At 49.3% G+C, this 71,415-nt stretch overlaps 1 protein-coding gene across 1 annotated transcript; it reads left to right on the plus strand.

Annotated features, from left to right (window-relative positions):
* Window positions 1-1,049: 1,049 nt before the first annotated feature.
* Window positions 1,050-33,325, plus strand: NOVA2 (NOVA alternative splicing regulator 2; the record flags this gene model as incomplete). Its single annotated transcript, XM_080704587.1, has 4 exons — window positions 1,050-1,323; window positions 15,238-15,381; window positions 22,801-22,967; window positions 32,243-33,325. The coding sequence occupies 4 exons, from the start codon at window positions 1,050-1,052 to the stop codon at window positions 33,323-33,325; spliced, it is 1,668 nt and encodes a 555-aa protein (XP_080560713.1).
* Window positions 33,326-71,415: the final 38,090 nt, after the last annotated feature.

Consider the following 71,415-nt stretch of genomic DNA (forward strand, 5'->3'; position numbering starts at 1 on the left):
AGTTTATGTGGTAATGGGGATTGAAGGCAGAGGCATTCAACCTCTGAGCTACGCCCCTAGCCCCATTTTTTGCTTTGAAACAGGGTCACACTAAGTTGTGCAAGTCCTCACGAGGTTGCTGAGGCTGGCTATGAACCTGCAACACTCCTTTCTCAGCCTCCCAACTACTGGAATTACAGCTGTGTGCCACCACGCCAGACTGAGCAGTTGATTTTGGCCAAGTGAGCGCATGTCTCTGAGGCTCGGTTTCCTCATCTGTAAAATGGGAATAATAAAAGTACCTCACAGAATCTTTTGCTCTGAGATTAAATGCGTTAAAGCCTGTTAAGCTCTTACTTAGAACGAGTCCTGGCACCTAGTAAGTGCTCAAGAAAGTCTCATTAAAGGTGAGGTGTGGGGAAAGCGACAAGGAGCCCAGGGTTCTTATTATTTCCTAGGGAGGGAGTCCGGTCCTTCACGCCACAACCGTGAGGGGCGTGGCCTGCCCAGAGGGACGTGGTCCAGCCTTCAAGGACGGACCAATGGGGGCACCGAAGGGTGTGGTCCTGACCGGCATGGGCGTGGCCTCTGCGCGGGTGGGAGGGGCCAGGCCGCTGTGGGAGCCTCAGGGAAGAAGATGCTCGGGCCAGCAGCCACCGCCAGCCCAGTCGCCGGTGCCTCCCGCGCCCGCCGCGCCCCGGGGCCCCACTAGCAGCCTCCTCCGCCTCCCACCTCCGGCCCCCCGCCCCGAGCAGGGCCTGGGGGGCTCGGCCCTCCGCCCCGGGAGCAAAGAAAGAGGGTCCCGTTTCTCCAGTGGCGCGGCCGGTCCTTGGCCTCCGTGATCTTGCGAGAGACCCCACCCCACAGTTCTCTCCGGACTCTATCAGGGACCCCCTTTACCCTCCCGTCCCGCTCACATCCGCCCGCCAGGCTCTGTCAGCCCCCCCAGAACAGGCTCCCTCCCTCCTTCTCTCTCCGGGGCTCCCCCTCCCCCACCCTCCGCCGCCCCCTCCCCCTCCCACATCCCCTTCCCACCCCCTCCCCCGTCCCCCGTCCCCCGCCCCCCCACCATGAGGATGATGGCCGCCGGCGCGGTGCACGGCCTCTTCACGGCCTCCGCGGCCCCGCAGCCGCCGCCGCCCCCGCCGCCGCCGCCGCAGCCCCAGCCTCCCCAGCAGCCGTCGCCGCCGCCACAGCAGCCGCCGCCGCCGCCGCCGCAGCCGCCGCAGCAGCAGCAGCCGCCGCCCCAGGCCCCCCCCATGGAGCCCGAGGCCCCGGATTCCCGCAAGAGGCCCCTCGAGACGCCCCCCGAGGTGGTCTGCACCAAGCGCAGCAACACCGGAGGTGAGAAAGGGCTGCGGCCGGGCGCGCAGGGCGGGCGGGGGCCTCGCCTTTCTCCATCCTCCACCCTCCCCTGGCAGGTGCAAGGGCTCCGGGGAGGGAGGGGCGCCGCTCCCGGCGGCGGCGACAGAGGGGGAGTTGGGGAGGCGGCCGGACCCCTTCCTCCGGTCGCCGGGCCTGGGCCGGGAGCTTTGTCTGCAAGGAGAGGGGCTGGGGGGAGGGGGTGGTAAGTGTCCTTGGGGGTGGCGCGGAGGATGGGGGGCCTGGGTCCCTCCGGGCGGGCTCTGTGTGTCCTTGAGGGGTGTGCGGTGTGACCCTTTCGGGGCAGGGGTGTCCCGGAGCTCGCGGGTCCCGGCGGGGGGAGGGGAGGGAGTAGAAGAGGCCTGTGGACCCGGAGCTTCCCAGCCCGGCTCTCTGGGGGTGTCCTGGGCAAGGGAGTGCGTTAGGGAGGCGTGTGTGGGCTGGGGTGCCTTCGTGGTGGGGACAGGCCGGGTGGGTGTGTTGGGTGACATGGAGGACAGGGTGGGTGTGTAAAGCTGGGGGGGAGGGAGCGGGTGAGACTAGGACAGGTGTGGGGGAGCCTGGAAGGCCTGGCGTGTGACACCAGGGATCTTGGGTATGACAGGCTCCAGGGTGTGTGGAAGGAGCCAGAGGAAGCCGCAAGGGCAGGCTCTGTGTCCTGGACCCTAAAGCGGACCATTTGTGACAGGGAAGGTGTGTTCCTGTCACCCCAGAGGGGGCTGTGGCAGAGTGTAACACAGGAGTGAGAGGGTGTGTGCAGCATCAAGAGCCGTGTAGGGACCCCGATGGCCTGCCGTGTCGACCAAGGGACACACCGGGGCTCGTGTGTGAGAAGGGAATGTGACTAGGAAAGGGTGTGGGTGTGACTCCAGAGAGGCTATGGCTGGGTGTGACACATGGAGGTGTGCAACACTGACATCAGAGGGGGTGTGTGCAACCGGGGAAGGTGGGCGTAGGACAAGGGAGAGGCTCGTGGGTAAGGCACACGAGACAGAGTGTGTACAAGGAAAGGGAAGGACGGGTCCAGGGAGAGGTGTGTGACACCCAACCGTGTGTATATGTGTAACCATGAGAGGTGTGTGTGTGTGTGGCCAGAGACATGGGATGGCTGTGTGTGTGCACGTGTGTGTGTGTGTGTGTGTAAGGTAGTGGAATGTTTGATTACTACCAAGCTGTGTGTGAGGCAGAGGGGCCCTCACTGTGTGTGCTCCATGGAAGTGTGTGTATCTGAGAACCAAAGCCAAGCAGGAGAATCTACAAGAATGCCTCCCTGGGGTGGAGGAGGGTCAGAGAAGAGGCAGGATTTGGGGGGTCCTCAGAGCCCAGCACTTTAGCTCCCTGAAAGGAGGGGACCCCAGAGCAGACAAGCCCCTCCCCGCGGTCACCTTGGCCAAAATCTCCACTTCCTCTGGCCTTTTCCTCCGGATGGGAGAGGGATAGCCTCTGGCTGAGTGCGCCTTCACTCTCTGCCGCCTCTGCCCTGGTGGGTGGGGCAGGACCTCCCACCTTCCTCCCTCCTCCCCCGGACACAAACAAGCCACATCCCTTTCTGCCATCCCAGATCCCTTCACCTCCGTCCAGGTGGGATGGGAATCTGGGACTCCCTGATGCCTGGGAGGCTTCCAGCAGGAATTGGAGGAAAAGGAAGTTGGGGGAAGGGTGGGAGGGAGTTTCCTGTCTTTCTTCCTGCACCCCCACCCCCAGCATGAATATGTCCCCACAGACTTCCTCCCCTCCTTCCGGCCCCATAGCCATTCCCAGTCCTAGAGAGGATCAGGGGCCCAGGAGGTCCCTGAGCCAGTGTGGCTGTCCAGCGCTCTTCCGTGGAACAGGGGATCCCACCCTTGTCTTAAAGGAGCTGAAGCCAGGCATGGTGGCACACCCCTGTAATCTCAGTACTTGGGAGGCTGAGACAGGAGGATCAAAGGTTTGAGGGCAGTAACTTTTTGAGACCCTCAGCAATTTAGCGAGACCCTGTTCCAAAATGTAAAAGACTGGAGATACAGCTTAGAGGTGAAATGCCCCTAGGTTTAATCCACAGTAAAATTAAAAAAAAAAATTAAAAGGGCTGAGAGGCTCCAAATCTGATCAGGAAGCCGCACAACATAAAGATGAGGCTGCTGCTTCAGCTAGTGAATGGCTGTCGCCCACCTACGTGGCACCTACTGAGGCACGGGTGAGTTCATCAATGCAACCCTCGGGGGACAGGATTCAGGATTTGAACTGCCTTTCACAGATGGGAAAAACTGAGGCTCAGACAAATAAAACCGCTGGTCCAAGGTCACCCCGCTCCTAAGCGGCGGGGCTGAGACTTCCAGAGCACGTCCTCGACCGCTGAGCTACCCTGCCTCGCTTGCAAGTGGCAAAGCTAGGATGAACCTTTAGGGCCCATCTCCTCCACACACTCTCCCATTCCCTCTCCAGGGTACCTTTGGGGAAACTGAGGTCAGGAGCTACAAAGGGCCAGTCCTCCATTGATAGAAATAACTCCTGAACAGGGCAGGAGTGTTTACTTTTGATCTCAAAATTAAAGGCTCCTTCCAATATCCAAAAGGCCTCCCAATAGACTTCCTCAGCTATGGGATGTTGGGTTGGCCCCACCCCTTTTCTGGCTTCAGCGGGTTTTCATCTACCAAAACAATAACCAAGATGACAGTGGAATAATAGCTACCGATATTGTTGTCTAATGCCTCACATGCAGTTCCATATAATTCTCCCAATGGGCTGTGATGTCATCATCATCATAAATTATAATAATGGCTAACATTTATGGTGCTATAACATGCCCGGGCATTATGGAAAGTACTTGACATGGGTCAGTTAATCCTTACAAGTCTATTAGGTCACCCAGGCTAGCACAGAGTGGTTAAGTAACTTGCCTGAGTCGGTCAGCTCATAAGAGGCAGAGCTGTGATTTGAATTCAGGAGGTCGGCTCCTTTGTGTGCTTAGATGCTATAACGAATGCCACGTTCGGATGAGGAAACTGGGGCTCAGAAGAGCGAGAGACTTTTCTTTTTTTTCTTTTTCTTTTTCTTTTTCTTTTTTTTTCTTTTTTTTTTTTTTGGTGGTACTGGGGTTCCTGGAAGCCCTTCTATCTCGGGGCTACACTCCCAGACCTATTTTTACATTTTCATTTTGGAAACAGGGTCTCCTAAGCCAGTGCGCGGCTGGCTTCGAACCTGCGCGATCCTCCTGTCTCCGCCTCCCAAGCGCGGGGATTACAAGCGTGCGCCACCACGCGAGAGACTTTTCTGGGGTGTCACAACAAGCACTGGCAGACTGGACAGAGCCAGGGCGCCGAGCTGTCTCTCCTGTTTGTTCCTGGGGGCAGACGGGAGAAATAGAGGAGATGGTGACTATTCCGACTAGCTTCTAGGAAGAAAAGGAATCACTAAAAGCAAGAGGATTTTGTGAAGAAGGTGGATGGAAATTCCAGGAGGGGAGTTATCAGAGAAATAAAAATATCAGAGAAATAAAAATCCCCTCGCCGGGCGTGGTGGCGCACGCTTGTAATCCCCGCGCTTGGGAGGCTGAGACAGGAGGATCGCACAGGTTCGAAGCCAGCCTCAGCTACTTAGTGAGGCTCTCAGCAACTTAGTGAGACCCTGTTTCCAAGTAAAATAGAAAAAAAAAGGTCTGGGAGTATAGCCCGGAGGTAGAAAGCCTCTGAGTTCCACCCCCAGTACCACCAAAAAAAAAAAAAAAAAAAAAAAAGAAGAAAGAAAAAACCATTAGGACAATAATAGTGTCCCCTTAAATACAGATTATATGTCTTTAGCTGCAAATATAATGGTTCCTATAATGCTAGCTGTAGTCCCACCTGTCACCCCCAAAACACAGGAGGAAAAGGCAAAAACAATACAATACCCACACATATCTTTCACCCCAAGAAAAGCTTATAGCAGTCACATCTTACTTGTAACACTCCTCACCCTTTAACACAGAGGGCCACTGGGGATTGAACCCAGGGGTGTTTGACCTCTGAGCTAAACCCCCAGCCCGATTTTTATTTCTTATCTGGAAACAGGGTCTCACTAAGTTGCCGAGGGCCTCGTTAAGTCATCAAGGCTGGCTTCGAACCCACCATCCTCCTGTCTCAGCCTCCCAAGTACTGGATTACAAGCGTGCGCCACCATGCCCAGCCACCCCAGCCTTTTTTTTTATGTTTTGTTTTGAAACATAAAAAGGGCCTCACCGGGTTGCTGAGAGTCTAATTTGCTGAGGCTGGCCCCCAACCTGTGATCCTCCTGTCTCAGCCTCTCAAGTACTGGGGTTACAGGCGTGGGCCACTGCCTGCACTCAGTTTAACATCCCCTGCTTTTTAACACAAAGACAGTCACCACGTCGAGAGCCCTAGGATGGATCTTTCAAGGTTCATACCTCCTCACCACCCTGTGCTTGGCATAGGAACTCTTTCACTGCTCTGAGCCCCAGTCTCCCTATCTGGAAAATGGAGACAAGAGATTTACCTCTCTGGATGGTGTGTGTGTGTGTGTGCATTCATTGAGATTGAGTACATTAAACACATGAGTCCCAGTGGATGGTGAGCACTCCATAAAGAACAGCCACTGTCGCTATTCTTATCAGTGCCACCAAGAATAGAGTAATATTCCTTATTTTTTTTGCCATTCAATGGTGATTCGCCCCAAGGAAATGGTACCCTGATAGCCATAGTACAGCCACCATCACACCCTCCAGCATCTCACTCCTGCAGAATGATGGTGCAGCTGCACTTAATTCCTTACGCAAACAGGTGCACACCATCCTTCACCATGAAAGATGTCGCACACCTCCTCAGCAGCACCGGCTCCCACGCCACACCCTCGCCACCTCCTGTCTTTCACCAGCGACATCCCCACACGTTCCCAAGGACAACCCCAATCTCACCCTCCAGCATCCTTGCACCTCCACAGAACACTCCAACTCTCCCATCCCCAACCCCCAGATCAGTCCCCTCCAGATGTACTGTCACCCAAAACAACCCCACACGGCACACATCCCTGTGGCGGTCCTTGTATCCTTAGTGACCCTCACCGATCCAAGCCACCTCACAGGGTCAACTCCTTGGCAATAAAAATGTGTCACTCTTACTACGACACCACAAATCTCCTGGGTAGGCAAACATTATTTATGGATGAGGAGGAGTACCAGTTGGTTTTTGGAAGCCTCCAGACGCATCCAGGAGGGAAGTGGGCACAAAGGAGGGAGAGGTCTGAAACTCAGTGACTACAAGGGTGAAGACAGCCCAGCCCTTGAAATTGCAGCAAGAGGAAGACAGACTCGTGGGCCAGCTGAAGTGGTCATGTTGGGTTGACTGACCGTCACTGTCGCTAGGTCAAGGGAGCTGTCTGGACTCCCAAGGGAAGAGCTAAGAGGGGACTGGGAAGATGGGCATGGTGGCACATGCCTATAATCTCAATACTTGGGACAAATACTTAGGCAGGAGGATCGCAGGCTCGAGACCAGCCTTAGCAACTTAGTGAGAATCTCAGGAAGCTATTGAGACCCTCTTTGAAAACAAAAACTAAAAAAGGATCTCACGGAGTAGCTCCAAGGTAGAATGCCTTTGGGTTCAAGCCCCATCACCACAAAAAATAGGGGGCTAGGAGTGGGTGGGTGCAGAGTTGTGGCATCTAGAGCCTGCCTCTGTTGCGGGAAGACTTTATGACAGGTAGAAAAAGTCCCAATTTGGCTCCAGCAGCAGAGTGAGAGCTCGTGACGTCTGGGGACTCCGAGTTCAGCTGAGGTCACATCTCTGCCCTTGTTACAAGGAAGGCTGGGAAATATAAACCTGGCTTCTTCCTGGGGAAGTAGGACTCACATGGTGGGAAACACCCTCATATCAGAAGGCTGTGCAGAATATTCTAGAGAGCACCAGAAGCAAACTGATGTCCACAATGGGGATCCTGCGACTTTAGGGTTCTGAGTTTCTACAGGCGAGAGATCTGAGCCCACCACTCCCCATAGCAGACTCCCCCAGGAGGAGGCCCCAGAACCTAAATTTCCACTTGTCTGATATAGGGACCACCAGGAGCCCATGAGGTGGGTTAAGATAGCTGGTGATAAAAAAAAACTCTTTTTCACATTTGTTAAACATATGTTAATATACTTTGCGGGGTGGGGGGAGGATAACTATCTCTCCAATTATTAACCATGATTTTCAAATTTCCTGGTTAGCCAGGGGCATTGGCCACACACCTGTAATTCCAGCAATTACAGGAAGCTGAGGCAGGAGGATCGCAAGTTCAAGGCCAGCCTGGGAAACACAGCAAGACCCTGTCTCAAAATAAAAAGGATCAGGGATATAGCTAAGTGGTAGAGTGCCCCTCGGTTCAATCCAGCACCAATAATAATGAGAAAGTTCCTATTGATTGGTTGATTGATTGATTGTACTGGGGATAGAAGCCAGGGGCATTCTACCTCTGAGCTACTCCAGTCCTTTATGAAACAGGGTCTTGCTAAGCTCCTGTGGCTGGCCTTCATCCTTCAATTCCACTGTGTTATCTTCCCCAAGTACTGGGATTACAGGTGTGCATCACCATGCCTGGATTAAAAAAATTTTTTTTGGTGGTACTGGAAACAGTACCCAGGGACATTATATCTCCAAGCTACACCCCCAGTCCTATTTTTTAGTCTTTTATTTACTTATTTATTTTGAAACCGGGTCTCACTGAATTGCGGAGAGCCTCACTAAGTAGCTGAGGCTGTCAGCGAACCGCGATCCTCCGGTCTCAACCTCCCGAATGCTGGGATTACACGCGTGCGCCACCATACTCAACTATAAATTTTCTTTTTTTATTTTTTGTGGTACTGGGTTTCCTGGAAACCCTTCTATCTCCGAGCTACACTCCCAGACACCTATTTTTTTATATTTTTATTTGGAAACAGGGTCTCTTATGCCAGCGAGGCTGGCTTCAAACCTGCGCAATCCTCCTGTCTCTGCCTCCCAAGCACGGGGATTACAAGTGTGCGCCACCACGCCCGGCCTATAAATTTTCTTTTAAAATAGACTTGTTGCTGAGTGTGGAGGTGCACGTTTGTAATCCTAGTAACTTGAGACAGGAGGTTAAGACAGGAGGATCACAGTTCATGGCCAGCCTCAACTATTTAGGCCCTTTGCAACTCAGTGAGACGTTATTTCAAAATAAAGAGTAAAATAAGGCTGGAGGTATAGCTCAGAGATGGAATGCCTCTGGGTTCAATCCCCAGTACCACAAAAAAGTAGATTTGTTTATATCTTAAATTTAGCCAGGAACAGTGGCACACATCTATAAGCCTATAATAAAATAAGGCTGATGGTGTGGCTTGGAGGTAGAATGCCTCTGGGTTCAATCCCCAGTGGGGGAGGGGGGAGGAAGAAAAGAAATATAAGGAAAATGGACCTTATCTATCAGGGTTCCCTGCAGTATATCCCCAGCATCTTGTAGAAGAACTGGCGCATAGTGAGCCATCAGGAGTGGTTGTTGGACAAAGAAAATGAAGAAAGAGAGAGAGAGAGAAGAAGGAAAGAAATAATACAGAAGCCAGGTGTGGTGGCACATGCCTGTAATCCCCAGTACTTGAGAGGCTGAGACAGGAGGATGCCAGGTTTGAGGGCAGCCTCAGAAACTTAGCAACACCCTTAGCAACTTAGCCCCTGTTTCAAAATAAAAATAAAGTTGAGCCTGGGGCTCAACTCTAATGCCAAAATAATAATTAATAATAATAATACAGACTCTGATGGGAAGGGTGAAATTCTAGAAGGTGTTTTGAGAAAAGAAGTGGCTAGAAAGAGGCTAAGGCAGGGAAAGGGGCCAGGGTGTCCCTTGCAGTGGTGAGAGGACATTCCTTCTCCAAGAAGCAAAGGAAAGCTTGGGGCAGCCCCTACAGGGATAGGTCTTGAAGGAAGTAGGGTCTCCCCTCTTCCTCCAACCTCCTAAGAAAAGCCCCCAGCCTCAGAGCTGTCCTCAGCTCATAGGGCACTCACTGTGCGCTGGATATTGTGATAAGTACTTCGCTTGTGTTCGCGATGGGGGTAACAGTAATAAGGATAATGATGCCTGACACTTCTCGCCTGCTCTGTGCGCCCAGGATCGTCCTAAGCTCTTTACATTTTATAACTCAGTGAATCACAATAATCCTGAGCTCGCGCTATTATAGCCCCATCCTACGGATGAGGAAACTGGGCCCAAAGAGGTGAGACAGCTGGCCCCCGAGCCATACGCCCATCAGCGACAAAATTCACACTTTGTTATGGTTATTTCTGCCTTTTCGTACAGAAGTTCTCAAATCAAGCTTGAGGAAACAAGAGAGAGAAAGCAGAGGATGGAGAGGAGGAGTCCCTAATTTTCTTTTCTTTTTTAGGGAGAGAGGGAGAATTGGGGATTGAACCCAAGGGTGTTCTACCTTTGAAATATACCCGCCTGGTTTTATTTTTTTTTTTATTTTGAAACAGGGTCTCAGTAAGTTGCTGAGGCTGGCCTTGAACCGGCAATCCTCCCGTTCCAGCCTTGCAAGTACTGGGATTATAGGCATGACCAGACTCTTTCCTCAGCTTTCTTTAGAAAGGATGAAAAGCTTCTGCCCTCTAGAGGGAGGCTGGGGAGTGAGACTGAAGGAGAGCAGATTTATGGGTGGGGTGGGGGAAGAGGGGGCTACCTCTGTGAGCCCAGGAGAGCAGGTGATCAAGAGGGGTCGGGGTGATGGATAGGAAGGCACCCTGGGGGTGTTAATTACCTTAACCGGCTTAATGGTTTGGTTAGACAATTTTAAGAGGATTGCTCTGGGCTCCTGGAAAGCCCTTTATTCTAGACCTCCTCCCCAAGCCTGCAGGGCTCCCCTACCCCACACCCATCCTAAACACCTCAGAGAACCCAGCGCCTTCGTCTGAAGTGACTGGGCCAGGTGGGTAGCACTTCCAGTGCTCTCCCGACTCCTGCTTCACCAGAGTTCTTTCCTGGGTCTAGGGTTTTTTTGTTTTTTTTTTTTTTTGTTTTTTTTTGGTGCTTTTTTTGCAGGTCTGAGAATGGAACCCAGGGGCATTTGACCTCCGAGCTACACCCCCTGCCCTATTTTTTATTCTTTATTTTGAAACAGGGTCTCACTAAGTTGCAGAGGCCCTCACTAAGTAGCTGAGGCTGTCTGAAAACCGCGATCCTCCAGTCTCAGCCTCTCGAATGCTGGGATCACAAGCGTGCGCCACCATGCAGGCTAGGGTCTAGGGTTTTTGTTCTTGTTATTTTGTTTTGTTTTTGTGGTGCTGGGGATGGAACCCAGGGCCTAGAGCCAGCCAGGTAGCGCTCTACCACGGAGCCCCATCTCCAGCCCCTATACTGGGGTTTTCTATGAGATAGTGGAAAATAGGCTTCCTTTGCTGAAAAGAAAAAGTTAAAAAAAAAAAACTAGGGGGTATTTGAAGACCTTAAAGCACAATGGCTCCACTCCTCCCTGTCTTGCCCCAGTGTTCAGCGCATACCTACTGTGTTGCTTGGACACTCTCCAAGTCCCCAGGATACAGAGGTGAGCTCTGTTGAAACGCTGCACAGCAAACTCTGTGATAGCTTGCTCTGAAGACATGAAACACAGGGGTCTGTCTCATCTTAGGGCTCAAGGAAAACTTCCAAGAAGAAGTGACCTCAGAGTGGAGTCCTAAAGAACAAGAGGGGAGAATGTGCAAAGGCCCTGAGGTAGGAAGGAGCAGGAAACTGTTGAGGAGCAAAAAGGATGGTGAACCTGGTGCCCAGAGAGGAAGAGGAAGAAGTGAAGCTCGGGAGGTGGCAGGGCCAAACACAGCCTTCCACTGAGAGGGCGTCAGAATATCCACCCTGCGAGCATAGTGTGCACGGAGGGCAGGAGACAGGAAGCTGAGCTTAGTGGCACACACCTGTAATCCCAGTCCTTGGGAGGCTGAGATAGGAAGATCACAGGTTCAAGGCCAGCCTTAGCAACTTAGCAAGACCTAGTTTTTATTTTTTATTTATTTATTATTTATTTATCGTGTGTGTGTGTGTGTGTGTGTGTGTGTGTGTGTGTGTGACTAGAGATTGAATCCAGGGGCATTCTATCTCCAAGCTACAACCAAAGCACTATTTTATTTCTTATTTGGAAACAAGGTCTCACTAAGTTGCAGAGGACCTCATAAATTGCTGAGGCTGGCTGTGAACCCGCGATCTTTCTGTCCCAAGTACTGGAATTACAAGTGTGTTCTGCCACAACTGGCAACACTCAGTTTTTGTTGCTGCTATTGTTTTGTTTTGCAGTATTGGGGATGGAACCCAGGGCCGTTCTACCTCTGAGCTACACCCCAGCCCTATTTTTTTATTCGTTATTTTGGAACAGGGTCTCACTGAGTTGCGAAGGGCCTCACTAAGTAGCTGAGGCTGGCCGCGAACCTCCTGTGTCAGCCTCCCAAATGCTGGGATTACAAACATGCACCACCATGCTGGCTCCCAGTTTCTTTAAAAAAAAAAAAAAGAAAGAAAGAAAGAGAAAGAAAGAAAGAAAGAAAGATTTAAAAAGAGACTGGGAGATCTAGCTCAGTGGTTCAAATAACCCTGAGTTTAATCCCTAGTGCCACATACAGAGCAAAAATAAATAAATAAATAAATAAATAAATAAATAAATAAATAAGAAAGAAAAATCACCTCCAGCGCCCAGCCCTCCTGCACCTCCCCAGTCACTGTCCTCACCGTCTGAACACCATCACTTCCCTCTGGACCAGTCCAGTCACCTCCTCGTGGCACACGTGCCTGCTTCTTAGAGTCTGCTCCCATCATAGGCCTCAGAGGAATATTCTGAAAACCTAAGTTAGATCACATCCGTCCTGTGGCTCCAATCTCACTTGGCGTAAAAGCCCAAGACTTGCTGGACGTGGTGGCGCACGCTTGTAATCCCCGCACTTGGGAGGCGGAGACAGGAGGATCGCGCAGGTTCGAAGCCAGCCGTGCTGGCTTAAGACACCCTGTTTTCAAATTTTAAAAAAGTATATAAATGGGCTGGGCGTGGTGGCGCACGCTTGTAATCCCAGCGCTTGGGAGGCGGAGACAGGAGGATAGCGCAGGTTTGAAGCCAGCCGCGCTGGCATAAGAGACCCTGTTTCCAAAAAAAAAAAAAAAAAAAAAAAATAGGTCTGGGAGTGTAGCCCGGAGGTACAAGGGCTTCCAGGAACCCCAGTACCACCAAAAAAAAAAAAAAGTATAAAAATAGGTCTGGGAGTGTAGCCCGGAGGTACAAGGGTTTCCAGGAACCCCAGTACCACACACACACAAAAAAGCCCAAGACTTTACTGTAGCCCACAAGCCTCAGCAGCCATCCCACCACCAGCCTGTCTGTCCTTTCTCCTCCCGCCAACCTCTCACTTGGCCACAGACACACGGGCTTCCTCGCTTCCCCCCCAACAACCCACGGATGTGCCCATCTAGGGCCTTTGCACCTGCTCTGCCTCCACAGAGCCCAATGGTTCTACCTAGGCCTCCGTGGCCTGGTTAGAATGGCTTAGAGCATGGACTCTGAAGCCAGGATGAGTTCACATCTCAGCTCTGCCCACTACTAGCTCTGTGTGTGTGAGCGATTTCTTGGCCTTTGCTCTTCTATTGAATGGATTTTTTAACAGTACCCTCTCAGAGGACCAGTGTGAAAATTCAAAGACTGGTATTTGTCAAGTACTTGGAACAGAGCCTATGAGATATGAGATGCTGTAGTGTGTGTTGAATAAAAAATTCTAGCTGGAAGCCAGGAGCACGCATGCTTGTAATCCTAGCATTTGGGAGGCTGAGACAGGAGGATTGCATTTCACGGCCAACCTCAGCTATCTTTGCAACTCAGTGAGATCCTGTTTCAAAATAAAAAATAAAAAATAGGGCTGAGAGTGTAGCTCGGAGATAGAAGGCCCCTGAATTCTATTTCCAACACTCCCCAAAAAAAGAAAAAAAGAATTCTAGCTGGAGCCAGACATGTTGGCACACACCTGTAATACCAGTACTTGGGAGGCTGAGACAGGAGGATCGCCTGTTTGTGGACAGCCTCAGCAACATGAGGCCCTCTGCAACTTAGTGAGACCCTATTTCCAAATAAACAATAAAATATGACTGGGAGGTTCAATCCCTAGTACACCCACACACACACACACACACACACACACACACACACACACACACACACACTATATAACAGAAAATAAATAGAGCTAGGGGTGTAGCTCAGAAGTAGAATACCCCTGGGTTCAATCCCTGGTAACCACAAAAAAATAAAATAATAAAATAATGCTAGCCAAAGCTGGGCGTGGTGGCGCACGCTTGTAATCCCCGTGCTTGGGAGGCTGAGACAGGAGGATGGCACAGGTTCAAAGCCAGCCTCAGCTACTTAGTGAGGCTCTCAGCAACTTAGCGAGACCCTGTTTCCAAATAAAATATAAATAGGCCTGGGAGTATAGCCCGGAGATAGAAAGCCCTTGGCTTCCATCCCCAGTACCACCAAAAATAATAATAATAAAAATTTTAAAAAGCATTTGTCACCACCACGCCTGGCTCTAAAATAATGCTAGCCAAGCATGATGGTGTGCCCCTGTAATCCCAGTACTTGGGAGGCTGCAACAGGAGAATCACAGGTCCAAGACCAGCCTCAGCAATTTAGCAAAATCCTCAGCAACTCAGAGAGATCCTCTTTCAACATTTAAAAAAGCTCAGTGTGAACGGGGTGCGGTGGCGCTGGCACTTGGGAGGCGGAGACAGGAGGATCGCGTGGGTTCAAAGCCAGCCGCACTAGCTTAAGAGACCCTGTTTCCAAATTAAAAATATAAAAACAGGTCTGGGAGTTTAGGCCGGAGGTAGAAGGGTTTCCAGGAACCCCAGTACCACCAAAAAAAAAAAAAAAAAAAAAAAGCTGGGTGTGGTGGCACACATTTGTAATCGCAGCATTTAGGAGGTTAAGACTGGAGGATCCGTGGTAGCCTCAGCTACTTAGTGAGGCTCTTTGCAACTCAGTGAGACCCTGTTTCAAAATAAAGAATAAAAAATTGGGCTGGGGTGTAGCTTGGAGGTAGAATGCCCCTGGGTTTCATCCCTGGTACCTAAAAAAAAATAATAATAATTAAAAATAATTAAAAAGGGAAAGGGCTAGGGGTGTATGTAGCTCACAGGTAAGGTATCCCTGGGCTCAATCTCTAGTACAGAAAAAGAAAAAGGAAATGAATGAGTGAGCCAGCCATGGGGGTGCATGCCTGTAATCTCAATACTTGATAGGCTCAGGCAGGGGGATCGCAAGTCCAAGGCCAGCTTCAGCAATTAAGCAACATCCTATCTCAAAAAAATAAATAAGGAGCCAGGCATAGTGGCACACGCTAGTAATCCCCAGACTCAGGAGGCTAAAACACAAGGCTTGCAGGTTGAAGGACAGCCTCAGCAAATAATGAGACTCTCATCAGCCTAACGAGACTGTGTTCCAAAAAAATAAAATAGGGCTAGGGGTATAACCGCAGAGGTAGAATGCCCCTGGGTTCAATCCCCAGTGCCACAAAAAAATGAATGAATGAATAAATAAATAAATAATTAAATAAGCAAGCAGAGAATTATAGCTTAGTGGTTCTCTAGAAGAATGTAGCTGTATGAGCTCTGGGCTGAATTGCTAAGATTCTTTTGGCCTTATTTGCCTCTTTTGCCCATGAAATCAGGGCACTTGTACCGTTTCCTCTAGACTGGTGCCAAGCACGTAACTCAGTAACTGTTTGTTGAGTGAGTGAGTGAGTGAATATCATTCCATGTTATCTTCCTTGCTGCCGCTTTCACAGCCATTTCTCCTCTGCGTCGCTGTGGTCTCCTCTGGCCACCCCAAAGCTGGGGTCTCCCTGGAGGAGTTTCTTTCCAGAGGTGAACCCCCTCCCCACCCTGGCTGACCCCCCTCCACCCCGTGTGCCCCTGCAGAGGAAGGCGAATACTTCCTGAAGGTGCTCATCCCCAGCTACGCGGCGGGCTCCATCATTGGCAAGGGCGGCCAGACCATTGTGCAGCTGCAGAAGGAGACGGGAGCCACCATCAAGCTGTCCAAGTCCAAAGACTTCTACCCTGGTGAGCTCTGCCCGGGGCCTCTGCCCGGGGCCCCTGCCTTCCACCTGGGCCCCGGATGAAGAGAAAGAGCTGTCCTAGGGGTGACGAGAGTGGGGGGGGCTCCCCTCCCCCTCAGGGGACAGAGCTGCCCCCAGCCCAAGGGGCCTGGCCGGAGCAGATGGGGGTGGGGGCAGGGCCAAACAATGGGCCTGCTGCATATTCATGGCCTCATTTGCATGATGTGCTGGCAGATGTGTCTCTTCCCACACACCTGCCCCTTTGGGTCAGTTGGAGGAGCCAGGGTGGGAGGGAGGCAGGTGTCAGGGTGTCCCCACGGGCTCAGGGCCAGCCATCCATGTCACACACATCCCCCCCACACACTCTTTCCCTTTAGATTCTGTCACCCCGTCGTGCCTCATCTCCGTCACACCAGCTTTCTGTACTCTGGGTGATTCCCTATGTGTCTCTTCCTCCTCCTGTTTCTGCCTTTCCCATCTCTTGTCTCTTGTTCCTGTAGCCATCGCAGCCGTCTCCTCCTCCTCCTCCTCCTCCTCCTCCTCCTCCTCCTCCTCCTCCTCTTCCTCTTCCTCCTCCTCCTCCTCTTCTCTTCCCTTACCGCCCCTCTTTGAGCTTCTCTCTGGTTCTGTCTGGACCTCCCATCTCCTGTCCTCTGAGGCTTCCATTCCCTCTCTCTGTCCTTCTGTCTGCCCTCCCCTCCCTGGTCTCTCCCTTTCCGTTCTGCTGTCTCCCCTCTTTTCTTTTCCACCCGCCTCTCAGTGTCTCGCCCTTCTCTTTTTCTCCCTCTCCAAACTCCGGTTCAGTCATCCATCCAGCTGACCCTTAGCAGCGCCTTCCGTCAGATCCTCTGCCAGCGTCGCCCCTCGTTTGCTTCTGCTTTCCCAGCTCTCCCCTCATATTTCTCTTTCTCCTAAGTCTCAGCTTCTTTATGGATTTATTTTTCCCTCCCTCCAAACCCAGCACCTTCTCTTCCTGTCCTCTGTCTTCATCTCTGTCCTCACAACCATCTGCTTTTCAAGCCTTCTCTACTTTCTCTAATCCCTTCAATGTCTCTCACCCCTCCATATCTCCCTCCCAAGACCAGTGTCTGAGCTTTGACATCTAGGAATCCAGGGAAGGCCCCTGAATTACATCTTTAGTCCAGTCCACGTTCTAATTCATCCTTAATCCCCTTGGGTTTTTTTAGGTCAAACATCAGAGATAGAGCGCAGGGTCAGAACACATTCATATCTCTCTCTCTCTCTCTCTCTCTCTCTCTCTCTCTCTCTCTCTCTCTCTCTCTTACCCTCTACTTCCTCCTGCTCTCCCTCCCTCTATCTCTTCCTGCCTCCCATCTCACTAAGTAGCTTTGGCAGAGTTTAGAGAAAAACCTAATGGCCCAGGAACACCGTCCTCTTTTCTCATCCATCCTGGCCCACTTTCCCTGCACCCCTCTGGCCCACAAGATAAGGATAAGAACTCTGCTTGAGACATTCATCTGAGGACACTTGGTTCCCTGCCTGGATCACATTCTGTGCCATGAGACATGTCGTCCCTTCCCAACTCGGTGACCTGCCCCAGAGGCCAGGTGGCTGAGAAGCACAGAAGATGGAACAGTCCTTGGCTCACCCAGACCAAATGCTATGCAGATGAACAACATGAGCCAGCATCTCTCCCCAGCCCCTGGACAAGCAGCCAGTCCCCGCTTCTGACCTGGAACTTTCAGATCATCAGTACATGCCAGCTCCTGACTTAGATGCAGGACATGGCTCCATATATCCCAGTCCCATCCCCACGACCTTCCAAGACCCACAGAACACGGGAAATAGAGATGCTACCGTCTAAGACAAAGAACACACTTCTCTTCACTCCTGGTTGATACCCTTTATTTATTCAGCACACATTCTCTGAGCATCTCCTCTGTGTGCCTGCCCCGGCTGGACAGAGATGGGGACACAGTGGTAACCTTGCTTTTTTGATCTTACGGCTTAGATGGGGAGACACAGCTCACACCAGTGACTCTCAGAGTGGCCAGGGCTGAAATGGAGAAGTCCAGAGGATAGTAGGAGCTCAGACAGGGCGCATGACCCGACCCAGGGAGGTCAGAAGGGCTGCCCTGGAGAAGAAGCCCTGATAAATAAGTAAGAATAAACTAGGTTTATTCTGAAGCCAGACATAATGGTGTACACCTATAATCCCTGTACTTCGGAGGTTCAGACAGGAAGATTGCAAGTTCACAGCCAGCCTCAGAAATTTAGCAAGACCCTGTTTTAGATGGGTGTGGTGGCACCTTGTAATCCCAGCGCTTGGGAGGCTGAGACAGGAGGATGGCACAGGTTCGAGGCCAGTCTCAGCTACTTAGTGAGGCTCTCAGCAACTTAGTGAGACCCCGTTTCCAAATAAAGTATAAAATAGGTCTGGGAGGATAGCCCGGAGGTAGAAAAGCCTCTGGGTTCCACTCCCAGTACCACACACACACAAATAAAGACCCTGTTTCAAAATAAGTAAATAAGGGCTGGGGTGGGGGTAACTTGGAGGTAGAACACTACTGGGTTTAATCCTTAACACCAAAGAGAGAAGAAAGAAAGAAAGAAAGAAAGAAAGAAAGAAAGAAAGAAAGAAAGAAAGAAAGAAAGAAAGAGAGAATAAGCTAGGTAAAGAGCAGGGAAGGGTGTTCCTGGAGGCAGGAGTCACACATCCAAAGGGTGAGGAGTAGTTTGTTGTGCAGGGCGGCTGAGGTGTGGAGAACAGGTGAGAGTGGCCGTGGACACACTGGGCCGGTCCTCTGGGCCTTGGAGGTTCATTCACTCACACACTGACTGCACTTGTACCTATTTCATGAAAGAAAAACCTCCCTGTTCCTTAACCCCAAGAGAGGGGCAGAACACACAAAAGGTGCCCCCTTCTTGGGAATGGATCCCAGAGCCCCAGATCCAGTCCTTTCAGGTTATTCATGGGGAAACTGAGACTCAGGAACAAGCAGGTGTCTGCCTAAGGCTTCACAGACTCCTGACCAGCCAGACTTCCCTAGTGGAAATGTCTTCTGATTTGTTTGTTTGTTTGTTTGTTTGTTTGTCATACTGGGCGTTGAACCCAGGGGTCTTCTGCCTCTGAGCTATATCTCAGCCCTACTTTATTTTTTATTTTGAAACAGGGTCTCACTAAGTTGAGGATGGCCTCACTAAGTTGCTTGAACCTGGGATCCTCCTGTCTCAGCCTCCCAAATACTGGGATTACAGGCATACACCACCATGCCCAGCTAACAGCTTATGATTTTGAGGATCAGTTTGAATCTCTGGCCCAACTTCCCTGCCCTACCCTGCAAAAAGTTACGAGTACACACTGTTGTTTGTCTTCATAATTTTTATTGATTTATAACGTACTTACACCAAAGTACCAAATCGTAAATGCCTATTTAAATTCATATATATTCTGTCTCTGTCTGTCTCTGTCTGTGTATGTGTGTGTGTGTGTGTGTGTGTGTGTGTGTGTGTGTGTGTGTGTTAGTGAGGATTGAACTCAGCCAGAGGCATTCTACCACTGAGTTACATCCCCAGCCTATTTTAGTTTTCATCTTGAGACAAGATCTCACTTAAGTTGCCTAGGCTGGGTTTGAAGCTGGGATCCTCCCGCCTTAGCCTCCCAAGTATTTGGATTACAGGTGTGCACCACTATGCCCTACTCATACATTCCCTTCCTTTTTTCCTTCCTTTCTTTTCCTTTCTTCCTTTTTTTTTTTTTGTGACACAAGGGCCTTCTACCTCCTAACTATACCCCAGCCCTATTTTATTTTTTATTCTAAAACAGGATCTCTCGAGGCCGGGTGTGGTGGCGCACGCTTGTAATCCCCGCACTTGGGAGGCAGAGACAGGAGGATCGCGCAGGTTCGAAGCCAGCCGCGCGCGCTGGCTTAGGAGACCCTGTTTCCAAATAAAAATGTAAAAATAGGTCTGGGAGTGTAGCCCGGAGGTAGAAGGGCTTCTAGGAACCCCAGTACCACACACACAAAAAAAAAAACAGGATCTCTCTAAGTTGATGAGGGCCTCTCAGAATTGCTGAGACTGGCCTTAAGCCTGCAATCTTCCTGTCTCAGCCTCCCATGAACTGGGATTACAGGCATGTGCCATCGATCCCAGCTTCTTAATATTAAAAACATAAAACAAAAACCACAGCCCCAGTTCACACACCTAAAGCTGATCACTCCATGAACCCCACATATTTTTTCCCTTTTTTGTGTGTGTGTGACACTCAGGGTGGAACCCAGGGACATTCTACCTCTGAGCTACACCCTCAGCCCTATTTTTTATGCTTTATTTTGAAACAGGGTCCCTCTGAATTGCAGAGGCCCTCGCTAAGTAGCTGAGGCTATCCACTAACTGCCATCCTCCTGTCTCAGCCTCCAGAATGCTGGGATTACACCCATGTGCCACCACGCCTGGCTTGAACCCCGCATTTTGCAGAAGGGTGGCATAGTGTGTAAGAGCACTGGCACTGAAACCAGACACCTGAGTTACAAACCCCAGCTATTCTCTACTTACTGAGCGATTTGGACCAAACCCGAACCCTCTCTGTGCCTCAGCGTCCTCAGCAAGAAAACCAGGGACAATAATACTGCCCACCTCAGATGTTAAGCAAACAAATACATACAGAGGGCTTAAAATGGTGCCTGGTGCTTAGCATTATGTAATCACCAGCTGTCATTATGGGATACTTGTTCAGGGTTTAACCTAGCCCTCCCTGTGAGCCCCAGGTTAAGAACTACAAGGGGGTAGAAGATCACAGATTTCCTGAGTTGGAAAGGAGCCCCAGAGAGATGGGGAACCTGGCCACGTGGGCCAGACTCACTCTGCCCCCCTCTCCGGTCCCTAACCACACCCTTTCCTATTTACACCCAGACACGGCAGCCTGCTTGCTGACTCGCCCTTGGCTCAGACCAAGCCATTGTTCTGGGGTGGAGGGAGTAAGAGTGAGGCTCATGCCCCCCCAGTGGGTAGGGACTGTCAGTCACACAAGTGACCCACAGACAGTACACCCAGATGCATGGCAAGGCAGGCGTGCCACGCTGAGCGATGGCAGGCGAGGGCTCAGGGTCACGGCACCAGCTCTGAAGTGCTCGCCAGACAGTGTGCAAAACACAGGCAGGGAGCCTGGCACGCCTTCAAGACCTTTACAGACTCTGGGAGCTAAGTCAGTCCTGCAGACCCCACCCCCAGGGAGATGGCCACACTTACATGTCACACATCAAACACACCCAGGCCCACCCAGACACCCACATTCTCACACAGGCTGGTCACAGTAGAGGCTTCTTTGTCTTGCTGTAGTACACACGATCAGACACATGTTCAGACATACAAACACACCTGTCATCTAAACAGCCTTATATAGTGACACCTGACTCTACCTGGCTCCTTATTCTTCTCATGTTCACATATACCAGAGTCATGCACACACACACACACACACACACACACACACACACACACACACCACATCAGCCATCCAGATAGCCTGTGAATACCCAGAGATATGCTCACACCCTGTTCACACACACCACACAGTCATCAGACAGTCCGAGTGCTGCTTCATGACATTCTTTGTTCCTGTCTCTCAAACTCTCACACACGCTCAGTTCAGTCAAACAAAGAGTATACCTAACCCTGATCATCACAGCGACACCAAAGTCTTCCCCACGCAGGCTTGCACACAAACCTTGTTACTACCGGGAGGAATCTCTATCGTGTGTCATGTAGTCTGTTTCTTTCACAGTCTCTCACACTCTTTCTCTGATAGACACAAACACAGATTTAGGTAATCTAGCTGGTCCTGTCCCAGAACCCACAAACACACACTCTGATAACCCCAGGAAGCCTCACAAGTACACATACCTATTCGTGATGTTACCGAGTCTCTCTCCTACACACATATACCCCAATGTCACCCAGCTTCTCTCTCTCTTGTGCCCTACCCCAGCATGCAAGTACAGAAGCAAAAAGAATGCCCAAATCAGAACCACAGCCAATGCCTGGAGTATCTTCATTAAAGACAGCCACCCACTGGGCATGGTGACACACACCTGTGATCCCATTACTTAGGAGTCTGAGACAGGATCACAGGTTCAAGGTCAGCCTCAGCAATTTAGCAGGACTCTCAGAAACCTAGCAAGATCTCCCCTCCCCCCCCCAAAAAAAAACATCCAGGTATGGTGGTGCATGCCTGTAATCTCAGTAATTGGAAAGCTGAGACAGGAGGATTAGAGGTTCAAAGCTGGCCTCAGCAACTTAGTGAGGCTTTCCACAATTCAACAAAACCCTGTTTCAAAAATTAAAAAATAGGCCGAGCATGTAATCCCAGCGCTTGGAGGCTGAGACAGGAGGTTCGCACAGGTTCGAAGCCAGCCTCAGCTACTTAGTGAGGCTCTCAGCAACTTAGTGAGACCCTGTTTCCAAATAAAGTATAAAAATAGGGCTGGGAGTATAGCCCGGAGGTAAAAAAAAAAAAAAAAGCCCCTGGGTTCCATCCCCAGTAACACACACACACAAAATAAATAAAAACAAAAAATAAAGTAGGGGCTGGGGGTATAACTCAGAGGTAGAATACCTCTGGGTTCAATTCCCAGTACCACAAAAATTTAAAAAAATGCAAAATAAAAATAGGGTCTAGCTTGGAGGTAGACTGTCCCTGGGTTCACTTCACAATACCAAAAAGAGTGAAAAAGGCAGCCCCCACTCCCCTTTTCTGTCCCTCAGTCCCCACTCCTTCAAGAGCTGCCTTTGACCCATACTGCTCTCCAGTATCCACATCCCTGCCCTCCCCCACCCCTCAGCCCTCCATCTGGTGGGTCCAGGCCTGCACTCAGTCCTTCCCCATCCCCCAGTCCTTCCCCATCCTTTCCAAAAGCCCAGAGGCCTGCGCTGCGGGCTTTCAGGGGTTGCCATGGCAACGAGGCCTCGTCCCTCATCCCCCTGGGGGTGGGCTAAGGACCTGGCCAGCCAGACCGATAAGGGGGTTCCAGTTACTGTGGCAACCATTGCAGGCCTGAGCGTTCAGCTTCTAGAAGGAGGGGGGGCAGTGAGTGAATGGTTGCCAAAGCAACCAGGGAGCCCACAAGAACTGGGAAGAGGCAGCTGAGCCCTGTCTCTCCTGCCCAGGGCTGCTGTGGGCATCGCAAAGCACTTAAGCATCATTCTTCCATCCCCCCGGGGTGGTTTCAGGGGAGGGAGATAAGTGTAGATTATAAAACAGGGATTCCATTCATTCTCCCAGCTACCATAGCATCATGGCCGGGGCACCCAGGCCAGCCTGCCAAGACTCACTGTGTGGCCTGGAATCAGTTAGGTCCACTCCTGGATCTCAGTTTCCCCTGTCCACTAAACGGGGCTTGTCTCTCAGGAATGTCCCCATTCCTGTCTGATGAGTGTGCCCTCTCTCTCCCTTGCTCAACAGGAACCACAGAGCGGGTATGCCTAGTACAGGGCACAGCAGAAGCCTTGAATGCTGTGCACAGCTTTATTGCCGAGAAGGTCCGAGAAATCCCTCAAGCGATGACCAAGCCTGAGGTGGTCAACATCCTTCAACCCCAAACCACGATGAACCCCGACAGAGCCAAGCAGGTCAGCTGGGGCAGAGAGTGGGCTGCTGTAAAGCTGGTGAGGTTCCGGAGGAGACATTCCTCCCAAATACTTGCACGAGGATTCTATGGGACAACGCCTATAAGAAATGTATCAAATACATACTAGTAATTACCATTATTAGGGAGTCAGGCCTAATAGTCTAGAAAGGACTCCAGACCGCTTGGAGCTAACTTGGTTCAGGAGTTAAGGCCCAGGAGAATTTGACCCAGACCCTCCCATTCATCCATCCTTCCTGAGATTCTCTAGATCCTCCTCTCCCTTCCACTTCATTCCATTGTCTCTCTGAACAACCTGCCTCCCACTTCCTGTATTCACCGGAAGTGACCTAAGTGACAGCCCAGCCACTCCGGAAAAGTTTTTAAATGGCTTCTTTTACCCCCCACCCCCCATAATTACAGTTATAGGGGTAGAGATGGTGCATTGTTAGCGAGTGAGGAGGTGGTCCCTATCCTACTCAGCCTTCTTTAGGAAAGGATGGAAAAGAGAAGGCAGCGAGCGCCCCTCCGTTGCCTCGGTTACCGGGAAGCGGGTGGAGTAGGGGCGTGGCTGGGAATGGGCCAATCGCTTCTCGGGTTTCTAAGGTTGCCATGACGACAGTGCGCCTCCAACAGGTGCACTCCCGGCGAAGCCCCTGGCTTCGCAGTCCTGACCCATAAAGGCCTAGCGGAAGAGGAATGTGGGGATGGCTGCGCACGAGTTTCCCGTTTTCTCTAGCTTCCTCACTCTAATATACTTGCGCAAAAATGCAAAGGAGAAGAGAAGCTCTGCGCTGGCAGGCAGGCCAGCCGCGTAAGAGAATTAAAGATAAGGAAAAGGCTTCGGTGCAATGAGTCTGGGATTCTCGGGACCTTGGCATTGCCCTGAAGTGGGAGAGACCACAAACCTGAGTTTCCTACAGCTGGTAGAGACTCAGTGGGCGGAGAGCGCTGCTGGGTGGATCGCTCCCCAAAAATGACTGCGGGCTCGGGGCGTGGAGCGCGGTCGCTGTCCTTGGTGCTGAAGCGCCTCTGCGCCTCATGCCCCGCCAGATCTCTCCCGAATCCCTTCCACCAGCAAGGCACAGCTTACCCACTGTTTACGAAGACGAGGGAACTACCTTTTCCCTCCGCCTCGGTGGTGGCCACGAGGGATCAGGGTTCATCGAGAGTATGTGGCTGTTGCAGGGAAAATGGGGTTAGCACCATCTGTGCCTGAGCCTTCCACCGCCTCCCCTAATCCACAGGAACTCCAACACAGTGGAGTCAGAAGGTTACAGAACCAGGATTTATCCTCTGCCTTATTATTGGAGGGCTCCAAAGAATGAGAGAGATAATGGCTGAAGGCTCAGAATCCTACTCTGTTCTTACTTCCTACCTGCGAGAGCTTGGGCAAGTGACTTGATTTCTCCATGCCTCGTTTTCCTCTCATTTGTAAAATGAGTTTCGTTATGGTGCCTCGGTAAGGGTGGTGGTTAATGTTGGTTGATGTTTGAAAAGCATTCAGCAAGTGTGCCTACTGCATAGAAAATTCCCCCCAAATCTTAGCTGTTATTATTACAGGTTTTTTGAGTCAGGAGACATGTTTATTTGGGGGGGAGGGGGTTGCAGTATTGCAGATTGAGCCCAGGAGCATTCTACCTCTGAGCTACATCCCTAGCCCCATATCTCATTCTTTATTTTGAAAGAGGGTCTTATTAAGTTTCAGAGGGTCTCACCAAGTAGCTGGGGCTGGCCGCAAACCTGTGATCCCGCTGTCTCAGCCTCCCAAGTACAGAGTGTACAAGCATGCACCACCATGTAGGAAACAGGGACCATGTCTGGCTTGAGTCAGGAGACAGGGGGTGTGGCCCTCAAAAGAGAGCCTGCTAGCCATAGAGGGGGCAGCTGCTCACCTCAACTCAGTTCTTGCCCTGAGAGAACATGAGCAAAGTGTTTCCATATCCAAAAATATATTTTTTTGTATTTATAGTGTTGGGGGTTGGACCCAAGGGCATTCTACCTCCTAGCTACACCCCAACTTTTATTTTACTTTAATTTTATTTTACTTTAATTTTTATTTGGAAACTAGGTCTCACTGTGTTGCTGAGAATCTTGCTGGGTTGCTGAGTTTGAATCTATAATCCCCCTGTCTCAGCCTCCCAAGTATTGGGATTACATAAGTGTGAGTCACTATGCCCAGTTTTCTTTTATTTTTATTTATTTATTTTGGTAATGGGAATTGAACCCAGAGGCATTCTACCCCCAAGCTACATACCCAGCCCAATCTTATTTCTTATTTGGAAACAGGGTCTCATTAGGTTGCTGAGAGCCTCGCTAAGTTGCTAAGGCTGGCTTTGAACCTCCAATCCTCCTCTCTCAGCCTCCCAAGAACTGGAATTACAAGCATGGGCCACCATGCTGGGCATTCATGCCTGACTTTTTCCCAAACTTTTCAAAAGAAGCCTTCGTTTTTTAAATCAACTACTTTTATTTATTTATTTATTTATTTATTTATTTATTTATTTTGGTGGTACTGGGGTTCCTGGAAGCCCTTCTACCTCCGGGCTACACTCCCAGACCTATTTTTACATTTTTATTTGGAAACAGGGTCTCCTAAGCCAGCGCGCGCGGATGGCTTCGAACCTGCGCGATCCTCCTGTCTCTGTCTCCCAAGCGCGGGGATTACAAGCGTGCGCCACCACGCCCGGCATAAATCAACTACTTTTAAAAGGTTATTCAGGAGCCAGGTGTGGTTACTCAGCTACTTAGTGAGGCCCTCCGTAACTTAGTGAGACCCTGTTTCAAAATAAAGAATAAAAAATAGGGCCGGGTGTGGTGGTGCACGCTTGTAATCCCAGCATTTGGGAGGCTAAGACAGCAGGATCGTGGTTCATGGACAGCCTCAGCTACTTAGTGAGGCCCTCTGTAACTTAGTGAGACCCTGTTTCAAAATAAAGAATAAAAAAATAGGGCAGTGGGTATAGCTCAGAGATAGAATGCCCCTGAGTTCGATTCCCAGACCCGCAAAAAAAATTTTTTTTAATTTAAAAAATAGTGCTGGGAGCCAGGCATGGTGGCACATGCTTATAATCCCAGCATTTGGGAGGCTGAGACAGGAGGATCACTGTTCGTGGACAGCCTCAGCTATTTAGTGAGGCCCTTTACAACTCAGTGAGACCCTATTTCAAAAATAAATAATAAAAAATAGGGCTGGGATATTGTTTAGAGGTAAAATGCCCCTGTGTTCCATCCCCAGTCCCGAAGAGAGAGAGAGAGAGAGAGAGAGAGAGAGAGAGAGAGAGAGAGAGAGAGAGAGAGAGAGAGAGAGAGAGAGAGAGCGCGCGCTAACCCGGCATAGTGGCGCACACTTGTATTCCCAGCATTTGGGAAATGGAGACCGGATGATCGGGGTTTGTGGACAGCCTTAGCTACTTAGACCCGTTTCAAAAATAAAGAATAAAAGATTTAGGGCTGGGGATGTCTCTCAGAAGTAGAATGCCCCTGGGTCCCATCCCCGGTACCAGAAGAAAAAAAAAAGCCACTCAGGGTTTGTTTGTTTTTGTGTATTGGGAGTGGAATCCAGGAGAACTCTACCCCTGAGCTACATCCCCAGATTTTTGTTTTTATATTGAGACAAGACAGGGTTTTACTTAGTTGCCCAGTCTGGTCTCAAAATTTCAACCCTTCTGCCTCAGCTTTCTGAGTTTCTGGGATTATATGGATGAGCCACCACACCCAGCTGTTGGCCCAGTTTTTAAAACACTGAAATTGGGCAAGGTGCAGTTGCTTATGTCTATAATCCTAGGACTTAGAAGGCTGAGATAAGAGGAGTGCAGATTCAAGGTTATCCTCAGCAACTTAGTGAGACCTCAACAATTTAGAGTCCTATTTCAAATTAAAAAAAAAAAAAGGAGACTGGGGAACCATCCATGGTGGCACACTTTGTAATCTCAGTATAAGAAGCTGAGACAAGAGGATCACAAGAGGTTTTCAGCCAGCCTCATCAATTTAGTGAGGTCCTCTTCAAATTAATGAGATTCTTTTTCATAATGAAATAGGTCTGGGTTGTAGCTCAGAGGTAGAATGACCCTGGGTTCAACTCCCAACACTCCCCCCCCAAAAAAAAAAACAAAATTACTATGAAGAGCAAAGAAAACCTAACTGTAGGTTGGCTGTGGCCTAACGACCACAGTGCTACTTCTGGACTCGACCAGTAATGATTAGCCTTAACTGGTATCTAAACAAGTAATTTAATATTAGGAGCCGGGCGTGGTGGCGCACGCTTGTAATCCCAGCATTCGGGAGGCTGCGACAGGAGGACCATGGTTCGCAGACAGCTTCAGCTACTTAGTGAGGCCTTCTGCAACTCAGTGAGACCCTGTTTCAAAATAAGGAATAAAAACTAGGGCTGAGGGTGTAGCTTGGAGGTAGAATGCCCCTGGGTTCCATCCTCAGTACCGAAAAAAAAAAAAAAAAAGCATATTTCTGGTTCCCAAACCAGAGCCACTGAATCAAAATTTCTAGGGTTGTGGCTTGGGAGTCTGGGCATGGAACCTGGTGGCATCAAATGCTGACTCTGCTACTCACTCTGTATCACCTGGCATAAGTTATTTGGCCTCTCTCTGCTTCCATTTCTAGATCTAGAAAAAATGTGATAATAATAGCCCCCACCTTGTTGTGAAGGCCAAGTGAGTTATGATAGAAAGCTTTTTAGAAAAGTTCCTGGCAAGTGATAAACCCTGTGTTTGCTGTTGCTACTGCCTCTGAAGATGTTGTTAGTAGTATTCGAAAGCTCCAGCCAGGTGTGGTGGGAAACGCCTGTAAACTCAATACTTGGGAGGCTGAGTCAGGAGGATTGCAGGTTCGCGGACAGCCACAGCAAGTAGTGAGACTCTCATCAAACTAGCGAGACCTTGCTTTAAAACATAAAAATAAAATAGGGCTGGGGGTGTAGCTCAGAGATACAATGCCCCTGGGTTCAATTCCCAGTACCATACGTGAAAAAAGGAAGGAAGGAAGGAAATAAATAAATTTCCATATGATTGTAAATTACTGGAGAAGATAGTCTCTGGGTTCCTCCTGCCTTTAAAACTAAACTGTATGGCTCTGTGAGTCCAAGATTCTAGGCATATATTACTTTTCTTAGATTCCATGCTTCTGACATCCCCAAATTCCAGGATCCTCTAGGTCAGAACCTACAAATGGATCTCTTGCTGTTCTCTCTCACTCACTCTCTCTCTCTCTCTCTCTCTCTCTCTCTCTCTCTCTCTCTCTCTCTCCCTCTCGCTCTCTTCTTCTTCTTCTTTTCTTTCTTTCTTTCCTTTCTTTTTTTTTTTTTTTTGTACTGAGATGAACCCAGGGGCATTCTAGCTCCAAGCTACACTCCAGGCTTTTTGTGTGTGGAGGAGAACACTGGAGATTGAACCAAGAGGCATTCTGCCTCTGGGCTACATCCCCAGCCCTATTTTTATTTTTATATTTTTGCGGTACTGGGAATTGAGCCCAGGGGCATTCTACCTCCAAGATACACCCCCAGCCCTAATTTTTATTTATTATTATTTTTTTTGCAGTATTGGGGATGAAACCCAAGGGTATTCTACTTCCGGACTACATCACCAGCTCTATTTTTTATAATTCTTTATTTTGAAACAGGGTCTCACTGAGTTGCAAAAGGCCTCACTAAGTTGCTGAGGCTGGCCACAAACCTGTGATCCTCCTGTCTCAGCCTCCCAAGTACTGGGATTACAAGCATGCACCACCATACTTGGCTTAAAAAAAAAAACAAAAATCACACAAATCTTACTACATTGCGGAGGGCCTTGCTAAATTGTTGCAACTGACCACAAACCTGCAATCCTGTCTCAGCCTCCCAAATACTGGGATTACAGGTGTGCACCACCACTTCTTAAAATACAAGAGAAATAAAAGGATGGTGATTTGTTATAAAATAAGGTGGATTTTAATATGTGGCTATTCAGCTCAGACCCTAGTAAAAGAAAGAATGAGATATAATCAGTGTTTGCACCCAAACAGAGCGGAGTGGTACAGCTACAAGAGCAAAGTAATTCAGAGTATAACGTTGGGGATGAAAATGATACCAGTGGCATTCCTACAGCTATCAAGCTTTCTTAAAGTGATGGACTACTCTTGGTAAAGTTCAAAACAATCTTCCCTTGATTTACTGGTAGAGTGTCCCTGGAAATTCCAGTAGCCCTTTAAATCATTTTAAAAAGTGCTTGGTACTTACATATATCATGGAGTTCAGTTCTGGGTTCACATATGTAAAAACAGGCATTTCACCAGCACGAATGTCCAGCAGGACATTCAAAACCAGCCATATAGCGCCCAGCACAGTGGCATACTTCTATAATCCCAGTACTTGGGAGGCTGAGACAGGAGGCTCACAGGTTCAAGGCCAGCCCCAGACACTTGGCAAAAGATCCTGCTTCAAAGTAAATAATAAAAAGAACTGGGGGTGTAGTTCAGAGGTAGAATGTCCCCCTGAATTAAATTCCCAGTACCAGAAAGATTAAAAATAAATAAGCCTGGCATGGTGGCACATGCTTGTAACCCCAGTACTTGGGAGGCTGAGATAGGAATATCAAAGGTTCATGGCCAGCCTCAGCAACTTTGTGAGGCCCTCTCCAAGTTAGTGAGAATATTCTAAGTATGTGAGAAATATTCTTTATTTTAAAATAAAGAATAATGCCTGGCATGGTGGCGCATGCTTGTAATCCCAGCATTTGGGAGACTGAGACTGGAGGATCGCGGTTCGCAGACAGCCTCAGCTACTTAGTGAGGCCATGCGCAACTTAGTGAGACCCAATTTCAAAATAAAGAATTAAAAAAAAAATAGGGCAGGGGATGTAGCTTGGAAATCAAATGCCCCTGGGTTCCATCCCCAGACCCACAAAAAATAAAATAAAGAATAAAAATAGGATTGGAGGTATAGCTCAGAGATATAATGTCCCAGGGTTCCATCCCCAGTATCAGAAAGTACTGCAAATAATAATAATAATAATAATAATAATAATAATAATAATGATGATGATGATGATGATGCCGCCGCCAGGCATGATGGAGCATGCTTGTAATCCCAGTACTTGGGAGGCTGAGACAGGAGGATCACAGGTTCGTGGCCAGCCTCAGCAACTTGTGAGGCCCTCCGCAACTTAGACCCTGTTTCAAAATAAAAATAGGGCTGGGGGTGTAGCTCAGAGGTAGAATGCATCTGGCTTCCATTCCCACTACCACAAATAATAATAACAATATATTAATAATAATATTATTATTATATTAATAATAATATTGTTAATAATATTTTAAAATAACAAAAATTAGTGATATAGGACCTTGAAGAGTTCTTTCTTGTGAGGAAATGACTTTCAACTGTGGGGTGCAGACTGTCCTGTCCACTGGAATGTCCACATCTGCCCCTAGTCTTTACAATCTGAAGTTGTCCCTCACAAACTCCCAAATTCTCTCCACATCTGGCGTAGGGGTGGAAATGAGAGGAAGAGCTGTGAGCTTTGGCAGTAATCAGGAGGAGTGAAGGAGAAGCCATGGGTTTAAAGGGACATACAAAGGATTTAAGAGTGAGGAAATTAGCCTGGCAGTGGTGGGTGGCGCAAACGTGTAATCCCAGTACTTGGGAGGCTGAGACAGGAGGATCTCAGGTTTTCAGCCAGCCTCACTTACTTAGTGAGACCTTCCGCAACTTACTGAGACCCTGTTTCCAAAGACCCTGAGGGTAGCCGGGTGTGGAGGCACAGGCTTGTAATCCCAGCGTTTGGGAGGGTGAGACAGGAGGACTGTGCAGGTTTGAAGCCAGCCTCAGCTACTTAGTGAGGCCCTTTGCAACTCAGTAGGACCCTGTTTCAAAATAAAGAATAAAAAATAGTACTTGGGTGTCGCTCGGAGGTAGAATGCCCCTGGGTTCCATCTCTAGTACCGCAGATAAATAAACAAACAAATAAATAATAAACTGAGGGTGTTTTTTTTTTTTTCTTTTTTGGTGGTACTGGGGTTTCTGGAAGCCCATCTACCTCCGGGCTGCACTCCCAGACCTATTTTATATTTTTGAAACAGGGTCTCTTAAGCCAGCGCGGCTGGCTTCGAACCTGCATGATCCTCCTGTCTCCGCCTCCCAAGCGCGGGGATTACAAGCGTGCGCCACCACACCCGGCTGAGGGTGTTTCTTGAAGGTAGAATGCCTCTGGGTTCAATCCCCAAAAAGAATGAGAAATTTATAGGTAGAGATGCCTTTGGATGGACTGGGATGTGCCTCAGTGGTAGAGCACTTGCCTAGCATGGGCGAGGCCCTGAGTTCCATCCCCAGAAGAAAAGGAAGGGAAGGGAAAGAATTGCTCTGGAGACATGAGAAGAAAGCCCTGGGTTTAGAGCTCCCCAGTGGAGTTAAGATTGACCAGATTTGCAGCTACTCAACAGACAGGTAGCTGAAGAATGGGCAAGGGGGTCATTATCTTTTTTGTTGTTTTCTTTTGGTACTGGAGATTAAACCCAGGGGCATTCTACTTCTGAATTATACCCCTAGAACTATTTTATGCTATATTGCTGAGGACCTCAGTAAATTGCTGTGGCTGACTTCCAGCTTGCAATCCTTCTGCCTCAGAGTCCCAAGTACTGGGATCATAGGCATGCGCCCCCCCACCCCAGTTCCTTTTTATTTTTTTATTTTTGTTTGTTTGTTTGTTTGTTTGCAGACTGGGGACAGGACCCAGGGGCATTCTACCTCTGAGCGACACCCCCAGCCCTATTTTTTTCTTTATTTTGAAATATTTATTTTTTCTTTATTCATTGAGTTGCAAAGGGCCTCACCAAGTAGCTGAAGCTGTCCGTGAACCACGATCCTTCTGTCTCAGCCTCCCAAATGCTGGGATCACAAGCGTGCACCACCATGCCCGGCTCAACTTTTTTTTAATTTGGTGGTACTGGTGATGGTACCCAGGCCATTCTACCTCTGAGCTACACCTCCAGCCCTATTTTTTTTTTATTATTCTTTATTTCGAAACAGGGTCTCATTAAATTGTGTAGGGTCTCACTAAGTAGCGGAGGCTGCCCTCTAACCTGCCATCCTCCCGTCCCCGTCTCCCAAGTGCCGGGATTACAAGCGTCCGCCACCATGCCCGGCTCTGTTTCAACATCTTGAACAGTCAGTAGGACTGTAAGCCCCACCCCCACCCCCACCCCCGGCTCGAAGCTGGACACTGCAGAGGAGCCCCAGGACTGGCCTGAGATCGCCGCCTTAGAGACCCTCCCTCTTTCCCCCCCACACAGGCCAAGCTGATCGTCCCCAACAGCACCGCGGGCCTGATCATCGGCAAGGGCGGCGCCACGGTGAAGGCCGTCATGGAACAGTCGGGGGCCTGGGTGCAGCTGTCGCAGAAGCCCGAGGGCATTAACCTGCAGGAGCGCGTGGTGACCGTCAGCGGGGAGCCCGAGCAGGTGCACAAGGCTGTGAGCGCCATCGTGCAGAAGGTACAGGAAGACCCCCAGAGCAGCAGCTGCCTCAACATCAGCTACGCCAACGTGGCCGGCCCCGTGGCCAACTCCAACCCCACCGGCTCTCCCTACGCCAGCCCGGCCGACGTGCTGCCCGCCGCGGCCGCCGCCTCGGCCGCCGCCGCCTCGGGGCTGCTGGGCCCCGCGGGGCTGGCGGGCGTGGGCGCCTTCCCCGCCGCGCTGCCCGCCTTCTCGGGCACCGACCTGCTGGCCATCAGCACGGCGCTCAACACGCTGGCCAGCTACGGCTACAACACCAACTCGCTGGGCCTGGGGCTCAACTCGGCCGCCGCCTCGGGCGTGCTGGCCGCCGTGGCCGCGGGCGCCAACCCCGCCGCCGCCGCCGCCGCCAACCTGCTGGCCTCCTACGCCGGGGAGGCGGGCGCCGGGCCGGCGGGGGGCGCCGCGCCGCCGCCGCCGCCGCCGCCCGGGGCGCTGGGCTCCTTCGCGCTGGCCGCCGCCGCCAATGGCTACCTGGGCGCGGGCGCGGGCGGCGCGGCGGGCGGCGCGGGGGGCCCCCTGGTGGCCGCGGCGGCCGCGGCGGGGGCGGCCGGGGGCTTCCTGACGGCCGAGAAGCTCGCCGCCGAGAGCGCCAAGGAGCTGGTGGAGATCGCGGTGCCCGAGAACCTGGTGGGAGCCATCCTGGGCAAGGGGGGCAAGACGTTGGTGGAATACCAGGAGCTGACGGGCGCCCGCATCCAGATCTCCAAGAAGGGCGAGTTCCTGCCAGGCACGCGGAACCGGCGGGTCACCATCACGGGCAGCCCCGCGGCCACGCAAGCCGCTCAATACCTCATCAGCCAGCGGGTCACCTACGAGCAGGGGGTGAGGGCCTCAAACCCCCAGAAAGTGGGATGAGGCCTGTGGCGTGCGCTCCCCTCCCCTCCCCCTCCCCTCCCCTCCCCCCCCAACTCCCGACCTCAGCTGGGTGTAGTCCTGCTCTCTGGGGACGGGCTGGGGTAGGCCTCGCTGCACCCTCCCCCTCTGGTAGTCATAGGCAGGATTGAGTGGCGGTTGGGGAAGGGGCTCAGCAGCCCCCTCCCCAGCCCTGAACTGACCCCCTCCCCTTCCCCGCTCCCTGTGCTTGACTGGGCCGGACCCTCCTCTCCCAGGGCCCAGGGTCTGTGTGATATCTGTATATATTGCATTTTGTTGATTTTAATAGAAAACAAAGCGTTATTTTCTCTTTCTTTCCCTCCCTTTTTTTCTTTCCTTTCTTTTTTTTTCTTTTTTTCTTTTTTCTTTTTCTTTTGGTAAGGATTCTTTTCCTCTTTGTAAGTTTTTTGTTTCCATATGGGAGGAGGGGAGGGAGCCTCTGGGTCACCCCCAGAAAGAGGGGCCTCCCCAAAACACAACAGCCCACCTCTCTGCTTTCAGTTCTAGATCCTGGGGAAGTGGTGGGAGTAGAGGCAGCCGTGGAGGCTGAGCGGACAGTGGAGCATTTGGAACAGGGACCCCAGAGTTCCCAGGTTTCCTTAGCTACTCTGCCCCCCCTCCCCCCCCCGGGCGTTGCCCCTCCTGGGTAGTTTTTACTCTTTTGTTGCCAGGTCCTGTGGGGCCAGGGACGGTGCTGCTGGAAGTGAGGCCAGCTCTGGGACTGGGCCAGTTCTAGGAACAGGACACTTGTGAGAGGCTAGAAGAACTCGCTGTGGCATCCTGGCTTTTCCCAGAGCAGCGGGACTCAGGGTCCCTGTGGTGACGTCACCGAGTTCAGTACTTCCCAGGTGCTGCTTTGGATGTCACAGGAAGCAGTTCCCAGAGGTCACTTCCTGTGATGAGTGAGAGACAAGTACTCCTTACAGAGTCTCAATGAGCCCTTCCCTGAAGGTCACTTGGGTGATTTGGGGCACATGAGCTTCCTATGGAGTCACTTCCCGTGGTGTCACTGGGATGCAACTGGCACTTCCTGTGAGGAACAGTGGCTAAGTCCTGACCCTCCTTCTCCACCCACACCCCCTCTCATGGGGGTTGGCCTGGGGGTTCCTAGGAGGAGAATAAAGGATGGGACTTGAATTCGATCTGGGGGATTCTAAGGGGGAAGCCCCAGTAACCGTCAGGGTCATCTCCATCCACACACATCAAGTCTGAACTCCCCTGGCAGGGAGGCGTGGGAGATGGACCTAGTAGAGACTATTGTTAGAGACCCTCCTTCCCGCCCCCCCCCCTCTGTGTGCATGCCTGTGTCTGTGTGGCTTTGTTTCATTGGCTCTGGCCAGCCAAATGCGTGGTGGCTGGGTCAGGCCAGCGTGGCCGGAGTAGAGTTCAGCGAGCCAGGGTAGGGTATCCTGGAACAGGATGCTTCTCGTGGTCTGTTGTGGATTAGACTGGCTTGGTGGCCGCCGGCAAGCTGGCGAGCTTTGGTGGCATCTGAGAGATCCAGATGTCTTGGTGTGCTCAGAGGAACTGGAATATTCTGGTGGAGTCTGCCAGGCCAGAAGCCCTGATAGTTGTTTTGAGAGTGGCTTGCTCAGCACCGTGGCCGTGGTCAGCTCTAAGGACCTGTTGGTGGACTGAGATGTCAGGGCCTGACAATCCTGTAGACTAGGAGAGCTGAGACCCACCGTGACCCCACTCCATCTCACCCTCCCCCTTTGAGACCACCTCCACCTTTAACCCAAAGCAGGGCCCTCCCTCCGTGCCCTGGTTCCATCATCAGCATCTCTGGGGGAGGGGCATCCCATCCCACCCTCTCCCCCATTTGTCCCCATCCTAGGTCTTCCAGACCCTTCCTTCTCTTCTCCATGGCTTTGGGGGAATCTTGCCTCCTGGCCTCTCTCCTTAAAAAGGAGGGAAGAAAAGCCACAGAGACAATTCCTAGCCCTCAAGCCTGAGAGGCCCCTACCCCTCACTAGAGAGCCACCCCAAATCAAAATGTGAAAATCCCTAGAAAGCAATAGCCCTCGAGGTACCTTGCACTGAATCCCCACCCCAGCCCTTCCGCCCGACGGAGGATACAGCTTGGGTACTGGGGTGACTTTCCATGCCCTGGTCATCCCCAGGGTGAGGGGCTGCCCCCATCTCCTCCACCCCACATTCCACCTCCCATCACTGCTGCCCCCACCCTTAATCTCCAGACTGAGCCCAGATGGAGATCTGAGTGCCAAAACAATTCTTGCTATAACTTTGTACATATCTTCTACAGTTTGGGGGGTGGGGGGCTTATGGATGTGGAGGTGGGGCAGCTCATGGGCCTTTGCTCCCCTCTGCCTCGAAAAAGACCTTACAGTATTTCCCAGTATCTCCAGCTGCTGTTACAGTATCTAGCTGGAATACCCCAGTCCAGAATCCCACAGACCTGCCCAAGAAGGGGAAGGAGCCAGGGAGAGGTGACTTAAGGTTAGGGAGCGGGGCTGGGGGGGGGTGGTGTCGAAAGAGCTCATTATCATACCATTTGCATATCCTTTGCATCCTCAGCTTGGCAGCAGCCTGCTTTCTATTGATCATTCGCTGGAGCCTGGGTCCCTGTCCGCTGGGTCTAGGACTCCTCACACAGACATGGCACTGGAGGCTGGGCCTCCTGGAAAGTATTCCCATGGATATCTGTGTGAAAAGCACCATCCCTATTCACATTTTTGGGGACCCCCTCGGCCCCACCAGCCAGGGCTAACTGAAAGCTAGTTTGCTAGCTCAATGAGCTAGTTCACTCACCACGTGGGCGAGTGGGGAGCCACACACCTTTCCCCAGAATACCCTGGAAAACGCATTCCACCATCTTCCCCATCCCTTGATAGTCCCTTCTGCAATCTGACCTCAATCTTTTGTGCTGCAGTTTGTCCAGAGGGGACACAGATGTGGGGTCAGGGATGGGGATTGTTGAAAATCCCATTTACCTCCCCAGTTAGCCAGTCAGGTCTCAGAGACTCTGAGTGGCTTCCTTGCACCCTGCTCTTCAGCACCCAGTAGGTGCTTAATAAGTGTTTGCTGCATTGACTTGTCTCCCAATCCCTCCTATCCCTTCTCATTTGCACTCAACTTCCATACCTTTCCCTATCTCTCCCCCCTCCCTTTCTCCGCCTCCCTCTGTCTTTCTATTTTCTCTCCCTGTGTTCCCTCCCCATTGTTCTCCGTCCTGTCTTTGTGTCTGTCTCCCTCTCTCAACTCTCAACTCTTTCTCCCCCATTTCCCCATTTGGAAAAAAAAAAAAAAGTGCCAAACTTCCTTAGAACTGAGCCGCTCTGGGGGAGAGGACCTTGGACTGAGAGGCAGAAGAGGGACCATCTTCCCTTGAGGAGGCCCCTAAGAGGCATCAAAAAAAGTCTGTGGACACTGAGCTAAATTGGGTCCCCCTTCCCCATCCCTCTTGCCCTAAATTTTTCTTAGAATCTTTATAAGAAAAGAAAAAAAAAAGAAAAGAAAAAACTCTCCTTTTCAGCTAACCCCTACCTTTTTGGATCCCCCCCCAATTCCACCAGCCGGGGAGACCCCTATTTGCCTCTTTCTGGGCAAATTTATAGAATTTGGGGGAGGGGAAAGGCAGGCTTGGCCCCTCTTCTGCTGGCCCAAGGGGCTGTACACCTGGATGTGGGCAAAGGACCTGGAAGCACTTAGGAGAAAGGGTTCAATGTGCCAAATTCACCTCCTTCATCCCCCATCTCGGGGGCTCTGAGCCAATTTGCCCAGCCATCTCTAAATGGGCGATGGGGCTTCACTGCAATAATTAGTAGGGCCGGAATCAGAAGGCAAAGATTTTGCCATCTCTATCAGCTCTGAGCCCCGCCCTGGACTTGTAGGTGAGAATTACGAGCATCTCAATGGAGATTGCTGGGGACCTCTACTTAGGACATTACGGCACCACTTTCCTCTAAGTGGTATTTCTTCTTTCCTCTGGCCCACCAGATCCCTCAGCATCCCGGCCCCGGCGTTCCGTTCCTGCCCCCTCCTTCTGACTTTGTTATTCTTTGGTCGCCAACTCTTGGGAAAAGGAGAGGAGGTCCTCCGCGACGAGTTTTGCCGTTTCAGGACCGGGGTTAGAGGCGGCGATAGACTGAGCGTTAGCAAAAGTATTAACTAGAATGGCGATGCGGAGGGGGGTGGGGGCGGCTCGGGCGTCCAGGCTGCCGACCGGGTGTGCACACCTGTCGGGGCCGCCGGGCGGGCCTCCGCTGTTGGACGGGCACTTGCCGGCGCGATCCAGACCCAGGCCGGCGGTCCAGAAGGCCTGAACCCGACGCGCCCACGGGGAGGACGGGGTCGCGATACTCAAGTTGGGGCACCGCGGGCTCTGGCGGAGACGCGGGCCCCAGGCCTTGGTGTGTTGTGGGCGCCTCGCCTCCGGGGCGAGCTGTGTAGGTCCTGCGCCTAGGGGACTGCTGGGCGGCAGGAGGGAGGTGGAAAGTCGGGGGGGGGGGCGGGAGGTGGTGGTGGTGGTGGTGGTGGTGGTGGTGGTGGTGGTGGTGGTGGTGGAGGCTGCTGGCTTTTAACCCCTCCTCAGCCAGTCCAGGACACTCTTGTCTCCCAGAAATAATTGAGGGAGACCGCCTAATCCCCTCCCCACCCCCTCTTCCCACCCCACCCCGTCCCCCCAAAACCACCAACCTCTCATGTTCTAAGTGACTCCATCACCACCGGCCACCGGAACCTGCGGCCTCATTGCTCCAGCCCGCCCCCACTCGACCGTCAGACTCGCTCATCGAACTCTTTTTAATTAACCCTCTCTGTGTTCATCCCACGGAAAACTGTGTGTCCGGCAGGGGGGAGGGGGAGGGGGAGGCTAGGGGCAGTTGCTACCTTTCCTCCATCTCCCACCGCCCATGCCTCCCCACCCGCACCCCATTCCTGGCCCCACTCCCATCCCTCACCCCCTAGGGCCCGCCCCGTCTGGGTGGAGGGATGGAGCTCCTCTAGGAATCTCTTTGCTGTTTGGCTTTGTTCCTTTAAAAGGCGGGTCCAGGGGCGTGGCCTCCCCAGGGGAGCGCTCACTGGGGCCCCACTCCGCTTCCCCGGGCCCTTACACACTCCCCACGCCTTCATTGTAAATAGTCGCTTTTGTACTGGGTTTGAGCCAGGGGACGTGGGGAGTCATTTTCTCTTTTCTTTTCTCCCTTTGTGTTGGCATCTTAGGCCGCTGGAGGCATGGCCCACATCCCAGTTCGATTTGGGAAAATCTCCAGGTGTCCCCCTCACCTGCCCGTAGTGCGAAGGAGTCCTTCTTTATCCGTCAGTATTACCCCTGTAAGGCTGGGGCGCATGTACTCCCTGGCCGGGAGGTGGGAGATGCGTGGAAGGTGCAGTCCGCCCGGGTGGCTCCGATCTCCCCAACTGTGAAAGGGGGACGCTCCTCCAGGCCCCTGAGGAGTCCCCGCGAGATAGTAGGGGAGTCGGAGGAGTTCAATCTCTCCTCCCCTTTTCTCTGTTGGAGACAGGGTAGGAAAAGGATGGGGGGGGGGTGGCGAGTAAAGCCGTCCTTGGAGAACTGATGACAAAATCCTTTGGAGAACCCTAAGTTAGCAGCCTCTCCCCAGGCTAGTTCTCTTTCGGAAAATGAGGAGGCGGGCTGGAGGATCTCTAAGGTCCCTCGGCTCGCCCAAGCCCCCCGCCGGCCCCAGCCGGCGACTCCAGCTTTGGGCGTCCGGGAATGTGGCCATGTCTCCAGTGCCTCCATTCTACCCTCTAACTGATTCCTTCCATCCTCTGCGACCAGCGCCGCCGCCCACTTCCTCCCCACCACCTCCGGAAGCTCCTGGCTGGGGGCCACCGCCCTCCCCCTCCCCGCCCCCCCATTGCCATGCCTGGGCCATGCCCACCCCACCCACCCACCACCCACCCCCAGTGTCCGTTGTGTGACCTAGTGCACCATGTATTAGCTTCCATGGCCCTCCCCCGCCCCCACCACACCCCTTCCCCACCCCTTCTCCCTCGGCGACTTCACCTTTTTTTGCCGCGATAAACGCCATCTCAGCATCTGTGTCTAATGTTGTCTTTTTTGCTTGACATCACACACTCCTTCTTAACCCATCCCCTTCCCTCTCCCTCCTTCCTCCACCTCCGCCCTCATCCTCAACTCTCTCCCCTTTCCCCCCCCCCCCCCCGGCCTCTGGGCATTTAGGGGAGGGGGTGGGGGGCTCTGAGGACCCTGGGAAGAAAGGCGGGGGGATTGTTCCTTCTGGACTGGGCGAGCTCCAGAGCGAATGTGGCTGAGGGGAGCAAGCCTGAGGCTTTAGTTTTCAGGGTCTCAGAGGAACTGCCACCCACAGGCACACAGACAGCCCCAGATGCGCATGCCAGCTCGTGGCACCAGGAACACACAACCCCAGGTAAAATCAGGACACCCCAGGGTCAGGGTGTCCAGTCAGGTGAGACCCAGGTTCAGATCCCAGTGTTGCAACTTTAACCCTCCATTTCCCCATCTGTATTGGGGATTTTTTTTTAAGAAATGTTATTTCTACATAACATGCTTTATTATTGGATTCAATACATCAGACACTAACAAAAGATTATCAAACGCCTATGATGCGTAAGACACTGTTCTAGGTGCTGGAGACAAAGCAATGAACAGAACATACATCTCTGCCTTCACGGAGCAGATGTTCCATTGGAATCTGAAAACCCTTCTTAGCAAAGAACCTGGCACATACAGCTAAGACAAATTTGGGGTCACAAACCATCAGCCAGTGGAACACAGAAATCTATTCATAAGCCCGGAATAGCATTTCCTGTGAATTTGTTGCCAATGTTTTAACACTGGATGACTTTTGAGAACATGAGTTTTGAGACCCTCGTGAGAAATCCAACACGGTGTTGGCTTCACTTGCCCACTGGCTACCGTGGACTGGGGCAGCTCCCGGCAGCCCCGGGGGCAGGTAGACCTGCACGGCTCACTTGTGCAACGTGAGTGGGCTGGAGTCTGCAGCCGCTGCATAAATGTGTACCACGAATGTCCTTACATTTTGGAGGTGTCAGTGATGTGGCTGGGCAGGTGATGTCCCACCAAGCAGGAGGAAGGAGGAAGTGTGTTGTGGAGACCGAAAGCAATCGCCGAAGCCTTGTGGGATGGGGCCAGATGCTCTGATTCTGGCACCAAGATGCCTCTTGAATCCTCCCTCTGGGTCTCAATCTCCACATCTGGGAAACACCCTACAAAGCCATCCCTATGCCTTCAGCCCCTGAGAGGGGAAATGCTCAGCACGTGGCGGTCACCAGAGACCCCTCCAGCTGAAAAAGAACAATAACTCTAGAGGATAGAAGCCAAGAGAGGGGGACAAACAGGAAGAGAAAGAACCTCAGATAAATTAAGAAAGTGCAATGGGGATAAAAAGTGGCAGACTTGGAAACCAGTAGCCAACAGCTTGGGAAATGTTTGTTCATTCATTCATCCAACTGGCATTGATTGAGCACCTGCTGTGTTCTAGGGCCTAGGGATAGTATGACTATGACCAGTGACTTTTTTTTTTTTGTAATGGGGATTGAACCCACAGGCATGCGACCTCCTAGCATGCCCCTTTTACTTTTTGACAACAGGGTCTTGTTAGGTTGCCGAGAGCCTCACTAAATTGTTGAGGCTAGCCTTGAATCTGTGACCCTCCAGTCTCAGCCTCTCAAGTACTAGGATTACAGGTGTGCACCAGCACACTCGGCTTAGGTGACAGTTCTTATATTTACAGCTCCCAAGCCATATCCTGCCCCCTGTCAGTACACAGTAGCTCCTCAAAAGTCTACCATCCTGTGAGCCACTGGCATCTCTACTCCTGGCCTGTGAGTCTCCAGTACTGCCTGGGATTCAGAAATATGGCCAAGCCCGGCCATCTCAGGAAGAGTAGAGAAAGATTTTCCAGAAGGAAGCTGGGAATTTGGAAGAGATGTGGGTGGAGGAGGGCAGGAGCAGGGGGGTTTGTTTCTGATCTGCTATATGACCTTGGGCAACTCCCAGGATGCCTCTGGCCCAGGAGAGAAGATGAGGCCTGAATGAAGGTGAGTACCAGTGGATTCCTCCTGCCCTCAAAGACCCTGAACCTTCTCCCTGGGAGGGGCTCAGGTGGGAGGGTGGGAACAGTTACAGGGGTGGAAGCCTCCAGGAGAAAGGAAATGAAGAAACTTCTCTGAAGACAGGAGTTACCAGGAAGAAGGAGCCAGGCCCAAGAAACAGAGCTGGGGAAGGGGGCAGGCCGGAGAAGGGGCTCCCCCATGGCACATCCGGGCCAGTCACTAAGAGAGGTGGAGAATAGAGAGACTGAGGTCAACTGGAAGAGACAGAAACAAGCACAGATAGGAGATGGCAAAGAGATAGAGACGGATGTGATGGACATAAGGTCACCAGAGTTAGCTAATAAAAAGGATGTCCACTGAATATATATATATATATATATATATATATATATATATATATATATATATATATATATATTGTGGTACTGGGATGAACCCAGGGACTTTCTACCTCTTAGCTACACTCCCAGCCCTTTTTGCTCTTTAATTTGAAATAAGATCTCGCTAAGTTACTCTACCCTGGCTGGCCTCAAACCTGCCATCCTCCAGTCTCGGCCTCCCAAGTACTAGGATTACAGGTGTACACCACCCTGCCTGGCTATCAAGTGAAACTCTGCCTCTGAGCTATACCCCCAACCCTTTCATTTTTAATTTTTTGTTTATTTTCAAACAGGTCTCTCTACATTGTTGAGACTGGCCTCCAACCTGCAATTGTCTTGTCTCAGCCTCCCAAGTACTGTGATCATAGACGTACACCACTACACCCAGCTCAGATATTTCTTTAAAACAGAATATTTAAAAGTATGACCCATGTCATAATGAGGCTATAATTATACTAAAAATACTAAATTGTTGATGTTGTTTATCTAAAATACACATGTAGCCGGGCGTGGTGGCACACGCTTGTAATCCCAGCATTTGGGAGGCTGAGGCCAGAGGATCGTGGTTCATGAACAGCCTCAGGTACTTAGTGAGGCCCTCTGCAACTCAGTGAGACCCGGTTTCAAAATAAGGAATCAAAAATAGGGCAGGGGCTGTAGCTCAGAGGTCGAATGCCCTTGGGTTCCATCCCCAGACCCGCAAAAATAAAATAAAATAAAATAAAATAAAATAAAATAAAATAAAATAAAATACACATGTAATTGGGTATTCTATATTTTATCCACAATACCACATAAGTAAATAAGTAAATAGAGAGGTAAATAAATAAATAAAAGGCTGGAGGTGTACCTCCGAGGTAGATTGCCCCTGGCTTCAATTCCCATTACCAAAATAAAATAAATGAGGAGCTGGGTGTGGTGGCACATGCCCATAATCCCAGTACTTGGGAGGGTGAGACAGGAGGATGACAGGTTCAAAGACTACCTCAGCAACGCAGGGAGACTCAGAGCAACCTTAAAGAGACTCTGGTTAAAGTAAGTAAGTACGTACGTAAATAAAATGTTTTAAGAAGGGCTGGGGAACGCCGGGCGTGGTGGCGCACGCCTGTAATCCCCGCGCTTGGGAGGCGGAGACAGGAGGATCGCGCAGGTTCGAAGTCAGCCGCGCTGGCTTAAGAGACCCTGTTTCCAAATAAAAATATAAAAAATAGGTCTGGGAGTGTAGCCCAGAGGTAGAAGGGCTTCCAGGAACCCCAGTACCACCAAAAAAAAAAAAAAAAAAGAAGGGCTGGGGAGGTAGCTCAGAGGTCGAATGCCCCTGGGTCCAATCCCACAATGAATAAATAAACATCCTCTCTACCAACACCCCCACTCCATCATTCCGGGGAGACCTCTGCGCCACTGCTTCCGGCCCCTGTCCCAGCCTCTGCTTCTCAGTCTATTTCTCACTTGTATTTCTGAGTGTTTCTCACCAGGTCTTCCTCTTTCCTCTGCTCCCTCTCCCACCCCCACACCAGCTGCATCTCCACCCCGCTGCATCTCTGCACGTCTCTGTCCTCTGTTTCTTCTGGGAATGGGGTCTCTGTGCCTCTCTGAGTCACTTTTCGCTGTCTCCGCCTGAGCCTGCATTTCTTTCTCCCACGACGCTCATTAGCAGCGATCAGCATCCACTGCAGACAGTGTAAGCAGAGAGGGGTGCAGAACCTCTCAGAAGAAACAGACCCTAGCCTGAACCTCGCCTATCCTGGGTACTTCCCATCCTATTCTCCCTGAGAGGACCGCCCAGGAAAGCTCTCCCCCGCTTAGCCCCGTTAGAAATTCAAGCTTCCCGCGAAGGCATCTGATTGGTGGAAACAAGCTCCTCCTCCAGCCACACTGCTTTCTGGGAAATGTAGTTAACTTGCGTTTGCTGCAAGCTGGAGGAGATGCTGGAGGAGAGAAATAATGATGGGCTTCCTCTCTCTCGGTTTTTTTTTTTTTTTTTTTTTTTTGTACTGAGGATTGAAATATGGGCATTCTTCCTTTGAGATACAGCCCCAGCCCTGCTTGGTTGGTTGGTTGGTTGGTTGGTACCAGCACAGAACCCAAGAACATTCTACCTCCAGCTGTACCCTCAGTCCTTTTTATTTTTCTCCCTATGTTACTGAGGCTATTCTCAAACCTAGATCTTCCTGTCTTAGCCCCCCAACCATGTGCCACCACACCAGGAGCTGTGTGTGTGTGCACGCACGTGTGCATGTGTATGTTTGTGTGTGTGTTACTGGAGATTGAACCCAGTATCCTTGCTGGGTTCAATCTGCCTCTGAGCTACACTCCCAGCTTTATTTTTTAGTGTGTGTGTGTGTGTGTGTGTGTGTGTGTGTGTGTGTGTGTGTTACTGGGGATGGAACCTAGGGGCCTTCTACCTCCGGGCTACACTCCCAGACCTATTTTATATTTTATTTGGAAACAGAGTCTCTTAAACCAGCTGAGGCTGGCTTCGAACCTGCACGATCCTCCTGTCTCAGCCTCCCAAGCACAGGGATTGTGTGCCACCACGCCCCGGCTATTTTTTAATTTTGAAGCAGTATCTCACTAAGTTGCTGAGGGCCTCACTAAATTGTTGAGGCTGGCCTCAAACCTGTGATCCTCCTGTGTCAGTCTCCACAGGTGTACACCACCACACCTGCTAACACCCAGCTTTTATTTTTTATTTTGAAATAGAGTTTTACTAAGTTGTTGAGGATCTCTATAAATTGCTGAGGGTGGCCTCAAACAAGTGATCCTCCTGTCTCAGCCTCCCAAGTACTGGGATTTCAGGCTACTCCTTGCCTGTCTCTTTTTTTTTTTTTTTTTTCAGTACTGGGGATGGAATCCAGGGCCATTCTACCTCCAAGATACACTCCAGCCCTAGTTTTTAGTCTTTATTTTGCAACAGGGTCTCACTGAGTTGCAAAGAGCCTCACTAAGTATCTGAGGCTGTCTGCGAACTGATATCCTCCTGTCTCAGCCTCCCAAATGCTAGGATTACAAGCGTGCGCCACCACGCCTGGCTGGCTTGTCTTTCTTTATCTTCTCCTTTCTCTTCTCTTCTCTTCTTCTTCTTCTTCTTCTTCTTCTTCTTCTTCTTCTTCTTCTTCTCTCTCTCTCTCTCTCTCTCTCTCCTTCCCTCCCTCCCTCTCTCTCTCTCTCTCTCTCTCTCTCTTCCCCCTTCCTTCCCTCCCTCCCTTCCTCCTTTCCTTTTTTTTTTTTTCTTTTCAGGATTGAACCCAGAGATAGTCTATCCTCAAGTTTGGCCTAAATTTTCTTTCTTTCTTTGGAAATAGAGTCTCACTAAATTTCTGAGAGCCTTGCTATGTTGTTGAGGCTGGCTTTGAACCTGCCAGCCTCTTGTCTCAGACTCCCAAGTACTGGGATTACAAGTGTGTGCCACCACGCCCAGTTTTTGTCTTTCTTTTTAAAAAATCAGTTTCACTTTCAGTTCTATTCCAGCTTTTCCATCTTCATACCATCTTTGTCCTCTTTCTTGGTCACCTGCTGTATGACCAGTGTGAATCCTATGTCTCCTGCCTTACCATCAGCCTCATCCCCAGTTCCAGCTCCAGTATTGAGGGGTCTCTCTCTTGACCTTCAACTCGTTCTCAAGGCTCAGAGTCATGAGAGAGAAGAAGACGGAAAGAGATGGAGCTCAATGCTGCCAGAGAGAGAGAGAGAGAGAGAGAGAGAGAGAGAGAGAGAGAGAGAGAAGGGAAGGGAAGGGAAGGGAAGGGAAGAGAAGAGAAGAGAAGAGAAGAGAAGAGAAGAGAAGAGAAGAGAAGAGAAGAGAAGAGAAGAGAAGAGAAGAGAGGAGAAAAGAGAAAAGAAAAAGAGAGCCGGGCATGGTGGTGCACACTTGTAATCCCAGCACTTGGGAGACTGAGACAGGAGGATCATGGTTCACCAACAGCCTCAGCTACTTAGTGAGGCCCTTTGTAACCCAGTGAGACCCTGTTTCAAAATAAAGAATAAAAAAATATGGCTGGGGGTGTAGCTTGGAGATAGAATGCTTCTGGGTTCCATTCCCAGTAGGAAGGAAGGAAGGAAGGAAGGAAGGAAGGAAGGAAGGAAGGAAGGAGAAAGGAAGGAAGGAAAGAAAGAAAGAAAGAAAGAAAGAAAGAAAGAAAGAAAGAAAGGCAGGCTGGGAGTGAAGCTCAGAGATAGAATTCCCTAGGTTAAAACCCCAGTTATGTATCTATCACCTATTATATACCAGAGACTGTTTTCGACACTAAGGGTGTATCAGATAAGAGACAAAATTCTCCTATCCTGTAGAGTTTATACTCAATTGGAGAAAAAAAACAAGCAAGATTAATAAGTAAATTACATGGTCTACTTGATGATAACATGTTAAGAAGAAAACTGAGGCGGAAAAGAGTGCTCGGAGACAGGACCATTAAATTCCAAATGAGGAAGCTGGGAGGGGCAGTGCGTGCCTATACTCTCAGCAACTCTGGAGGCTGAGGCAGGAGGATTATGAATTCCAGGACAGCCTCAGCAACCTGATGAGAGCTCATCTCAAAATGAAAAGTGTAAGCCAGGCGTGGTGGCACATACCTGTAATTCCAGTATTTGGGAAGCTGAGACAGGAGGATCTCAGACTCCATGACAGCCTCAGAGATTTAGGGAGACTCTTAGCAACCTAGTGAGACCCTGTTTCAAACCAAAAACATTAACTGGAGCCGGGCATGGTGGAACACGCTTGTAATTCCAGCATTTGGGAGGCTGAGACAGGACGATCATGGTTCACAGACAGCCTCAGCTACTTAGTGAGGTCCTTTGCAGCTCAGTGAGACCCTGTTTAAAAATAAAGAATAAAAATAATGGGCTGGCCGGACGTGGTAGCACACGCTTGTAATCCCTGCGCTTGGGAAGCTGAGACAGGTGGATCACGCAGGTTCAAAGCCAGCCTCAGCTACTTAGTGAGGCTCTCAGCAACTTAGTGAGACCCTGTTTCCAAATAAAATACAAAATAGGTCTGGGAGGATAGCCTGGAGGCAGAAAGCCCCTGGACTCTACCCCGGCACCACACACAAAAAAAGGGCTGGGGGCGTAGCTGGGAGGTAGAATGCCCCTGAGTTCAATATTCAGTGTCTGTTTCTCTCTCTTCCTCTCTCTCTCTCTCTCTCTCTTTCTCTCTCTCTCTCTCTCTCTCTCTCTCTCTCTCTCTCTCTCTCTCTCTCTTACACACACACACAGAAAAATATTTTTTAAAAGTGCTGGGTGCCGAGCGTGGTGGCGCACACTTGTAATCCCAGCATTCGGGACGCTGAGACTGGAGGATTGCGGTTCACAGACAACCTCAGCTACATAGGGAGGCCCTTTGCAATTCAGTGAGACCCCGTTTTTAAAAAAAAACCCTAAAAACCCCCCTAGAGCTGGGGGTGTAGCTTGGAGGTACAATGCCCCTAGGTTCCATCCCCAGTACCACAAGAGGTGGGGGGGCTAGAGATGTAGATCAGTAGTATAGTGCCACGGGGTTCAATCTCTAATCCCTAGTACCACCAAGAAGAAGAAGAAGAAGAAGAAGAAGAAGAAGAAGGAGAAGGAGAAGGAGAAGGAGAAGGAGAAGGAGAAGGAGAAGGAGAAGGAGAAGGAGAAGGAGAAGGAGAAGGAGAAGGAAGAGGAGGAGGAGGAGGAGGAGGAGGAGGAGGAGGAGGAGGAGGAGGAGGAGGAGGAGGAGAAGGAGGAGAAGAAGAAGGAGGAGAAGAAGAAGGAGGAGGAGAAGATGGAGGAGGAGGAGGAGGAGGAGGAGAGGAGGAGGAGGAGGAGGAGGAGAGAGAAAAGAAAGAAAGAAAGAAAGAAAGAAAGAAAAAAGAAAGAAAGAAAGAAAGAAATTCCCAATAAGATGAACAGAAAAGGCTTCCCTAAAAATATGTCATGTGGGTAAAGCTCTGAAGAAAGAGTAGGAATGAATAGGTGGATGTCTGAATAGAGCATTCCAGGTAGCAGAAACAGCATATGCAAAGACCCTGGGGTGGGATGTGCCTGCAATATATGTAAGATAGAGAGGAGGAGCCAAGAGTGGCTTCAGAGAGTGAGCCTGGGGTACAAGGGAGGAAAAGAAGTCAGAAAAAGGACAATGGGGTCCACATTACTTAAAGCATTGCGTGCCAATGTAAGACTTTGAATTTTAATCTGAAACAGGAGCCATGAGAAGGTACTGAGCAGAGGGATGTAAGCTGACTCAGTGTGTGTGTGTGTGTGTGTGTGTGTGTGTGTGTGTGTGTGTGGTACTGGGATGGATCCCAGGGGCTTTCTATCTCCAGGGTACACTCTCAGACCTATTTTATATTTTATTTGGAAACAGAGTCTCACTAAGTTGCTGAGAGCCTCACTAAGTAGCTGAGGCTGGCCTCGAACCTGTGCGATCCTCCTGTCTCAGCCTCTCAAGTACTGGGATTACAAGTGTGCACCACCACACCCGGCCTGACTCAAATTTTTATCAGGATCCCTCTGGATGGTGTGTGGGGCACAATCCATAAGGGACAGGGACTAGGAGAGGGGAATGTCAGGGAGTCCCATGAGAAGAGGCTGCAACATTCCTCCAGAAGACAGTGGCTGGACCCAACAGGTGGTGGGAGGTGGAGGGGAAAGGTTAGCCTCGACAAACAGACCAGCTGCAAAGGAGAGAGGAAGAAGAGTGAGATAAGTCACACAGACCCCTTGGACTGAATCTTGGTTCTGATTCCAATTAGAAGTTAATAATCCACAACTTAGTGAGACTCTGTTTTTCAAAAGAAAAAGTAGAGCCGGGCATGGTGGCGCACGCTTGTAATCCCAGCATTTGGGAGGTTGAGACAGGAGGATCCGAATTTGCAGCCAGCCTCAGCTACTACTTAGTGAGGCCCTCTGCAACTCAGTGAGACTCTGTTTCAAAATAGAGAATAAAGAATAGGGTGTAGCTTGGAGGTAGAATGCTTCTCGGTTCCATCCCCAGTACAGAAAGAAAGAAAGAAAGAAAGAAAGAAAGAAAGAAAGAGAGAGAGAGAGAGAGAGAGAGAGAGAAAGAAAGAAAGAAAGAAAGAAAGAAAGAAAGAAAGAAAGAGGAAAAGAGAAAGTAGATCCAGGTATGATGGCATATGCTTGTAATTCCAATACTTAGGAGGGTGAGACAGGAGGATCGCACAGGTTCGAAGCCAGCCTCAGCTACTTAGTGAGGCTCTCAGCAACTTCGTGAGACCCTGTTTCAAAGTAAAGAATAAAGCCGGGCGTGGTGGCGCACGCTTGTAATCCCTGCGTTTGGGAGGCAGAGACAGGAGGATCGCGCAGTTTCGAAGCCAGCCATGCTGGCTTAGAGACCCTGTTTCCAAATAAAAAGTATAAAATAGGTCTGGGGGTTTGTCCCTAGCCCAGAGGTAGAAGGGCTTTCAGGAAACCCAGTACCACAAAAAAAAAAAAAAGAATAATAAATAGAGCTGGGATGTAGGTCAGAAGTAGAATGCCCCTGGTTCAATTCCCAGTACCACCAACAACAAAAAAAAGTAAAAGTAAACCAGACATAGTGGCACATACTTGTAATCCCAGTACTTGGGAGGCTGAGACAGAGGATCCAGGTTTGCAGCCAGCCTCAGCAACTTAATGAGCCCCTCAGTAACTTAATTAGACTTTGTATCAAAATAATAGAATAAAATAGGGTTAGGGGTGTAGCTCAGAGGTAGAAAACCCTTAGGTTCACTCTCTACTACAAAGGAAGGAAGGAAGGAAGGAAGGAAGGAAGGAAGGAAGGAAGGAAGGAAGGAAGGAAGGAAGGAGGGAGGGAGGGAAGAGAGAGGGAGGGAAAAAGGATAAATTGCAATCAGATGGAGTTTGGCATGGGATTGAAGACTAAGTCAAGATTCAATTAACAAAGCCGGGCGTGGTGGCGAACTCTTGTAATCCCAGCATTTGGGAGGCTGAGACCTGGAGGATCGTGATTAGCAGACAGCCTCAGCTACTTAGTGAGGCCGTCTACAACTCAGTGAGGCCCAGTTTCAAAATAAATAATAAAAAATAGGGCAGGGGGTGTAGCTCGGAGGTAGAATGCCCCTGGGTTCCATCCCCAGACCAGCAAAAAAAAAAAAAAAAAAAAAGATTCAATTAACAGAGACTCAGGAGGCTGGGAAGGACAACCTGGGAAATTTAGAGACAATGTGTCTCAAAATGAAGAACAGAAAGGGTTGAAGATGGAGCTCAGTGGTAAAGTGGACCTGAGTTCAATCCCCAGTACCACCAATTTTAAAAAGTATTTTTTAAGAAGCCAGGCAGACATGATGATGCACGCTTATAATCCCAGTACTTGTGAAGCTGAGACAGAAAGATCGCAGGTTTGAAACCAACCTCAGCAATTTAGTGAGACTATAAGCAACCTAGTGAGACCCTGTTTCAAAATATAATAATAATAATAATAATAATAATAATAATAATAATAATGGGCTGGGGGTATAACTGGGAGGTAGAATGCTCCTGAGTTTAAATGCCAATACAAAAAAAAAAATGGTACACACCTGTAATCCTAGTTACCTGGGAGGGTGAGGCAGAAGCATCACAAGTTCAAGGCCAGCCTGGTCAATTTAATGAGACCTGTCTTTAAAAAAAAAAAATGAGATTCAAGTAAAACTTGGTGTTCGGTTTATGACCATAGTTAACGTTAAGTGTGAGATCAAGGTAAATAAAGATCAGGTAGGTATGGGGTTGAGACCCTGGTTATAGTAGAATCACAGTGAAAGCTGAAATTTGGGCTCAGGGCAGGGCTGGGTTTGGATCTAGGACTGAGCTGTGAGCTGGGATTTGATGTCAGGGTGAAGCAATCTCTGGTCAGGGCTAAGGTTATGGTTTGGGCTCGGGATATAACTGGGCCTTGCTCATCAGATCTGATGCCCCTGAAAGGTAGCGTCAGGGTTACTAGAGGGTCACAAGAGAAAAAATTAGGCTAAGAGCGGCCAAGGCTTAGTGTCATTGACCAGAACAAAGTCAGAGCGAGGGCAGAGTCAGGTTAGGTCAAAAGCAGGTTTAAGATCAGGATTAGAGGTTGGCTCGGGCTTGTGATCCCGGCTGTGGGAGGCTGAGACAGGAGGATAGTAGGTTCAAGGTCAACCTCAGCAACTTAGGGAGCCTTCAACAATTTAGTGAGACTCCTTTTCAAAATAAAAAAGATAAGGCTCGGTGTGGTGGAGCACAATTGTGATCCCAGCATTTGGGAGGTTGAGACCTGAGGATCGTGGTTCTCGGACAGCCTCAGCTACTTAGTGAGACCCTTTACAACTCAGTGAGACCCTGTTTCAAAATAAAGACTAAGCCGGGCGTGGTGGCCACGCTTGTAATCCCCACTCTTGGGAGGTAGAGACAGGAGGATCGCGCAGGTTCGAAGCCAGCTGCGCTGGCTTAAGAGACCTCGTTTCCAAATAAAAATATAAAAAATAGGTCTGGGAATGTAGTCCGGACGTAGAAGGGCTTCCAGGAACCCCAGTACCACCAAAAAATAAAAAATAAAGAAAGAATAAAAAATAGGGCTGGGGCATAGCTTGGAGATAGAATACCCCTGGGTTTCATCCCCAGTACCAAAATAAATAAATAAATAAATAAATAAGCCCTATGTCTCCATGGCAACAGCAGGTTCACTGCCACCCACACAGCAGACACTGTGAGTCCCTATTGTGGCTGCCCAGGAACAGGGAGGGGAAGGTGCGGCACCAAAGTGTCACCTCTTGCACATACTAGTGACCTCCCGGGCAATGCGCCACCAACGTGGCCTTGGCATGGGAAAGGTGAGACTGACAGCTCTGGCGAAGAAACAGAAATAAGGCCTGACAGCCTAGACCTGACCTCTCTCTGCCCAAGGTCCCGCAGAGTCTCAGAGAGCTGAGGAACTCAGGCAGAGAGAAACCACACAGCAGCGGGGTGGAGCCGGGCGTGGTGGCACTCGCTTGCAATACCAGCATTTGCCAGGCTGAGGCAGGAGAAAGGGTGGTGCGCACCTGGAATCCAGTACTTGGGAGGCTGAGACGGGAGGACCGCATATTCCAAGTCAGCTTGAGTAACGTAGCAAGGCTCTCGGCAATTTGTGAGACCCTGTTTCCAAATTTAAAAAATATAACGGGGATGGAGGTGTAGCTCGAGGTAGAATGCCCCTGGGTTCAATCCTCAGTACAACAAATAAATACATCATTTAATTATAAAAAGGGCCGGGCGTGGTGGTGCACACTTGTAATCCCAGTATTTGAGCCACTGAGACAAGAGGATCTCAGGTTCGCAGCCAGCCTCAGCTACTTAGTGAGGCCTTCTGCAATTTAGTGAGAGTGTTTCAAAATAAAGAATAAAAAATCAGAACCGGGCGTGGTGGCGCACGCTTGTAATCCCAGCATTCGGGAGGCTGAGACCGGAGGATCGCGGTTCACGGACAGCCTCAGCTACTTAGTGAGGCCCTCTGCAACTTAGTGAGACCCTGTTTCAAAATAAAGAATAAAAAAATAGGGCAGGGGTGTAGATCAGAGGTCAAATGCCCCTGGGTTCCATCCCCAGACCCGCAAAAAAAAAAAAAAAAAAAAAAAAAAATCGGGCCGAGTGTAACTTGGAGGTAGAATGCCACTGGGTTCCATCCCGAGTACTGCAAACATACATACATACATACATACATACATACATACATACATATTTATTTATTTATTTATTTATTTATTTATTTGTGGTACTGGGGTTCCTGGAAGCCCTTCTACCTCCGGGCTACACTCCCAGACCTATTTTTTTTTTGGGGGGGGGGGGACACGGTCTCTTAAGCCAGCTCGCTTCGAAACAGAGCGATCCTCCTGTCTCCGCCTCCCAAGCGCGGGGATTACAAGCGTGCGCCACCACGCCAGGCTACGTACATATTTTTAAAAAGGAAAAAGACAAGGACTGGGGATTTGGCTCAGTGGTATATCCCTTGCTTGGCATGAGCAAGGTCCTGGGTTCCATTCCCAGCACCACCAAAAAAAGAAAAAGAAAAGAAAAAGACTAAGGGGAGTGGGAAGAGATTCAGAGAGAGTAGGACATGGTGGGGGAGTAGACAGACACTGAGTGAACCCAAACCAGAAAAACTGGGGTCACCTGAGGTACCTTCCCCTCTTCACTGGGGGAAGCTGATCTAGTTTGGAGGGTTTTTTTTTTTTTTTCATTTCAATAGATGAAGTGTTAATTTTTACCTTTAATATTCTTAAAATATTTTGTATTCTAAAAACAAGGGGTGGTCAGGCATGGTGGTCATGCCTGTAATCCCAGCACTTGAGAGGCTAAAACAGGAGGATCGCAGGTTTTGTGACAGTCTCAACTACTTAGTGAGGTCCTCTGCAACTCAGTGAGACCCTGTTTCAAAATTAAAAATTAAAAAATAGGAATGTGGTTGTAGCTTGGAGGTAGAATGTCCCTGGGTTCCATCCTCAGTACCAAAATAAATAAATAAATAAATAAATAAATAAATAAATAAATAAATAAACAGACCTAGAACATTATAGGGTTTTTCAGGAGCTATAATAAGTTAGACACCAGGCGGGGCTAAACCCTGGTCGGTGACTAGAGAGCTGGCCTGGGTGAGAAAAAGCTGCGTCCTGTGGATGTGCCCAAACCTGGAATTGACAAGAAGGCGCGGCTTAGAATCCGTAAATCTGGGACTCCGGGACTGAGAGAGGCGAGCCCGTGGGTCGTGGGCGTGGCTAAAACCTACGTCTTCGGAGGGGAAAGCTAGCTAGCGCTCTGGGATTGGAGGGCTGCGTAGGGGCGTGGCCAAGCCCCCCCCCCCCCAATCTCCCCGACTTCCAGCAGAAGAGTGCGATCTTGTAATATAGAAGATCCGGAAAACATCCAGGTGGCTCCTTCCAAACGCTCAGGATGGCTACCAACATGCAGTGGACACACAAGGAAGCGGATAGGGCGGAATCTTAGCCAGCCCCCCTTGCGGAATGACACATCCTAAGTTCTTCACCACACACTGGGCTCTGTGCCTGCCACCTAATGTATGCCATATCCGTGAATCATCACAATGCCCTGTGAGATAGAAACTATAAAATAGATATTATCTCCATTTTTCAAACAAGAAAAGGAGGCACAGAGTTTGGGTAAGTTACACTAAGTAACTTACCCAAAGTCACACAGCTGTGATCTACAGATTGAAGCCGTGCATCCTCCTTCCCAAGCCTGTGCTCGGATTTATGCAGACTCAAAACTCCTGGGCTTGGTGGCACATGCTTGTAACCCTAGTACTTGGGAGGCTGAGACAGGAAGATCGCAGGTTCTAGGACAGCTTCAGCAAGTAGGGAAACTCATCAACTTAGTGAGACCCTTAAGAAAAAAAAAAGCCAGGCGTGGTGGCACACACTTGTAATCCTACTACTTGGGAGGCTTAGACAGGAGGATCACAGTTTGCAGCCAGCCTCAGCTACTTAGTGAGGCCCTCCACAACTTAGTGAGACTGTTTAAAAAAAAAACCCAAATAATATGACTGGGAGTGTATCTTGGAGGTAGTATATTTTTAGATTCAATCCGCAGTACAACACGAAATAAAAATAAGCCGGATGTGCTGGTGCACACCCATAATCCCAGTACTCGGGAGGCTGAGACAGGAGGATTGCAAGTTCGAAGCCAGCCTCAACAACTTAATGAGGCTTTCAACAACTTAGCAAGGCCCTGTTTCCAAGGGAAAAAAATAAAATAAAAAGCCAGGCCTAGTGGCACACACTTGTAATCCCAGCATTTGGGAGGCTGAGACCAGAGGATCGGGATTTACGGACAGTCTCAGCTACTTAGAGAGGCCTTCTGCAATTTAGTGAAACCCTGTTTCAAAAATAAAGAATTGCCGGGCGTGGTGGCGCACGCTTGTAATCCCGGCACTTGGGAGGCAGAGACAGGAGGATCGCACTGGTTTGAAGCCAGCCTCACTGGCTTAAGAGACCCTGTTTCCAAATAAAAATATAAAAAGATAAGTCTGGGAGTGTAGCCCGGAGGTAGAAGGGTTTCCAGGAACCCCAGTGCCATGAAAGAAAGAAAGAAAGAAAGAAAGAAAGAAAGAAAGAAAGAAAGAAAGAAAGGAAGGAAGAAAGATAGGGCTGGGGTATAGCAAAAAAAATGAAATAAAGCTGGGGTGTATCCTTGGAGGTAACAGACCCCTGGATTCTATCCCCAGTACCACAAAATAAAATAAATAAATAAATAAAAAGGGCTGGAGGTATAGCTTAGAGATAGAAAAGCCCTAGGTTCAATCCCTAGTACCACACACACCAAAATAAAGACCACTGGGGAGACTCAGGGTGGACTTTAGGAAGTCTTTGACCCTGACATTGACTTAGCCTGGCCAGAGTCCTGACCTAACAGCTCAGAATGGGGACTCCAGACTCGCCCCTGCTTTAGTCACTGGCTCCGTGGGTGATCATGGGGAGGCAACCGTTCTCTCTGATCCTCAGTGCCCTCATCTGTGCATTCATCTCTGGGTTGTGAACACTGAGTTATCTGCTTATAAAGCACTCGGAACAGAGCCTGGTGTAGACTGGATGCTCTTTAGCTGTTAGGACTAGGAGTGACTCGATTTGCCTGCCTAAGGGCAGAAACCAAAACAGGCAGTCTGAACTCGAGTATTACGCTGATGTTCTGCACTCTCATCAGAAATTGCATGCACTTACACACAGCTTTTATCATATTCCCCTGTGGAGCTAAAACAGTACCCTGTAACCCCCAGGACATGGAAGCTGAGATGGAAGGATTGCAGGTTCAAGGCCAGCCTCAGCAATTTAGCAAGACTGTTTCAAAACTAAAAGTTCGGCTGGGCGTAGTGGCGCACACTTGTAATCCCTGCGCTTGGGAGGCAGAGACAGGAGGATCGTGCAGGTTTGAAGCCAGCCACGTGCGATGGCTTAGGAGACCCTGTTTCCAAATAAAAATGTAAAAATAGGTCTGGGAGTGTAGCCCTGAGGTAGAAGGGCTTCCAGGAACCCCAGTACCACAAAAAAAAAAAAAAACCTAAAAGGTCTGAGGGTGTAGCTCAGATGTAGAAAACCCCTGAGTTCAATTCCCAGTACAAAAAGAAGAAAGAGGAGGAGAAGGAGGAAGAAGAGGAGGAGGAGGAGGAGGAGGAGGGGAGGAGGAGGAGGAGGAGGAGGAGGAGGAGGAGGAGGAGGAGGAGGAAAAGAAGAATATGATGATGATTCCCCTCTGGGTCCCCCCAAATTCTCTACTTAAAACCCCATCCCTTGTCCTGTTGGAGAGACTGTTTGGTTCCTCAGCTCAGGATAGGCAGGGTCCTTGGCTAACAGGGTGGGAAAGAATTTCAGCACATATCAGGCAGAGATATGAACAGAGGTTTATTTGGGGAAAAGGGAAAAAATACACATTCAAGAGAGAATACGGGCCACCCCAAGAGGAAGGCATCTTGGGGAGTGCAGGGCTCTCTTCTTATAGGGGACGTTCGTGTGGGATGGACTAGAGGGGGTGTGTGAGGATGATCCCAGCCAGGGAGCCCCCGGGGCAGTTTATGGTGGTGTGGTCATCCAGCCGGCTGTAGGCTGGACGTTCCCAGTCCAGTAGTCCTGAGGCGCTTCCCGGTGGTCTGGTCATCCTTAGAGCCCTCAGGCTGAGGACTGATTAGCTGATTGACAGATGAGCTGGAAAGTGTCCTAAATTACAAGTTTCTCCAAATATCGGCCCTGTCCTGTTACCAATGCACAGGGCAATGGTAGTTTTTTCCGTTAACCAGGACCTACAGATTTCCCAGAAATTTGGGAGAGACAGGCCTAGGAAAGAAAACAGCCTTGGGAGGAAAATGCTGAAGCACTTCAGCTTCAGGTTCTTATATTAAAGTTATATTTTACTTTTCTTTCCTGTCTGTCTCTGTTGTATGGTAACCAGGCGAGAATAACTGTCCAAAGCCAATTGTCTGTCCAAAAAGCCATACTTTATTAACAGGTTCGAACCTGGACCCAAGCGCATGTGTCTCCGCATCAGCGGCAAGGGCCCCGTCTTTTGTTAACAGTCTCCTTATATACCATCATGTTACAAGGTCTTTAGTCATTTTATCAGCCTGGACATTTTTGACATTTATAACTTGTATACTTTAAAGGACAACCATAAAGCACGCAACTGATATGGGAACGGGCTCCCACATCTATGGTATGTTTACCCAGATATTGAGGTGGGAGATAGCAGGGATGCGTGAGTTGGGCTGCTGTTATCATCTTATTTCTCCCAAGGACAGCCGGAGTTTTTTGCCTGAGCTGTCTTTTAACTGTTATTAAACAGAGGAAATGAGGGAGAGTGGGCTTGGGAACAATTTTTATTTTATTTTATTTTTTGCTGGTACTGGGGTTCCTGGAAGCCCTTCTACCTCCAGACTACACTCCCAGACCTATTTTTACATTTTTTTTTTAATTTGGAAACAGGGTCTCCTAAGCCAGCACACGCGGCTGGCTTCGAACCTGCACGATCCTCCTGTCTCTGCCTCCCAAGCGCGGGGATTACAAGCATGCGCCACCACGCCCGGCTTGGGAACGGTTTTTAAACTAAGCTATAATATCCTAGACATCTTGAAGCCCAAAGGTAGAAGGCCCCTGGGTTCCATCCCCAGTACCACACACAAATAATAATGATGCTGATGCTGATGCTGATGCTGATGCTGATGATGATGATGATGATGTCTGGGGATGTATCTTGGAGAGAATGCCCCTGGGTTCTTTCCCTAGTACCACAAAATAAACTAATAAATACATTACAGTCTGGGAACCAACTCACCAACCTAACCTCCAGTTCACCAGAGCTCTCTGCTCATCATACACACCAAATTGTATTTGGCCTTGGAGACCATTTATATTTGCTTTTCCTCTTTTTTCTAACTTAAGACGCCCCTAATCTCTTGGGTGTTCCCTGAACATCTCACCTAAAATAGCCACACACACCACTTCATCCCTCCACGGGAGTTTAACAAACACCCTGTTTTAGAGTCTTTGCAGCACCTGTCTCTCTTCATTTATTTCCACTCATATTTACTGAGCCCGAGTGCCAGGTGCTGTTCTAGGCACAGGCCCAGCTGTAAATAAGGCAAAGTCCACGTTCTCAGACAGCAGACGTTTTGAACCTTACAACCATTCATTTATCAGGGGGCCTCTTGTTTTTCTTTCCCTTCCAGGAGAGCAAGGAGCATTCTGTCTCCTTCTCCTTAATGATAGGCACTTGCTAAATTGTTAAAATGTATCCTAAACAGAAAGTCTCAAAGTGTTATGCAACTGGGATTCCTCAGTAATTGCAAAGGGCGGAAGGCACTGTTCCCAGAGTGGAGACTCTGTGGGCAACACCTTAACCAAGAGATGGAACCCAGCATCGCTATTAAAGGGCAGAGTGACAGTGTGTGACACCCCCACACACTCCACTGCAGGACAGGATATAACTACCCACTTGCTGGGCACTTAACATTGCCCCAAAAGCATACACTAAATCTAACCATCAGGAAATTATCAGACACCCAAATTAAGAGGGATGGTCTACAAAACACAAGTCTTTTTTTTTTTTTTTTTAAAGGCAACTATAGTGGCGTGGGCTTGTAATCCCAGTACTAGGGAGGCTGAGACGGATCACAGGTTCCAAGCTAGGGTTGCAGTATTGAAGCCAGCCTCCACAATTTAGGGAGGCCCTAAAATAAAATAAAGAAAATCAGGCTGGGGTATAATTTGGAGGTATAATGCCTCTGGGGAAGGGAGGAAGGAAGGAAGGAAGGTTAGGAGGCTGAGACAGGAGGATCACAGGTTTTTTTTTTTTTTTTTTTTTTTTTTTTTTTTTTTTTTGGTGGTACTGGGAGTGGAACCCAGAGGCTTTCTACCTCCGGGCTATACTCCCAGACCTATTTTATATTTTATTTGGAAACAGGGTCTCACTAAGTTGCTGAGAGCCTCACTAAGTAGCTGAAGCTGGCTTTGAACCTGTGCGATCCTCCTGTCTCAGCCTCCCAAGCGCGGGGATTACAAGCGTGCGCCACCACGCACGGCTGGATCACAGGTTCTCTGCCAGCCTCAGCTATTTAGGCCCTCCACAACTCAGTGAGACCTTGTTTCAAAATAAAGAATAAAAAATAGGGCTGGGGGTATAGCTTGGAGGGAGAATGCCTCTGGGTTCAATCCTCAGCACTGAAAAAAAAGAAAAGAAAAGCGCCGGGCGTGGTGGCTCACGCTTGTAATCCCAGCATTCGAGAGGCTGAGACCTGAGGATCGCGGTTCGCGGACAGCCTCAGCTACTTGGCGAGGCCCTTCGCAATTCAGTGAGACCCTGTTTCAAAATAAAGAATTAAAATTGGGCAGGGGGTGTAGCTTGGAGGTCAAATGCCTCTGGGTTCCATCCCCAGACCCGCAAAAATAAATAAATAAATAAATAAATAAATAAATAGAGAAAGGAAGACACAGGCAGGCAGGCAGGCAGGCAGGCAGACAAACAGAAGATCAAGATCATTAAGGAACAAAAGGCAGGGGCTGCTCTAATTAAAGGAGACTGAAGAAGAGACAGCACACCTGAATGGAGTGCGAATCCTGAATTGGATCTTGGATGCAGAGAAAAATAAAATACTGCTATAAAGGACAGAGATTACAGGTGTGGTGGTATACACCTGTAATCCCAATATTTGGGAGGCTGAGACAGGAGGATCCCAGGTTTGGGGCCAGCCTCAGCAATTTAGCAAGACCTTCTGCAACTTAGTGAGACCCTGTGTCAAAATAAAAAGGGCTGGGCTTGTAGCTCAGAGGTAGACTGTCCCCAGGTTCAATCCCGGGTACCAAAAGGAGGAGGAAGAGGAGGACGACAGCAAGGACAGGCCACGAGGCCCCCTCCTGGATGGATTAGGGACCTTATTATTACAGGGCTGAAGGGAGTGGGTCCCTCTGTTTGCCTTCTGCTATGGGAGGACACAGCATGGAAGAAACCACCTTGGAGGCAGACGGGACCCTCCCCTCACACGGCACCTGCCAGCATCTTGGTCTTCAACTTCCCAGTGTCCAGAACTATGAAAAATAAGTTCCTTTTGTTTGCAAGTTATCCAGTCTCTGGTGTTTTGTTATGGCAACAGAAATGGACTATGACTGTGTCCACGAATGCTTCGGGGAAGCAGATCCATGGCTTCCCAAGAAAAGGCTGCCTAAGGGACCTCCCCCAAATATACCAGCTCTTTGTAGGGTTCTGTGTAATGACCCAGAAAGAGGCCAGAAGAAAGTATTCAAACCTGGTTTCTATTTTTTCATTTGGTCCTTTTTAATTTTTAGATTTGGAAGGGATATAGAGTGTTTGTGTGTGTGTATGTGTGTGTGTGTGTGTGTGTGTGTGTGTGTGTGTGTGTGTAATTTCCTGGAGATTAGATTGAACACATGCCTTTTGTTTTGTTTTGTTTTTGGTACTGGGGATGGAACCCAGAGGCATTCTATCCCCAAACTACACCCTTAGTCCTATTTTTTATTCCTTTTTTTTTTTTTTTTTTTTTTGTGTGTGTGTGTGTGTGTGTGTTACTGGGAATGGATGGAACCCTTCTACCTCCGGGCTATACTCCCAGACCTATTTTATATTTTTATTTGGAAACAGGGTCTCTTAAGCCAGCAAGGCTGGCTTCCAATCTGCGCGATGCTCCTCTCCGCCTCCCAAGCACGGGGATTACAAGCGTGTGCCACCACGCCCAGCTCTTATTCTTTATTTTGAAACAGAGCTCACCAAGTTGCAGAGAGACTAAGTAGCTGAGGCTGACTGTGAATTTTCAGTTCTCCTGTCTCAGCCTCCCAAGTACTGGGATTACAAGTATGTGCCACCACACCTGGCAGGGATATAGATTTATAACATACATAAAATATCAGTTAAGGGAAATACATGTGTGTAAATATGGATATATGTAAGTAAACACACCCAGTGTGTACATAAAATTTTATTGATGTCATAGAGATTACAAGATAACTGGGGAAATTTGAACATTTGAAGTCTGAATATTTAGTAATATATAGGAATTATGATTAATTGTGGCATAATGTTGTATTATTTTTGTCCTACCAAAATAATCTGGGGTTGTTTTGTTTTGTCTTGTTTTGTTTTGTTTTGTCTTGTTGGCTTTTGGTACCAAGGATTGAACTCAAGGGCCCTCTGTTACCAAGATATACGCACAGCGCTTTTTATTTTCTTTCTTTATTTTGGTACTGCCCTTTTTATTTTTAATTTTTATTTGGTACAGACCCTTTATAAAAATTTATGAAACATGGCCTTGCTAAATTGCTAAGGGCCTTGCTAAATTGCTAAGGCTGTCCTTGAACCTGTGATCCTCCTGTCTGTCTCCCAAGTACTGGGATTCCAAGGTGTGCACCACCGTGCCCTGCTTAGAATTACTTAATGAAGTACAGATGCTTCTCACCTTTCCATAAAGTGACATCCTGATGAATCCACTCTAAAGTGAAACAACCACAAATAAAAAATGCATTGAGCCGGGCGTGGTGGCGCACGCTTGTAATCCCAGCATTTGGGAGGCTGAGATCAGAGGATCGCAGTTTGTGGACAGCCTCAGCTACTTCGTGAGGCCCTCCACAACTTAGTGAGACCCTGTTTCAAAATAAAGAGTAAGCCGGGCGTGGCGGCGCATGCTTGTAATCCCCGCGCTTGGGAGGCAGAGACAGGAGGATAGCACAGGTTCGAAGCCAGCCGTGCTGGCTTAAGAGACCCTGTTTCCAAATTTTAAAAAAAAAAGGGGGTCTGGGAGTATAGCCCGGAGGTAGAAGGGTTTCCAGGAACCGCAGTACCACCAAAAAAAAAAAAAAAGAATAAGAAAATAGGGCAGGGGGTATAGCTTGGAGGTCAAATGTCCCTGGGTTCCATCCCCAGACCGGCAAAAAAAAAAGCACTTAATACACCTCGCCTCCTGTGCATCCTTGCTCAGCAACACTGCCCACATCTTGATGGCTGCCCCTAGAGATTGTGGGACAACTAGGAGCTGTGCCTCTCCATGGCTGTCCAGCATCACAAGAGTTTCATGAGTACTGCTAGTCCCCAAAAAGATCCAATTTGAGGCAGGAAGTCTCTCAGGCCTGTGAACCCAGCAACACTGGGGGAAAAAAAAAAAATTATCACAGCATAATACAAAGCTCCGATAGGGGCAGAATTTTACTTAGTCATAATAATGTAGTTATAAATAGTGACCTAATATACTGGGAAATGTAAGTATAAATAGTGACCTGACACATCTAACACAATGGGAAGAGGAGGGTGTGTGTTTTTGTGAGGAGGGGGAGGATGTGAAAGAAATAATTCTAGCCGGGCTTGGTGGCACACACTTGTAATCCCAGCATTGGGGGTCAAATGCCCCTGGGTTCCATCCCTAGACCGGCAAAAAAAAAAAAAAATGCATTTAATACACCTCGCCTCCTGCACATCCTTGGTCAGCAACACTGCTCACATCTTGATGGTTGATGAGACAGGAGGATCATGGTTCATGGACAGCCTCGGCTACTTAGTGAGACCCTTTGCAACTCAGTGAGACCCTGTTTCAAAATATAGAATAAGAAATAGGGCTGGGGGTGTAGCTCAAAGGTAGTATGCCACTGGATTCCATCCCCGGTACTGAAAAAAATAATAATAATCCTCACCTGCTACAATGGATGTCCATAGAGAATGTGAAAATTGAAAAGTAAAAAGTAGCAAAGAGAGAGAACATCCAAGAGGAGAACTTTCAACCTGTTACCTGGAAGTTTGGGGGTAAAAGATCAAAGGAAACAGCTGACTCAATTTAAAGGGTTTTGATAAAAATACAATTTCAAGAGCCAGGCACAGTGGCACACTCCTGTCATCCTAGTACTCGGGAGGCTGACATAGGAGGATCACAGGTTCGAGCAACTTAGACCCTCAGCAATTTAGTGAGATTCCATTTCAAAATAGAAAAAAATAAAAATGGCAGGGGGTTTAGCTGAGAGGTAGAACATTCCTGGGTTCAATCCCCATAAATAAATAAATAAAATAATTAATTAATTAATTAATAAAAATAACGGTACTTGTGAGGCGGAGACAGGAGGATTGCAAGTTTGTGGCCAGCCCTGGGAATTTAGTGAGGCCTCCACAACTTGGTAAGAACCTGCTTCAAAATAAAAGAATAGCCAGGCGTAAATAGCCAGGCGTAGTGGTGCATGCCTGTACTCTCAATACTTGTGAGGCTGAGACAGGAGGATTGCAGGTTCAAAGACAGCTTCAGCAAGTAGTAAGACTCATCAACTTATCAAGACCTTGTTTCAAAAATAAAAGTAAAATAAAATAGAGCTGGGGGGGGTGTAAAACTCAGAGGCAAAATGCCCCTGGGTTCAATCCCCAGTTCCAAAACACAAAAACAAACAAAAAAAATAAAATAGGGTTGGAGGGGTTGAGTTCCCAGTAACACCAAAATAAATAAATAAATAAGTCGGCCGTGGTAGCATACACCTATAATCCCAGCACTTGGGAGTCTGAGACAGTAGGCTCACAGGTTTGAGGACAGCCTCAGCAAGTAATCAGACTCTCATCAACCTAGCGAGACCCTATTTCAAAAGTAAAAACAAAACCAGACATGGTTGCATGCACTTATAATCCCAGCATTTGGGAAGCTGAGACCGGAGGATCACAGTTCATGGACAGCCTCAGCTACTAAGCAAGGCCCTTCACAACTCAGTGAGGCCCTGTTTCAAAAATAAAGAATAATCCAGGCGTGGTGGCACACACTTGTAATCCCCGTGCTTGGGAGCTTGAGACAGAAGGATCGAACAGGTTAGAAGCCAGCCTTATCTACTTAGTGAGGCTCTCAGCAACTTAGTGAGACCCTGTTTCCAAGTAAAATATAAAATAGGTCTGGGAGTATAGCCCGGAGGTAGAAAGCCCCTGGGTTCCACCCCAGTACCACCAAAAAATAAATAAATAAAGTTTACACTAAGATGTGCATAATCATATGCAAATACTATGCCCTTTTGTATAAGGGACTGGTGCATTCTTAGGTTTTGGTGTTCATGGACAGGGAAGGGAGCTGCACCCTGGAACCAAGAAATCAGTCCCCTACAGATACTGGGAGATGACTGTAGTTTGTTCAAGAAAGGGGGCTCTGGTGTCCTGTAACTGAAGAAGAACCCATTGAAAAGAGGAAATAGAGGTAAAGGCAGGCTAGGCACATTTAGATAGAGCAGTTTCTGCAGGAATGCTAATTTTTTTGTTTTGTTTTGTGTTCCTGGAGGTTGAACCCAGGAACCTTCTACCACTGAGCTACATCCTATCCCCCCCTGTGTGTGTGTGTGTGTGTGTGTGTGTGTGTGTGTGTGTGTGTGTGTTTTACTAGGGATGGAACCCAGGAGTGTTCTACCTCCGAGCTACACCTCCTGCCCTATTTTTTATTCCTTACTTTGAAATAGGATCTCACTGAGTTGCAAAGGGCCTCACTAAGACCTAGCTGAGACTGTCCGCGAACCGTGATGCTCCTGTCTCAGCCTCCCAAATACTGGGATTACAAGCGTGCGCCACCACGCCGGGCCCTTTTCTTATTTTTTATTCTGAAACTTAGGTCTCGCTAAATTACACCCCCCCCAACCTGCAATCCTCCTGTCTCAGCCTCCCAAGTACTGGCATTACCAGTGAGCACCACCTTCGAGCAGACAGGTGAATCTGAAGGGCTACTCCCAAGGGCAGGGGTGGGCAAAGCCCTGGAGAAGTGCAGTCACTAGGGTGGACAGCCTTGGGAGCTCGGGGAGGGGCCCTGAGGGAGGAGGGAATGGGACATGGGGGCATGGCTTTGTGGAGGGGGTGGGCTGGGGCAGTAGAATACAGACGCTGATACCTTGCCCTCTCTCTCCCTCTTGTCCCCTGGGTGGAGGGTCCTGTTGATGCAATCCATAGAGATCAGTGTCTCGGAGAGACAGCTGGGGAAAAAAGGGCAAAAATGAACCTGAAGGGGGAAATGGAGGCGATTGCAGCTGGTAACCAAGGAACGCCACGCCATCAGGGTGTCACGCTGACACCAGTAATTAAATGGCTAGGCTCTTGGCAGGGATGGAGAACCCTCAGGATAACTGCTCCCCTTGACCTCTAATGTCTGGGCACTCCAGGGTTTTTCTCATCACTCTGTGCTCCACTTTCTAAAATGCTTTCCTCAGGGTTTCCTGGAAGTAGACAGAGGTCATCTTTGACCAGAGGGTTTAAATGACTAATTGCTTTAAGAACCTTGCACATAAGCGGGCCATGGTGGTGCACATCTGTAATCCCCTCGCTTGGGAAGCTGAAACAGGAGGATGGCACAGGTTCGAAGCCAGCCTCAGCTACTTAGTGAGGCTCTCAGCAACTTAGTGAGACCCTGTTTCCAAATAAAGTGTAAAATAGGTTTGGGAGTAGAGCCCTGAGGTAGAAAAGCCCCTGGGTTCCACCCCCAGTACAAAAAAAAAAAAAAAAAAGCCTTGCTCATATGCAGACTAGGCAAGCTCTAGCACTGAGGTACATCCCAAGCCCTGGAAGCTAGCTAGCTAGCTTGCTTACTTGTTTGATGCTTTCTTCCTTCCTTTCTTTTGTCTTTCTTTCTTCATACAGGAGATTGGACCCAGGGGCATTCTACCTCTGAGCTACACCCCATCACTATTTTGCTTTTAATTTTGAAACAGGATCTCACTAAGTTCCTGAAGCTGGTTTCAAACCTGTGATCCTTCTGTCGCAACCTCCCAAGTCCTAGGATTACAGGCTCATGACACCACACTTGACTCCATTACTTCTTACAACTGTGTGTGGCTAGAATTCTAATAAGTTTAATTGAAAGAATGCACTGACGAAGCCGGGTGTGGTGGCGCAGTTTATTTATTTATTTATTTATTTATTTATTTATTTATTTATTTGGTGGTACTGGGGTTCCTGGAAGCCCATCTACCTCCGGGCTACACTCCCATACCTATTTTATATTTTTTATTTGGAAACAGGGTCTCCTAAGCCAGCGCACGCGGCTGGCTTCGAACCTGCGCGATCCTCCTGTCTCCGCCTCCCAAGAGCGGGGATGACAAGCGTGCGCCACCACGCCCGGCTGGTGGCGCAGTTTATAATCCCAGCATTCGAGAGACAGAGAACAGTGGATCTCGATTTGTGGACAGCCTCTGCTACTTAGCGAGGCACTTCACAACTAAGTGAGACCCTGTTTAGAAAAAATAAAAAGACTAGGGTGAATTCTCTCCAATCGCCCCCCATGCCATTTCTGAATGGCATGGGGCTTTAACTGTCTTCTGTATTTCTATCTTTTTGATAAACTTCTTTAAATCTTCAAAAAATAAATAAAAAATAAAAAGACTAAAAAATAGGGCTGGGGTATAACTTGGAGGTAGAATGCCCCTGGGTGACATCCTCACTAGAGAAGAAAAAAAAAACAAAATGCACCAATTAAAAAAAGAGTAAACACCTCTAAAGTTTACAGGTAAACAGAGCATCTAGAAGAATGTACAAAAGGTGCCAGGCATGGGAGAACATACCTGTGATTCCAGTATTCGGGAGTCTGAGACAGGAGAATCACAGGTTCAAGGCCAGCCTCAGCAATTTAGCAAGACCCCAGCAATTTAGGGATAGCCTTTTTCAATGAAAAGGCCTGGGGTCAGAATCAGAATGCCCCTCGGTTCAATCCCTACTACTACTAATACTAATACTAATACTAATACTACTACTAATAATAACAACACACAAAAGGTGGTTGTACCCTCAGTGTTTGCTGGGAGTACATGATTTGATTTCAATCTGGCAGCAGCAGCCTCAATACTGGAGAAAAGTCCCCAGGAGGTTGTGGCCTCAGAGTGACCCAGGAACACACTGACAATATTAGGACAAGTAACTGGAGAGTCCAGGAATATCAAGTCAGAACTAGGTTTGAGAAGGCTCTCACTGGAAGTGTGGCCCCGGGAGCCTGGCCAAAGCCAACAGGGCCTCTGAAGGTGGCGGGGCCATGTCACGCCTGGGGGAAATCCCACGGTGAAATGTAAAGGTCTACAATCATCCTGCCAAGATAATCAGGTCACGAGGAAATATGACCCAACCAAGAACTAGAAAAACAGAGCAGGTGTGCTTAGACTCTCAGACGGCTGGCCTTGACAACAACGTGAATTTTAATGCAGTTATGCATCCGATGCTGAAATAAACAAACCTGAGAGCCGGGTACGGTGGAGCAGGTGTGTATCTCAGTACTAGTACTTGGGAGGCTGAGACAGGACAACTGCGGGTATGAGACCAGCCTCAACAAGTAGTGAGACACTCATCAACCTAGCAAGACCCCGTTTCAAATATAAAAATAAAATAGGGCTGGGAGTGTGGCTCGGAGGTAAAATGCCTCTGGGTTCATTCCTTAGCATTACAAAAATACACACATATATGCATACATACACACATGTATACACACATAAAACGCAAACCTGAACACGGCTCTTGGGAAACTAGTCGGGGGGGTTATTTTTGCAGGGTTGGAGTGGAACCCATAGCTTTATTATGCTGAGCATCTGCTCTACCACTGAGCTACGCCAACAACATTACATCATTGTGTGTGTGTGTGTGTGTGTGTGTGTGTGTGTGTGTGTGTCTAGTGATTGAATCCAGGGGCCTTCTGCTTCTACAATCCCAGCCCTTATTTTTTTTATTCTGAAACAGGTCTCATTAAGTTGTTGAGGCTGGCCTTGAACCCGCAATCCTCCTGTCTCAGCTTCCCAAGTACTGGAATTACAGGCATGTGCCACTGTATACATTTTTTTTGTGTGTGTGGTATTGGGTATTGAACCCAGGGGTAGTCTACCTCTGAGCTACACCCCCATCCCTTTTAAAATTTTTTTGTTTTGAAAACAGGTTTCACTAGGTTACTGAGAGTCTAAATTGCTGAGGCGGATCTCGAACCTGTGATCTTCCTGTCCTGGCCTCCCAAGTACTGGGATTACAGATGTCACCACCACACCTGATTTACCTTAAAATATAAAACCAGGCCGGGCGTGGTGGCGCACACTTGTAATCCCCACGCTTGGGAGGCTGAGACAGGAGGATCGTGCAGGTTTGAAGCCAGCCTCAGCTACTTAGTGAGGCTCTCAGCAACTTAGTGAGACCCTGTTTCCAAATAAAATCGAAAATAGATCTGGGAGTGTAGCCTGGAGGTAGAAAAACCCCTGGGTTCCACCCCTAGTATCACCAAAAATAAATAAATAAACAAAAATATAAAACTAGGTCTGAGGATGTAGCTCAGTGACATAAAGCCATGTATAAGCTTGGGGTTTACTCCCTAACTCCTGAAATAAATGCGCACAGACACCAGAATCATGAACAGCTACGTTACATTCACAACAAAAATGCCCATCCATCTCCTCCTCTCCACTGTCCTCCATGTCCACCTTGGGCTACTTAAGTTTGTCCTCTCTGAGAATTCTGGGCAATTGTGGTGAACAAAAGATGGTTCAATGCCGGGCGTGGTGGCGCACGCTTGTAATCCCAGCATTCAGGAGGAGGGGAATGGAGGATCGCGGTTCACAGACAGCCTCAACTACTTAGTGAGGCTCTTTGCAACTCAGTGAGACCCTGTTTCAAAATAAAGAATAAAAAATAGGACTGGGGGTATAGCTCAGAGACAGAATGTCCCTGGGTTCCATCCCCAGTGTGTGTCTCTCTCTCTCTCTCTCTCTCTCTCTCTCTCTCTCTCTCTCTCTCTCTCTCACACACACACACACACACACACACACACACACACACACACACGAAGATGGTTCAAGATGAGGCTAAGGAAAAACTAAACAACTCTCTTCTCATAGGAAGAGAGTTAGTGCTACAGAAGGGACAGAGCCCCTGGGTGGGGTTCACGGACAGCCTCCTCCCTCCCCACTTCACCATACTGGCCCCCTGGATGATCTCTGAACACACTGATCACGGCCGACCACAGGGCCTTGACACTGGTCGTCCCTCTGCCCGGGACACTCTTGCCCACATGTCCACAAGGCGCCCTCTCATAGCCTGCAGATTCCTCTCCAATGTCATCTCCTCAGAGAGGCCCAACCTGCTCAATCTGTCACCCTTCCCACTTGAATTCTTCTTAGCTCACTCTGACATAGTATCCTCCACCTATCTTATTTACAATCTAAAATTTCAGCGCCAAGAAGGCAGGGATTTTTTTGTATGCTTTGTTCCCTAATGTATCTTCAGCACCTCTAACAATGCCAGACACATCAGCTCTTCAGTAAATATTTGTTAGATGAGCCAGCAAATATTTGCCATCTCCCTGTGGCTCACAGCCTCCATCTCGCTGCCCAGGGCTCTTCACTGAACCTTTAGTGTGGGAACACGATAAAAAAAAATAACAGCTAGTAGCCAGGCACCATGAATCACACCCATAATCCCAGTACTTGGGAGGCTGAGACAGAAGGATTGCAGGTCGAGGACAGCCTCCGCAAGTAGTGAGACTTTCATCAACCTAGCAAGACCCTGTTTCAATATTAAAATAAGGCTGACGGTGTAGCTCAGAGGTGGAATGCCTCCAGGTTCACTCTCCAGTGCCACAAAAAATAATAAATATAAAAAATTTTATTTATTTTTATTTATTATTTTTTTTTTTTTGGTGGTACTAGGGGTGGAACTCAGAGGCTTTCTACCTCCGGGCTATACTCCCAGACCTTTTTTATATTTTATTTGGAAACAGGGTCTCACTAAGTTGCTGAGAGCCTCACTAAGTAGCTGAGGCTGGCTTCGAACCTGTGCGATCCTCCTGTCTCAGCCTCCCAAGCACGGGGATTACAAGCGTGCACCATGACGCCCGGCATAAAAAATTTTAAAAGCTGAAGGTATAGCTCAGAGGTAGAATGTCCCTGGTACACACACACACACACACACACACACACACACACACACAAGGAGCTATATCTCACTAGCATGCTCATGACTTTTACCTATATTGTCATGTCATTCTCAAAATAGCCCCAGAAAAGCAGGGCGTGGTGGCGCATGCTTGTAATCCCAGCATTTGGGAGGCTGAGACAGGAGGATCACGGTTCACGGACAGCCTCAGCTACTTAGTGAGGCCTTTTGCAACTCAGTGAGACCCTGTTTCAAAATAAAGAATAAAAAAGAGCTGGGGAGCCGGGCGTGGTGGCGCACGCTTGTAATCCCAGCATTCGGGAGGCTGAGACCGGAGGATCGCGGTTTGCAGACACCCTCAGCTACTACCTAGTGAGGCCCCTCTGCAACTTAGTGAGACCCTGTTTCAAAATAAAGGATAAAAATAATAGGGCAGTGGGTGTAGCTCGGAGGTCAAATGCTCCTGGGTTCCTTCCCCAGACCCGCCAAAAAAAATAAATAAATAAAGGGCTGGGCGAGTAGCTCAGAAGTAGAATGCCCCTGGGTTCCATCCCCAGTACCGCCATACCAGGGGATCTGCTCTAATCTCCCTTTTTTTGGAATGGTGGAAACAAGCCCAGAGTGGCCACATCACTTGCTTAAAGCCACACAGCTGGGAGGGGCAGAGCGAGGGCTGGTCCCAGGGCCTGTGGCTGCAGCAGCCATACTCCCAGAGACCACACCATGGAACACCTGGTTCTTATTTTCTCTCCTCTCCTGCAGCCTCTGTCTCCTTCTTCACCATGAGGGTGAACATGTCTCTCCTCTCTACAGACCTGGGCTGGAGTCCAGGTGGAATGGGTAACAATGACCAAAGGTCACCTACCTCTCTGAGCCTCAGATTTTTGCTGTGTACAATGGAAACGTCACAATGAGACCTCACAGGTGAGCATGTAACGAAAATATGAGGACGATGACAACGGCCATGTTTTGTTGGCCTGGGGATCTTTGGGGTTTCTTCTTTCTTTCCTTCCTCCTCCCCCCCTTTTTTTTTTCCTTGGGTACTGGGGATGGAACCCAAGGGCATTATACCTCTGAGCTATATCCTCAGCCCTATTTCTTATCCTTTATTTTGAAACAGGGTCTCACTAATTGCAAAGGGCCTCACTAAGTAGCTGAGGCTGGCTGCGAACCTGTGATCCTCCTGTCTCGGCCTTGAGAGTACTGGGATTACAGACAAGGGCTACCGCAGTGCCTCTTTCCCCTGGTCTTCGTGTCCCCTGTCTTGGTCTGGGCCTGGGCGTGTCCCTTGTTCCTCTGCTAATCTTGGCTGCCTCCTCTTAAAATTGATTTCTAACCCTTGCCCCTCTCTGAACTCCAGCGCGGGCTGTGGGCTGTTTTCCCGGAGGAATCAGGTGTCTGAGAAACTCCTAAGTAAACAGTGCAGGCGGGAGCGGGAGCGGGGAGTCTGCGGGCAGCAAGTAGGTGGGCGCCCAGGAAGGCGGGGCGGATGGAGGGCTGGCGGAGTAAACACTGGGGCCGGTGAATTTCTCCTCAATACAGAGGGGCAACCACACCTTGGAAAGACTTAGCTGAAGAGGCCTGCCTCCCATTGACATACCCAAATATAGCAATTGTGTGTGTGTGTGTGTGTGTGTGTGTGTGTGTGTGTGTGTGTGTGTGTGGTACTGGGGTTCCTGGAAGCCCTTCTACCTCCAGGCTACACTCCCAGACCTATTTTATATTTTTATTTGGAAACAGGGTCTCTTAAGCCAGCGCGGCTGGCTTCGAACCTGCCCGATCCTCCAGTCTCTGCCTCCCAAGCACGGGGATTACAAGTGTGCGCCACCACACCCAACTTCCATTGACATATCA

Source organism: Muscardinus avellanarius, assembly GCF_963383645.1.
Source record: "Muscardinus avellanarius genome assembly, chromosome: 10".
In the NCBI taxonomy this organism is placed as follows: domain Eukaryota; kingdom Metazoa; phylum Chordata; class Mammalia; order Rodentia; family Gliridae; genus Muscardinus; species Muscardinus avellanarius.